This window comes from Lactuca saligna, chromosome 4, assembly GCF_052625555.1.
Source record: "Lactuca saligna cultivar CGN05327 chromosome 4, ASM5262555v1, whole genome shotgun sequence".
NCBI classification, from domain to species: Eukaryota; Viridiplantae; Streptophyta; class Magnoliopsida; order Asterales; family Asteraceae; genus Lactuca; species Lactuca saligna.
In genome coordinates, this window is record NC_136420.1 from 62,437,804 (window position 1) to 62,509,892 (window position 72,089).

At 35.8% G+C, this 72,089-nt stretch overlaps 4 protein-coding genes and 3 pseudogenes across 4 annotated transcripts; all 7 read right to left on the reverse strand.

Annotated features, from left to right (window-relative positions):
- Positions 1-4,904: 4,904 nt before the first annotated feature.
- LOC145038558 (senescence-specific cysteine protease SAG39-like) lies at positions 4,905-6,062 on the reverse strand. Its single transcript, XM_078986882.1, has 2 exons — positions 5,624-6,062; positions 4,905-5,497 (listed from the first exon to the last, which is right to left on the reverse strand). Exons 1-2 carry the CDS (start codon positions 6,060-6,062, stop codon positions 4,905-4,907), a joined length of 1,032 nt encoding a protein of 343 aa, XP_078843008.1.
- A 12,635-nt stretch (positions 6,063-18,697) lies between these two features.
- Positions 18,698-19,855, reverse strand: LOC145039674 (senescence-specific cysteine protease SAG39 pseudogene; annotated as a pseudogene).
- A 6,041-nt stretch (positions 19,856-25,896) lies between these two features.
- LOC145039676 (uncharacterized) lies at positions 25,897-26,757 on the reverse strand. Its single transcript, XM_078987701.1, has one exon. It carries the CDS (start codon positions 26,755-26,757, stop codon positions 25,897-25,899), a length of 861 nt encoding a protein of 286 aa, XP_078843827.1.
- A 2,582-nt stretch (positions 26,758-29,339) lies between these two features.
- Positions 29,340-30,497, reverse strand: LOC145038559 (senescence-specific cysteine protease SAG39-like). The gene is made up of 2 exons (XM_078986883.1): positions 30,059-30,497; positions 29,340-29,932 (listed from the first exon to the last, which is right to left on the reverse strand). The coding sequence occupies exons 1-2, from the start codon at positions 30,495-30,497 to the stop codon at positions 29,340-29,342; spliced, it is 1,032 nt and encodes a 343-aa protein (XP_078843009.1).
- Positions 30,498-41,676: 11,179 nt separating this feature from the next.
- Positions 41,677-42,834, reverse strand: LOC145038560 (senescence-specific cysteine protease SAG39-like). Its single transcript, XM_078986884.1, has 2 exons — positions 42,396-42,834; positions 41,677-42,269 (listed from the first exon to the last, which is right to left on the reverse strand). The coding sequence occupies exons 1-2, from the start codon at positions 42,832-42,834 to the stop codon at positions 41,677-41,679; spliced, it is 1,032 nt and encodes a 343-aa protein (XP_078843010.1).
- An 11,731-nt stretch (positions 42,835-54,565) lies between these two features.
- LOC145039677 (senescence-specific cysteine protease SAG39 pseudogene) lies at positions 54,566-55,723 on the reverse strand (annotated as a pseudogene).
- An 11,748-nt stretch (positions 55,724-67,471) lies between these two features.
- On the reverse strand, positions 67,472-68,629 carry LOC145039678 (senescence-specific cysteine protease SAG39 pseudogene; annotated as a pseudogene).
- Positions 68,630-72,089: the final 3,460 nt, after the last annotated feature.

Sequence of the window (72,089 nt, forward strand, 5' to 3'; positions counted from 1 at the left end):
CTGCAACAAGCTATGGAAGTAGATAAGCAAGTGTTTGAGACACAGTTGATGGAGTTGACGAAGCAAAACAGAATGTTGAAGTGTGGGATCTTTGTTATGGTAATTATAGTCATTACCATGTGGTTGAAATGAACTTGAATTATGCAGTAGATCAAATAGGTGTTTATGGTTGATGGTATATAATTCCAACCAGTTTTTTGGAAAGTGTATGGGTGGATGTTAAAAAGTTATTAGCTTTTTTGGAAGTGTATGGGTGTATGGGTACATGGTCAAGGTTAGATCCTAGTTGTAATGTATAGTCAGGTTTTTGGTTAAATGCTTGTTTGATCAGTGTGTATGTATGGGATGTTAGATGTATTGGAATGTAGATGTAATGGAATGTAGATGTAATGGGATGGCAGTACATGGGAACAATTGTAATGACTTTGTGTTGATTCAATGAATGATATGAAATATCCTAGTTAAGATATACCTTGCTGAATTTTATAATATGCATGTGCTCCTTTTATAAATTAAAGTGTGGGTACCACTTTGTCGGCCATAAGGAACTCACTTGGTCCATTTAAAAGTGGATTGTCTTTAGAGTTCTGTGCAGGGGTATATATGGAAAAGTAAGGATATATGGACCACTGACCACACGTGGTATATAAGGACATAATCAATCATAATTTTAAATTATCTATATATGCAAATATATTCCCTTGCCATGCAGTTTAACCAGACAAGTCCTTGCCATGCATGCAACTTCAAATTAACACAACAAAAAGCTCAAAATAACAATCAACTTAAGTAACATAAAATACACATCACATAAACCAACATAGTTTCATACAAACTAGCATAGTTAATAGTAGTTTCATAAAAACAACAACAATACACCAAAACACATCATTTAACACTACATACCATGTTCATATCACATAAACCAACACTTAAAGTTATTCTAGAGTAACAAGTTTAGCTTCTGAATTCACAGGTGCATCTGCACCACCAACTTTCTTGCCCAGTTTCAACTTGATAATCCTTTCAGATTTCTTCCTCTTGATTTTCTTCAACAGGGTTGCAAGTGGTGTTTCTCTAGCCTCCTGTTCTTGCACATGAACCTGACTAGGTTCTCCATTAGCTGATACATCAAACTCCAAAGGTGTGAGTTCCACCTCATCATAGTTTTGTTGCACATGCATCTCATTGAATGCTTCTCCACCATCATTTACTGCTCCTCCATCATTGAATGCCTTAGATTGATTACCTTCATCATCCTCATTGAGAGCTTCAGCTACACCCTAATTGACCAATATGAAACATTATTAGAAATTTAAAAAGAAGTTGTAAAGATTAACCATTTAAATACTTATGTACTTGTTTGGTTTTTCTTTTAACTTTCCTTTTAGGAGGCCTTGTTAAAGTACAAGCTCTTTTGTTGTGTCCTTCAATCTTACAAAGGCTACATTTTTGTTTTTTCCCAGCCTTGGATACCTTCACCTGCTCCTTACCTTTGTTTTGTGTTTGGGTAGTTGTCTTTGATTTTTTACTTGACTGGTTTGGGGTTTCTGTTGCATCCCTTTTCCTTTTAGTTGCAGGTCTCCCAGACATAGCTCTACGAACAGGAGGTAAAGGTGGGGTGTAATCAGTTGTAGGCCACAAATTACTTCCATTCATAGGTGCTAGCCTAAACTTGTATGCCTTCATATAAGTGTTGCTACTAAATTTTTTGTCCACATATGACTCTACATCCCTATTCATAAAACTAATAGCTGCAACAGAATGTACACAACCGATTCCATTAAGCTGCCAAAGCCTGCATGAGCAAGTTCTTTCTTCAAGATCCACTTCATAAGCATCTGTAATTCCTCTTACTTCAAACTAATTTAGTCCCCTAGGTAAGACTTGGTAATGTCTTAGACCCTTCTTAATGTCATTCACTATTTCTCTAATTGTTGGACAAATTTGGTTGCCCCATCCTAGACCCTTGCATTTCTTCTTGAACACCCTCTCCATCATATACATCCTCAACTCCTCTAGCATGGTGATAATTGGTTTCTTCCTAGCATCAACAATCACAACATTAAAACTTTCTGACATTCCATTCTTCACAGCATCACAACATCTTCCTGGTTGGAAGTAGTCCCTTGACCATGTTTTGGGGTCTTTATCCATCAGATACTGATGAGCACTTGGGTCTAGCACTTCAAGCTCTTTCATGGCAACCTTAAAATCTACCTCTGTTGTTGCTTTACATGCCTTCTAGAATATGCTTTCATATTGGGCACCACTATACCTTTTCCTAAGGTTTTGGCTAATATGCTTGGCACACTGCCTATGCTCTACATATGGAAGGAGTTCTTTCACAGCCTCAGTCAAACCCTGTTAACAACTTCTAAATATAGTGAATAAGGATGCAAATAGATAGGAAAAGTAATTACAAACAATTAAATTACCTTGTGTTGATCAGATATTACACTGTATCCATAGCCCAAATTAATTCCTAAGTCATCAATGAGTAAATCCAAAAACCACCTCCAATTTTCCTTATTCTCCACACATACTACTGCCCATGCAATAGGATAAATCCCATTGTTTGCATCCATTCCAATAGCACATACTAACTCCCCTTTACAGATCCCTTTAAGGAGACAACCATCTAAACCGATTATCTTCCTGCATCCCTCCTTCCACCCCTTCTTCAATGCATTAAAGCAAACATAAAACTTACTAAAGTAGTTCTTCCCATCTGGCATATGATTTACATCAAGCTTCACAGTGCTACCTGGATTTGATCTCCTAATCTCTTCTGCATACGACCATAACTTTGCATAATGTTCAACTAGGATACCATATATTAGTTGGAGTGCATATTTCTTAGCTCTCCTGCATTGACCAACACTAACATGAATGCCAAACTTCTGTGACACAGCTATTCTTAGCTTTCTAACACTCATCTTTTTTCTAAGTAAGAACTCTCTTGTATAATGACTCCCTATCCAAGAATAAGTGACCATGGACCCTAACTTGTAGTTCCTTGCACATTTGTGGATTGGCTTTAAAGACTTAATTTGGAAGCTTGCTTCATCACTCATCCAAGATGCCCACAACCTAAATGAGCACTCACCCTTGCAACACTTAACCAACAATATTTTCCTATCATTTTTCTCAAAGCACAGTTGGCACCCATTCGTAACAGCATAGTTGCATAACATCGATTTTAATTGAGATGGATATTTGAACCTCATACCAAGTATTGGGATCTACTTTTTCCATGGAACTAACTCATTAAAAATGGAATGTTGTTGAGTTACATTGGCATCCTCTTCATGCCCATCATGATCATTTATGTTGTTATCATTTCCCTCTTCCTCTTCGCTACATAATCTATTTAGAAATTCGTCACCCTTTGTCTTATTCATAGTGACTGTGTCCTTATTAAAGTCCACATCCACATCTGTTAGGTTATCAATTTCATCCTCATTCTCACCACCATCAATGCAAGAATCATCTCCATCCTCCTCTTCTATTTCAGAACCAAACCAATCTTCTATTCCTTGACCATCATGGTCCACATACATACAAATTTTACCATCTGTCCCATATGCATGAAAAATGAAACCACCACAGTCTTCATCTTTAGCGATAGTAGTTATCCCAGATATTAAGGGCTTACCTGGTTCACAATAGTATAACTTCTTCGAGAAAGGTGATACATTCACCGTATGTCATTCCAGAAAAATCGTGATCATTGAAAGTGAAACTGATACCATGGTTATACGAGAAAGGATTTCTAAGAAAAACACCTTTGAAGTTCAGCTCCACTATAGGGTAGAGTCCATTAGGGTTTGGCGTCGAGCTAGACATTGTGGGTTGGTTGACTGTTCACTAACTTCGATCGGAGAAAACGACTTCGAACCCTAGGTTTAGTGCTTCGTATTCACTGTAAGATGAGAAAAAGAAAGAACGAAGAAGGAGTGTTCTAGCTAAATAAATGTGTTTATTTTGACCTCTATATCCTACATGGATAAAATAAATGAATAATATTATGTAAACTTATTCCACGTAACCAATATCACTGGTTGTTCCGTTTACCGGGTGCATAAGGGTGCATAAGGGGGTAATTAGCCAGTAGTTACTAACATTAAGGATCAATTGAGTACAAAAAAAACTTAAGTGACTAAATGTACAAATTGATCAAACATTGATGTGTTACAGTGTCAAAAACTCTCCAAATTGATATTATTATTATTATTATTATTATTATTATTATTATTTTTGTTAATATAGATAAAAGTAAATTTGACGCTCAATGTATTCAACTAGATTATGTTTGCCGCCCTTTGGTGCACATACAAATATGAAATAAGTAGTTAGATTTTGGATCTAAGAATCTCAATTTAGAAGAAGAAGTCATACCATGTACTATTTCTTTAGGATTAGACTAGTATATTTCTACGTTTAGTTTGTTCCCAGTGATGTATGCATGTAAGCCTATATATAGGCTTTCGAGATGAATAGTGAGAGTTTTTTCTTTTCTTTTTCTGCAATACACCATTTATACTTCATATTAGAAAGTCTTTTGTTCTCTTCTCCAAGTTCATTATATACGAGATTTAGAGTATGAGATTTGAGGCTTTCCAACCAACATGTTTTGTGCTTTTGTTTTTTGCTTATTTGAATATTTTTTTATAAACCAAATTGGATATTAGACCCCTATATTCTACCTTGTATTGAGATATAGAATATACGAAGAAAAATTGGATATTTGATTTATATTAATTAACAAGTATTTGTGTAACTAAGATTACAAGGACCGGAATACAATAATTACATAAATATACATATGGACATGCAGATAGCTGTGCTTTGTGTGTTTCGTTCAGGTTATAACTTATAAAAGGCATGCATAAACTGGAGATCTAAGCAGTTGGATACGATGAATCCATTGCTATTCCACATAGACCTTCTTTGGCACTAACATCTCTTTGCATCATTATGTATCCACTATCCCCCCAGCTGGCACCCCACGAATTTTTTACCAACCAGTACTTCATTCCATCATCCGTTACTCCATATCCAACTGCTGTAACACCGTGGTCAAGATCAGTTCCACAATCCCCAGTAAACACGCCACCGGAATAGAACTGGAAACCCATGCCACTGGCATCAATGGCAACTGATATGGGTTGATTAGCGACTGCTTGTAACAATGCAGATTCACTGTTGGCTGGCACTTTTTCATACCCAGTAATGGTGGCAGCATGGACAGCTTCTTCCTTGGTGTTGCAGGTTCCATCTGCTGCCTGATATGGGTAAGCCACCTCGGTGTTGATGCCTTTGTTTTTAACGATAAACTCAAAGCCATCTTCCATCTCCCCACCATTGCATCCTTGATCTACACCACTCCTGTCACAGTCCACTAGCTCTTGCTCAGACAGTGAAATTAGTTTTCCGGTTGTGAGCTGAGTAATTCCTTCCGTTGCAGCGATAGTTGAAAATGCCCAACAGCTTCCTATAGAATAAAAAACACTAAATTATAAGCACGACATTTACGTATTGCCATTATTGTAAAAATCAGTTTTTATGTTTTTGTTGTTTTTTGTTGTTTCTTTTAACCACGATTGCATTAGCCACGTACCACATTGGCCTTGATCTTTAACTGGGGTAACAGCTCCTTTCTTTCTCCAATCCATGCTAGGTGGCACGGCAGTCACGTTTTCATACCTAAAAGGTGTTGTTCTTGCTGATCTTTTGTTTGATGAAAACTTATATCCATTACGAGCGGCTTTGAACTCTTCATTTGTTTGGTCTGCAAATTTGTTAATCGCTACTTTGTAAGGCTGGTTTTCAGCACTGTTGAAGGATTCAATGAATTCCACGTTGTCCTTGAATATGTTGAAGCGCATTTTCTTCTCTGCGTCATCCTGGTACACACGTCCATAGCGTACCATCCACAGCTCATGTCTCTCAGAGATGGATACATCACTTAACATTCGGCACGTAACTCCTGAAGACCACATCCCTACGACAACAAGAAAGGCGATAAGATGCATTATTTTGAGAGACGAAAGGCCCATTGGTTACTAGTTTGATGCCTTCAGGATTGTTTTGGAATAGCCAACTGTTTTAGGTTTTTGAGTTTATGCATGGCTTTCGGTGTATGATTTATATAGGACGAGATTCTGGTTTATTAAACATTTTTTTTGGCGTGGAGGAGGCAACTAATATGATGTAACTGAAAAAGCATCCTTTTTTAGTTGACTGCAACGATAAATGTACATGCTACGACAGGTAAATACTTACGAAAACTATTTTGTTTTTATGCATCTAAAAAAAAAAAGAAACTGTTGGATCAGTTATGAAAGAAACAAAACTGGTTAAGAAATTTCTTAATGTGTTACCAAAACGTTTTATTAATATGGTGGCTTTTATAGAACAGGTTGTAGATTTGAAGACCATCGGTTATATATGATGATGTTGTGGGCCGATTTAAAGCTTATGAAGAAAGGATCAAAGTTGAGGAGATCCAACCCTAGCAAAATCAGCTTTTATTTGATAATTCGGATGAAAAAGCAAAAGAAAAAGAGCATTGTGGTTGTGGAAACTCGAATGGGGAAGACTATGGGCGTGGCCGAGGTGGAGGTCGGGGGTCCGGGAAGAGTCGAGAAGATGGTCAAGTACAACGGGACAAGAGTCACGTGAAGTGTTACAGGTGTAATGCGATCGGACATTACATATCAGAATGTCCATTGTGGGAGAAAAAGGATGAGCTTCACTTGACCCGGTGTGAGGATGATGAACCGGCACTGCTGTGAATGAGCCACCTGATTAAGGGGGTGATTGTTGGGATTAATCAGGTTGGCTGCTAGTTTAATAAGTTTTATGGTTTTTAGTTAATAGTTTATCACTGGTTTACGTTATTTAAAGTTTGAATAAAGAAAAATGGGTAAAGGGGTTTGACTATTTCAATGATATGTACGTTGGGGTTTTACACGTTCGGGTTTAGAAGAAGAATTCATACCATGTACCATTGGATTAGATTAGTATTTTTCTGCATTTAGTTTGTTCCCACGTGATGTATGCATGTAAGCCTATATAGGTTTTCTTTGATACGAATAGTGCGATTTTTTTTTCTACAACTTTAAAGTACACAATTTATACTTCATATTAGAAAGTGTTTTGTTCTCTTCTCCAAGTTCATTATATACGAGAGTTTAGAGTATAAGATTTGAGGCTTTCCAACCAACATGTTTTCACTACAACAATCAGACCCTATGGCGACAACAAATTCAGACCCTATCCAGATGACAAGTTGTTGGTACATGGTATGGCGACGATAAGTCGTCGGCAAAGGATCGCCGGCACAAGCGTGTCAGCATAGGTCCATTACGTTGTTGGCATAGATGTCATCGGCATAGCTTCACCTATTGTGACGACATGTCGTCGGTACAACTTTTGTCAACCATATTTTCGGAAAAAAAAATAAAGTTTTATTAAAAACCTGTGGCTACGACATGTCGTCAGGACACCTATAGCAACGACAAGTCATCGCGAAAGGTTTCAACTATTCAGATGACATGTCGTCGCTATAGTGTTTTTAATGGTTGTTGGTTATGGACCTATAGCGACAACTTGTAGTCGGGATAGCTACTTGTTGTTTTTTTAGCTTTACATGTTTTTTACATTACCATTCCTACATTTTTAACAAATCCAAAAAACATTATAGCAAATATCAATTGAAATACATTAACTAGGTACCATTGTTCAAATTCAAAACATCAAATTCAAATTTAATATTACAATAAGTAGTTAAGTAACATTGTTCATAATACTAAAAAAAAACATCAACCATCATTGTCATAATCGTCTTCTCCTTCTGCTTCTTCTCATTCTTCTTCTTCTCCTCCTCCTTCTTCTTCTTCTTTTCCTCCTCCTTCTTCTTCCATCATTTCGACAAATTGTTGAGACGTAGTTGCTTGTGTGTTATAGTTGAATAAAAAGTTAGGAAATGGTGGTGGTTGGAAGTTTGGAATACATGTCGCCAATGATGCATTATATTGTTGCAAATATTCTTGCATTTGTTGTGCAGCAAATTGGGATTGAGATTGGGATGATTTGGAAGTGGAAGGCCGTTCATTTGGAATTAAAACGAAGTTGGCAGTTGGTCGCCTACACACCCCGCGAACATGTCCGTGTCTCGTCCCAAGGGTACGTTCTAAACATTCTTCCTCATTTACTTCTCCACCTTCCCCACTCTCGTTTTGCATTTTCTCATATTCCTCTTGAATTTTCTCCTAAAATAAAGAAAACAATTAACATACGTTAACTAAAACATACAACTAAACTTAAATATTAAAATAATAACAATAATATTCCTCAAACAAGAAACTATAATTGATAATAATATATTTAAACAACACATTCATTTCGTTTATCATTTACCCAATCTTCTTGTGCCCGAGTTGTACACCAACCCGAACCTTCTTTGTAGTGCATTTGTCTCCAACCCTCAATATGCTGCGGCTTGATTCCCATTTTTTTCTATAATAAGTGGAAAAACAATAAATATATTTTGACAAATGTTAATAACAATTTTAAATAATACTAATGTATTTTATTACCTCTAAATGACGTCGTTGAACATAAGGTCTACATCGGTGAGCACTTGTGTGCGGATGTTTCGACCTAGTAACTTTATTTTTAACCGATGTATGTTTGTATTCTTCGGTCAAAAACAACAAATCAATCATATCGTTCCAAGCTTCGGCGGTCCAATCAGGCAATGGATATCTTCATGCCCTTTCCACATTTTGGTATCCACCAACTCTATCAAAATGTTTTTTTATCTGACACTTGTGCTCTCGATAAGCTCTTTGCATATTTGCTTGGATGCTCGCTCGAAGGGGTTCCCACAAGTTTGTGCCTCGATACCTATTAATATCAAAATAAGTCTACAAAAGGAAAAACATATTTGATTAGTAAAAAAATATTTAATAAATGTAAAATTCAATACATATAAAATATAATGTATACTTACCTCTAGCTCGGGATATAAATCATCTTTGTACTTGGTAGTAACACGATGCCAAGTATGATAATGCAACGGTACCTGTCATCCTACCAGATTTGAGATCAGTCTGACAAACATTTGCCTGTTGTCCCCTATAAATCGATATGCCTGCCCGGAGATATCAATTGTCAAATCGAAAGGCCTACACCTGTTTTTTTTTTCATACTCATTATACAAATTTAAGTTTCTCCCTTTGCCACCCACATTCACGTTCATATTCTTCGCTTGTGCTATATTTACATATACAATTGGAAATTTAGAAATTTAAAACTTTAATACATCTAATACTTAAAAATTTCATATAACTTACAAGATTGGCAACCTGATGGTACACTGCGTGGAACCCCGTGTGGAGGTTTATCCCCACCGTCTCCTTCGTGTCCCCTTGGAACTTCTGCCACCTGTTTAACAAATATTTTAAACATTCAGAATATATAATAAAGCTACAAATATGCAACATTTCAAAATTTAACAAATATTATAAGCAATCACGATATATAATAACAATAACATATGTCAATCAGATTCATCACTAGAACAATATACATGTACAACATCATCATCACTGCTATAGTTTTCATTATTTATTTCTTCTTCTGAAGAGTACGTATCATCATTGTCATTGTCATCGTTAATGAAATCGTCGTCATTTATAGTAGGAGCAACATTCCTCCTAGCAACCACACTTGATTCACCAACTTCACCTAAATTCGTCTGCATAGGTAAGATGCCTAAGTTGACAACCAAGGTAAAATTAGTTGATTGAGTGTTGTTCACGACATCTATCTCATTCACAACACCGATACTTGGATGATTCCAAAGTTTTCGATGATGAACCTTTTCCAAAACTGTCCAGTTATTGTTTTGAGTGGGATCTTGGAGATAAAATACTTGTTTAGCTTGTGTGGCTAAGATGTATTGTTGATCATCATACCACGTTTTACTGACTTACCATTCATGACTGGTATCGATAAGAATCATATTATTTATAGTCTTTAAACGTCGATTACGTAACGACGCATTGAACCGTTTGCCCTGAAAGAGTACAATTGATTTATTATATAAATAATGCAACTCTATGATCTCCTCTAATTGACCATAGAATGGTGTACCGTCTTCTCCGAATGTAACAACACCACTATTTTGAGTAGTGCGTTGGAGATCGTGATTATTCACGACAAATCGGACACCATTTACAATGCACGCAGTGTAAGAATATGCACACAACAGAACATATGCTAACTCCTTTAATTCGCCAGTACAATCCGAAGGCATATCTTTTTGGAGACAATAAATCTGTAAGGAAATATAAGATTGTATTTTTAAGTAATAAATTAGTTTTACATTATAAATATATAACATACTTACCTTTTCTTTGAACCATGAAGGAAATTCCTTTTTGATATCACTTTCAGGCAATTCTAATTTTAATTCACTGAATATGGGACAAAATAATTAGAATAGTTAAAACACTATCGAAAAGGTAGTTAATAGATCAGAGACTTACGATTTGTAGCTTCTCATCTCATCCTCATCGTAATTGTTTAGTACAATCCAATGCAATGATTTTTTGGCCTCTTTACAAAGTTCAACGATTTTCTTGGCCGACATTGTTCGACATTGTGATGAGAACACAAAAAATTGCCTTTTTGGAAGGTCGGGATCATCATTTCTATCAGCACAGTTAAATTTAGTTTGCATACCCTCAAGATACATAGAGCAGAATGTCAATGCTTCGTCTGCAACATAACCCTCTGCTATTGAACCTTCTGGTTTGGCTTTGTTTCTGAAATAATTTTTAAGTTTTTTAATATATCTTTCAAAAGGATACATCCATCTAATGTGTACAGGCCCTCCAAGAATGTCTTCATCAGGTAAATGAAGAATAAGATGAATCATTATGTCGAAAAATACTGGAGGATATATCAACTCAAGATTGCATAAGATCTTTACCACTTCTGTTATGGAATTTCTCATGTCGTTAACATCCAATGACCGTGCATAATTTTGTTTAAAGAATGTACACTGGTCAATAATTGTTCTTGAAACATTTGGTGGGAGACATGCTCGAACCCTTATAGTTAGCAATCGTTGCATGAGTACATGATGATCCTGAGACTTCAGCCCAACCAAATTTGATTCAGTATCATTAACCTTCTTCTTAAAGTTCGATCCAAAACCATCAGGTAGTCTCACTCCTTTAATGAATTGACAGAAACGTTGTCGATCAATTGGTTTGAAAGAGTAAAAAGCATGTGGGAGTATTTCATTCTTCTTGTATTCATCCTTGTTATGTTTCTTCATCTGCTTGACTTTGTCTTTTGGCCATTGATCTGGTCTAATGCCCATATTTTTCAAGTTAATTCTTGCTTCTTTTTTGTCTTTGCTTTTATCGTTCATCAGTGTAGCATTCAGCACACTCTCATTCACATTCTTTGAAACATGCATAACATCGAAATTGTGTTTTAGGTCGAGGGAAGAGGAATACTCAAGCTCAAAGAAGATACGATGTTTCATCCAATTTAACTCTCTCTTTTTCTTTCATCGTCATACTTTCTTTTTTTGCCCCCATAATCAGGACGTTTCCCTGGAATTCGATCAGAGAGACAATTTACTTGCTTTAATATAGTTGCATTACTGAATCGTCTAGGACGCGGTCTTGTCTCAGGTTGACCATCAAACAATAGACTCTCCTTCTAACTATGGTTTATATTCAAGAATCGTTTGTGACCAACAATAAGACATCTTGTTGGTCACATAAATGGAAGATGTGTCTTCGTTACAAGTAGGGCATGCTAAATAACCTTGACCACTCCATCCAGACAGACTGCTATGTGTTGGGAAATCATTGATAGTCCATAACAACATCACACACATATTGAATACATGGTGGTGTATTGTAGGTAGTCAATATAACCGGCCAAATTCTATAATTGTTATTAAAGTTGCCGAATGGATTAAAGCCATCAACAACTAAACCTAAACGAACATTTCTAGGTTCTTTGGAAAACTCTGGATATCTCTTATCAAATTCTTGCCAAGACTTCCTATCTACCGATGATACATCATACCATCCGTTGATCTTCTAGTATTATGCCAGACATCCCCAAAATCTCGGCCAGAAAAGACCGATTTCATTTATGCTTTTTAAAAATAATTTTCAGAGTAAGTCCTTTTAATTTTAAAAGAGATGCGGAATTTGTTCCCAAAAACAAAACATGATAAAATAGATATTTATCAAAACATTTCATAAAGAAATATGATTTCATTTCATAATCAAAAGTCGGGATGTCATGTTCCGATACAGATCATAAAGCTTAAACGATATCATTACAAGTCTTTCAACAAATATATACATATACAGACTTGTAAACAAAACAACTTGATGTTCGCCCATCTTAAGCTCTTGCGCCACTTCCTGTAAAATAAATCAACTGAGTGGGTCAGGCTTGGGAGCCTGGTGAGCATATAGGGTTTTCAACCCACAATAAATAATTAAATTAATTATTATCAACCAACAATAACCCAGTTACCCATTCCCGTTATTCTCACTTTATGTCCCTAAAATAACTAACACAAGGAACCTAGTCTAAGAATATTTCATCGGGGCGACTACACATGCTTCGGGGGTTCCTCAGCAATATAAGTCAAATAAGGCAACCATGGGGGGGATGGAATACAGCGAATGAACACCCAAGTTCATTAACACCTACAGGTTATGAGCCTGCTAGCGTTCCACTGGACTACCTAGAAAAGTCCGTGGTCGTCATCTAAATTCCGCTAGATGACTGGATCAAAACAACATCGAGGCCTCTCATCTGTTTATTACACACCAACTATCTACCCATATTCTACCCAACATATTAGTAGATAAAATATACATTTTTATACGTAGTTTCAAAACCTGTATAGCATGCTCAATCAAAACATTTTTCACATAACAGATGAGGCATACACACATAACACGTATTTCATAGAGAATACTTCAGATCTATAAGATAGAAGAGAGTGAATATACACTCACACGTATAACAACCAAATATATACACATAACACGTATTTTATAGGAAATACTTCATAATATTGTGTTGGAATGAAAGTAACTACACACTCACTTGATCAGAAGATGATCGGGCAGCACTACGACTTGCAGAAGAGGTGTTTCTCCGTAGATCTGGAAGATCTTCACAAAACCGGGCTCCTCGCGGGCAGCGTTTCGGCTCGGGAATAACGCTCTTCGGGATTCTCGGGGCTTCGGATTTTGCTTCGGGGCTCGAGAATATTACCGGGGCTTCGGGGTATAAACGGCACGCAAAAGGAGGCAAAACTTAGAGAGAAAGAAGAGTTTGAACAAGAGAAAATGGCTGAATTCGAGTTCTATTTATAGGCTGCTGGGTCTGGGATTACGCGGGGCGTACTCAGTACGCGGGGCGTACTCAGTACGCGGGGCGTACTCGGGTTACGCGGGGCGTACTTTGACGTCACTGCGTGCGTCGACTGGTGGCACTCGAGTATTGGTCAGACAAGTTGCAACCGACTGAGTACGCGGGGCGTACTCAAATTACGCAGGGCGTAATTGACTTGTCAAACTTCTAAATTGCGTAACTTTCGCATACGAGCTCCGTTTTCGACGTTCTTTATATCCACGCGAAGGTCAGACCGTACTCTACAACTTTCATTTAGACTCCGTCGGCTAATTTTCACTTTTATTTTTATTATTTATTTTTAGAAGGCCGGGACAGAAAAACTTCGTTATAAATTCATAACTTCTTCGTCTGACGTCCGTTCTCGCCTAACTTTTCATTGCTTCGCTACTAACAACAAGATCTTCAATTCTCATTTAGATTGTTTCAGCTAAAAACCGCTCGATCTCAAATCGAGTATTCGGGCTGCATACTGCCACGTCGAAACTTCAGAAAATCATAACTTCCTCATACGAAGTCAGATTTGGGCGTTCCTTTTATGCACGCTCTCGGTTTAACGAAATCTACGACTTTCGTTTAGATCGCTAAGGCTAAATATCGATCTATCTTAAATTCATATTTTACGTCACTCGGCGTCGTGCCGGTTCTGTCTCGAAACTTCGACAGGTCATAACTTCTTCGTTATAACTCGGATTTTGGCATTCCTTATATCTCCGAAATCCTTGTTTCGACCACTACAACTTTATGCAAAGATATCGGGCGTATCTCACACTTTAATTTTGACGCTTATTTCATTCTTAATTCATTAAATTATAAAAATCAAGAAAATAAACACATAAATCACATAATTCACATAATTCACAAATAATACATTCTTATTATTTCAAGTTGAGTTACAGAGGTTAACCTAGACTATTACATTGCTAAAAATGGCAAGCCCAGAAACACAGGCGTTACAATTATGCCAAATCATATCTTTAGCTGTGAATCTGGAAATATACATCCATCGAAGTCTTGGAGTCAAAGGAAAGTAAAACAACACTTTATGTGGTACTCGCTTCCCCTTTGTGGTTGTGTCCACATATCTACCCTCGATACAAATCGGACAATGATGCATGGAATCATTCTCCTTCCAAAACAAAGCACAATCATATTTGCAAGCATGGATGGACTCATATCCTAACCCTATCTTTCTCAACTTTTTCTTAGCTTCATAGTGTGAAGTTGGAATCTCGCTCTTCGGGAAAGCAACTCTTAGCAACTCTACAAGTTGGTCAAATGAACTATTTGTCCACTTATTGATCACTTTAATATGCAACAACTTTGCCAAAAAGTTTAAAGAAGACATCTCACAATCAGGGTATAACTCAGTATTGAGCTCGTCAAACAAAGCATCAAATTCTGAGTCCATGCCTCGTCCTTCATCATCTGTATTTTCTTCATTTGTATTTTGTTCCGCCATAACATCATCAATTACATCAAACAACTCATTAGTTGTTGGAATGTTTATTGGAGTCGAATTGTAGCCCAAATCCGAAACAGAATGCTTCTCACCGTGATAAATCGATATAGTATATGATTTTAGAAACCCACGGTCATGTATATGGGCATAAACCGTACTCAACAACTGTCGATACATATTCACACACTTTACGCATGGACAACACACTTTGTCTTCAGAGTCAACATGTTTCCTAGCAATCTCCATAAAGTTTTTAAGACCTTCCAAGAATTTTGGGGACGTTCGGTTTTCACGAATCCAACTCTTATCGATCGTCATTACTGTGTCATTATTAAAAATTAGATTGTATACATAGTTACAATAAACGTACTTTTATTAGTTTAAATATTTTTATATTTTGTTTACTTTCAATAAACGTACTTTTAATAGTTTAAATATTTTTATATTTTGTTTTACGTTGCTACTAGTAACGTTTGTTCTTAATTACAAACATTTTAACTTAAAAATTAGATTGTATACATAGTTAAATTGTATGACTTTTTGTTTGAGAAAAAAAATAGACGAAATATTATTTTGTTTTTTTTTTCAATTACATCATTGTACTTTTAATATTTTTCTATAGCACCATACTTTAATAATAACGTGATTTTATTATTTTGTTTTATGTTATAACTTTCAAATAGAAATGAAAAAAAACAAAATAAAAAAATAAGTATGTTGCTATTAATAAATTTTGTAGTTTAAATATTTTTTACTTAATAAACTTTACTCTTAATAAACGCACTTTTATTAGTTTAAATATTTTTATATTTTGGTTTATGTTGCTATTAGTAACGTTTGTTCTTAATAACAAATATTTTCACTTAAAAATTAGATTGTGTACATAGTTAAATGATATGACTTTTTGTTTGAGAAAAAAAAAACAGACGGAATATTATGTTCTTTTTGTTTTTCAATTACAACATTTTACTTTTAATATATATATATATATATATATATATATATATATATATATATATATATATATATATATATATATATATATATATTTCAATTACTGCATTGTACTTTTAATATTATTTACTTTTTTTTTAGCACCATACATTTAATAACAATGTGATTTTATTATTTTCTTTTATGTTATAACTTAAAATACTTTAATAAACAAGATAATAAATGTATGTAGCTATTAATAACATTTGTTTGAGGAAAAAATGAGCGGAATATTATTATTATTTTTTTAATTATATCATTTTACTTTTTATATATATATATATATATATATATATATATATATATATATATATATATATATATATATATATATATATATATGTATGTATATATATATATATATATATATATATATATTTTCACATATAGAAAAAACTCTTATCAATCGTCATTAGATTGTATATATATATATATATATATATATATATATATATATATATATATATATAAATATATTTTATTATTTTTTCAATTATAGCATTATACTTTTATTCACTTAAGCTAATAAATCAAACAAATAACACAACCATACATATTTTTCATTTTATACATAAAATTTCATACCAGCCTAAACAAAGATCACAATCATACATATTTCACAATCATACAAAATTTCGATTTTATATAAACCTAAACAAGTAAATTAACATTGTATACATACAATTTCAATTTCATTTGAACCTAAACAAATTTGAATTTCATATAATATTTAACCACAATTTCATATGACCTAAACAAATTTGAATTTCATACAATTTCAATTTCGTATAAACCAAAACAAACAAACAATATACATATACCAAATAAACAATATACATATACCAAACAAGAAGCAAACTCGTTTATTTAACATAACAGAGAAATCTCTTCTTTTTAAGACTTTTTCAAGATAAGAAAAGATGCAACAAATCACTTTCTTTCTCCTTAGCCTTAGTACATATTAGTGCTAAGGGTTGAAAAACTTGAACTTGGTTGGTGTTAAGTCACCTCGGGAAAGTCATAAAGGGACGTTGAACGCAATTCGTCAAGGGCGTTACCACAAGAGGCTTGGCAATTCAAGTGAAAGTTTCTTAGACTAGTCCCAGCGGGGAAACTTACTTCCGAGAGAGCTGCTTTCACCTCGGGAATTCCCTAACGAGAACGAGAGAGAGCCGATGCAAAAGTAGCCCTTGACGCGAGGGAACGCCAGACAGACTGACCTCTGCTAACTACGTTTTATATAGACTGGAAGCTAGAGAGAGACTCTTTGCCTCCAAATGGGGGCGCACTCATTCTTTTTTGATTTTGTCTCTAGGGTGGCCGGCTTCCTCGGAGTGAAGGCCGTTTCAGTACTGTTTTTAAAAATGGGCTGCCCCGCAGCTCTGGCCTTCGTGATTGGCTGTGCTTGCCGAGCACTCGTCACTCCGGAGGCAAACGCCTCCCTCGGGCATTGGGTGCTTCCCGGGCCTACGCCTAGGAAAAAACTAAAACTTTGTTAGAAATTACCCCCTTTCCTTATCGGGATCGGGATTCAAAAGAATGGTTGGGACAACAAACATCCATCTCGTTCGTACTTTGGATACCCGTAGAACCATAAAAAACTTTTTAAGTTTATAATTCCTTTAAATTAAGGGGAAAAAACAAGAATCACACATATACCAAACAACATAATTCTATAATCAAAACAGGATCAATTTCAATTTCAATTTAAATAAAAAATACAAAAAAAAAAAAAAAAAAAAAAAACCTAACCTGTGTTTGTTCTTCTTGCTGTGATGCGGACCACCCTTGTCAAAATCGATGTTGTGTTCGTGCAATAAAATACGAAGGGTGGTGAATGAGAAAACCTGGAATGATGGGCGTCGGTGAACAACTCATGATAGGGAAGCTTCAGGCGGTGGAAGACGGACAGGGGTGCTTCACCACTAGTGAAAGCCTCTAAATACCAAAAAAAAATCCCCGAATTAGGGGTAAAAATCATTAGCACACATCAATATTCAATGAAATTGAAGTAGAAAAGGTTTACCTGAGGCTAATTGCCAGCTAGTGCTGTTAGAATCAGATTTTCGTCAGAGAGAAAGAGTTTGTTGCATCGCTGTGCAAATGAATGAAGGTTGCCCGCATTCTTTAGGTTAAACCCATATGCCGACGACATGTCGTCGGTATAGGGTCAAATAAACGTTGTCGTTTCGCTTTTTGCTGAAACAAAAAAACAAAAAATTAAAAACCTATGGCGACGTCAAGTCGTTGGGATAGCCCTGTGATGCGGATTGCCACGTGTCATGCCGATGACAAGTTGTCGGTATAGCATACACAAAACTACGTCATTTGTTTTTCTGGCATATGAATTAAAAATAAATGGAAAAAAAATATTTTTTTGATACCTATACCGACATCATGTCGCGGGTATAGAATTTTAGCATACCGCCAATATTTTTGTCGTTCCCGCCACACTTTTGCCGACGGAATTGAGGTCCTGGTCAAAGTTCGCAAGAGGTATGGCGAGACTAGTTGTTGGGATAGGGCTACATTTAGAGACGACAATTCAGGACAAGTGTTGTCTGCATATCCGTATTGAGATATAGAATACACGAAGAAAAATTGGATATTTGATTTATATTAATTAACAAGTATTTGTGTAACATAGATTACAAGGACCGGAATACAATAATTACATAAATATACATATGGACATGCAGATAGCTTTGCTTTGTGTGTTTCGTTCAGGTTATAACTTATAAAAGGCATGCATAAACTGGAGATCTAAGCAGTTGGATACGATGAATCCATTGCTATTCCACATAGACCTTCTTTGGCACTAAGATCTCTTTGCATCATTATGTATCCACTATCCCCCCAGCTGGCACCCCACGAATTTTTTACCAACCAGTACTTCATTCCATCATCCGTTACTCCATATCCAACTGCTGTAACACCGTGGTCAAGATCAGTTCCACAATCCCCAGTAAACACGCCACCGGAATAGAACTGGAAACCCATGCCACTGGCATCAATGGCAACTGATATGGGTTGATTAGCGACTGCTTGTAACAATGCAGATTCACTGTTGGCTGGCACTTTTTCATACCCAGTAATGGTGGCAGCATGGACAGCTTCTTCCTTGGTGTTGCAGGTTCCATCTGCTGCCTGATATGGGTAAGCCACCTCGGTGTTGATGCCTTTGTTTTTAACGATAAACTCAAAGCCATCTTCCATCTCCCCACCATTGCATCCTTGATCTACACCACTCCTGTCACAGTCCACTAGCTCTTGCTCAGACAGTGAAATTAGTTTTCCGGTTGTGAGCTGAGTAATTCCTTCCGTTGCAGCGATAGTTGAAAATGCCCAACAGCTTCCTATAGAATAAAAAACACTAAATTATAAGCACGACATTTACGTATTGCCATTATTGTAAAAATCAGTTTTTATGTTTTTGTTGTTTTTTGTTGTTTCTTTTAACCACGATTGCATTAGCCACGTACCACATTGGCCTTGATCTTTAACTGGGGTAACAGCTCCTTTCTTTCTCCAATCCATGCTAGGTGGCACGGCAGTCACGTTTTCATACCTAAAAGGTGTTGTTCTTGCTGATCTTTTGTTTGATGAAAACTTATATCCATTACGAGCGGCTTTGAACTCTTCATTTGTTTGGTCTGCAAATTTGTTAATCGCTACTTTGTAAGGCTGGTTTTCAGCACTGTTGAAGGATTCAATGAATTCCACGTTGTCCTTGAATATGTTGAAGCGCATTTTCTTCTCTGCGTCATCCTGGTACACACGTCCATAGCGTACCATCCACAGCTCATGTCTCTCAGAGATGGATACATCACTTAACATTCGGCACGTAACTCCTGAAGACCACATCCCTACGACAACAAGAAAGGCGATAAGATGCATTATTTTGAGAGACGAAAGGCCCATTGGTTACTAGTTTGATGCCTTCAGGATTGTTTTGGAATAGCCAACTGTTTTAGGTTTTTGAGTTTATGCATGGCTTTCGGTGTATGATTTATATAGGACGAGATTCTGGTTTATTAAACATTTTTTTTGGCGTGGAGGAGGCAACTAATATGATGTAACTGAAAAAGCATCCTTTTTTAGTTGACTGCAACGATAAATGTACATGCTACGACAGGTAAATACTTACGAAAACTATTTTGTTTTTATGCATCTAAAAAAAAAAAGAAACTGTTGGATCAGTTATGAAAGAAACAAAACTGGTTAAGAAATTTCTTAATGTGTTACCAAAACGTTTTATTAATATGGTGGCTTTTATAGAACAGGTTGTAGATTTGAAGACCATCGGTTATATATGATGATGTTGTGGGCCGATTTAAAGCTTATGAAGAAAGGATCAAAGTTGAGGAGATCCAACCCTAGCAAAATCAGCTTTTATTTGATAATTCGGATGAAAAAGCAAAAGAAAAAGAGCATTGTGGTTGTGGAAACTCGAATGGGGAAGACTATGGGCGTGGCCGAGGTGGAGGTCGGGGGTCCGGGAAGAGTCGAGAAGATGGTCAAGTACAACGGGACAAGAGTCACGTGAAGTGTTACAGGTGTAATGCGATCGGACATTACATATCAGAATGTCCATTGTGGGAGAAAAAGGATGAGCTTCACTTGACCCGGTGTGAGGATGATGAACCGGCACTGCTGTGAATGAGCCACCTGATTAAGGGGGTGATTGTTGGGATTAATCAGGTTGGCTGCTAGTTTAATAAGTTTTATGGTTTTTAGTTAATAGTTTATCACTGGTTTACGTTATTTAAAGTTTGAATAAAGAAAAATGGGTAAAGGGGTTTGACTATTTCAATGATATGTACGTTGGGGTTTTACACGTTCGGGTTTAGAAGAAGAATTCATACCATGTACCATTGGATTAGATTAGTCTTTTTCTGCATTTAGTTTGTTCCCACGTGATGTATGCATGTAAGCCTATATAGGTTTTCTTTGATACGAATAGTGCGATTTTTTTTTCTACAACTTTAAAGTACACAATTTATACTTCATATTAGAAAGTGTTTTGTTCTCTTCTCCAAGTTCATTATATACGAGAGTTTAGAGTATAAGATTTGAGGCTTTCCAACCAACATGTTTTCACTACAACAATCAGACCCTATGGCGACAACAAATTCAGACCCTATCCAGATGACAAGTTGTTGGTACATGGTATGGCGACGATAAGTCGTCGGCAAAGGATCGCCGGCACAAGCGTGTTAGCATAGGTCCATTACGTTGTTGGCATAGATGTCATCGGCATAGCTTCACCTATTGTGACGACATGTCGTCGGTACAACTTTTGTCAACCATATTTTCGGAAAAAAAATAAAGTTTTATTAAAAACCTGTGGCTACGACATGTCGTCAGGACACCTATAGCAACGACAAGTCATCGCGAAAGGTTTCAACAATTCAGATGACATGTCGTCGCTATAGTGTTTTTAATGGTTGTTGGTTATGGACCTATAGCGACAACTTGTAGTCGGGATAGCTACTTGTTGTTTTTTTAGCTTTACATGTTTTGTACATTACCATTCCTACATTTTTAACAAATCCAAAAAACATTATAGCAAATATCAATTGAAATACATTAACTAGGTACCATTGTTCAAATTCAAAACATCAAATTCAAATTTAATATTACAATAAGTAGTTAAGTAACATTGTTCATAATACTAAAAAAAAACATCAACCATCATTGTCATAATCATCTTCTCCTTCTGCTTCTTCTCATTCTTCTTCTTCTCCTCCTCCTCCTTCTTCTTCTTTTCCTCCTCCTTCTTCTTCCATCATTTCGACAAATTGTTGAGACGTAGTTGCTTGTGTGTTATAGTTGAATAAAAAGTTAGGAAATGGTGGTGGTTGGAAGTTTGGAATACATGTCGCCAATGATGCATTATATTGTTGCAAATATTCTTGCATTTGTTGTGCAGCAAATTGGGATTGAGATTGGGATGATTTGGAAGTGGAAGGCCGTTCATTTGGAATTAAAACGAAGTTGGCAGTTGGTCGCCTACACACCCCGCGAGCATGTCCGTGTCTCGTCCCAAGGGTACGTTCTAAACATTCTTCCTCATTTACTTCTCCACCTTCCCCACTCTCGTTTTGCATTTTCTCATATTCCTCTTGAATTTTCTCCTAAAATAAAGAAAACAATTAACATACGTTAACTAAAACATACAACTAAACTTAAATATTAAAATAATAACAATAATATTCCTCAAACAAGAAACTATAATTGATAATAATATATTTAAACAACACATTCATTTCGTTTATCACTTACCCAATCTTCTTGTGCCCGAGTTGTACACCAACCCGAACCTTCTTTGTAGTGCATTTGTCTCCAACCCTCAATATGCTGCGGCTTGATTCCCATTTTTTTCTATAATAAGTGGAAAAACAATAAATATATTTTGACAAATGTTAATAACAATTTTAAATAATACTAATGTATTTTATTACCTCTAAATGACGTCGTTGAACATAAGGTCTACATCGGTGAGCACTTGTGTGCGGATGTTTCGACCTAGTAACTTTATTTTTAACCGATGTATGTTTGTATTCTTCGGTCAAAAACAACAAATCAATCATATCGTTCCAAGCTTCGGCGGTCCAATCAGGCAATGGATATCTTCATGCCCTTTCCACATTTTGGTATCCACCAACTCTATCAAAATGTTTTTTTATCTGACACTTGTGCTCTCGATAAGCTCTTTGCATATTTGCTTGGATGCTCGCTCGAAGGGGTTCCCACAAGTTTGTGCCTCGATACCTATTAATATCAAAATAAGTCTACAAAAGGAAAAACATATTTGATTAGTAAAAAAATATTTAATAAATGTAAAATTCAATACATATAAAATATAATGTATACTTACTTCTAGCTCGGGATATAAATCATCTTTGTACTTGGTAGTAACACGATGCCAAGTATGATAATGCAACGGTACCTGTCATCCTACCAGATTTGAGATCAGTCTGACAAACATTTGCCTGTTGTCCCCTATAAATCGATATGCCTGCCCGGAGATATCAATTGTCAAATCGAAAGGCCTACACCTGTTTTTTTTTCATACTCATTATACAAATTTAAGTTTCTCCCTTTGCCACCCACATTCACGTTCATATTCTTCGCTTGTGCTATATTTACATATACAATTGGAAATTTAGAAATTTAAAACTTTAATACATCTAATACTTAAAAATTTCATATAACTTACAAGATTGGCAACCTGATGGTACACTGCGTGGAACCCCGTGTGGAGGTTTATCCCCACCGTCTCCTTCGTGTCCCCTTGGAACTTCTGCCACCTGTTTAACAAATATTTTAAACATTCAGAATATATAATAAAGCTACAAATATGCAACATTTCAAAATTTAACAAATATTATAAGCAATCACGATATATAATAACAATAACATATGTCAATCAGATTCATCACTAGAACAATATACATGTACAACATCATCATCACTGCATAGTTTTCATTATTTATTTCTTCTTCTGAAGAGTACGTATCATCATTGTCATTGTCATCGTTAATGAAATCGTCGTCGTTTATAGTAGGAGCAACATTCCTCCTAGCAACCACACTTGATTCACCAACTTCACCTAAATTCGTCTGCATAGGTAAGATGCCTAAGTTGACAACCAAGGTAAAATTAGTTGATTGAGTGTTGTTCACGACATCTATCTCATTCACAACACCGATACTTGGATGATTCCAAAGTTTTCAATGATGAACCTTTTCCAAAACTGTCCAGTTATTGTTTTGAGTGGGATCTTGGAGATAAAATACTTGTTTAGCTTGTGTGGCTAAGATGTATTGTTTATCATCATACCACATTTTACTGACTTACCATTCATGACTGGTATCGATAAGAATCATATTATTTATAGTCTTTAAACGTCCATTACGTAACGACGCATTGAACCGTTTGCCCTGAAAGAGTACAATTGATTTATTATATAAATAATGCAACTCTATGATCTCCTCTAATTGACCATAGAATGGTGTACCGTCTTCTCCGAATGTAACAACACCACTATTTTGAGTAGTGCGTTGGAGATCGTGATTATTCACGACAAATCGGACACCATTTACAATGCACGCAGTGTAAGAATATGCACACAACAGAACATATGCTAACTCCTTTAATTCGCCAGTACAATCCGAAGGCATATCTTTTTGGAGACAATAAATCTGTAAGGAAATATAAGATTGTATTTTTAAGTAATAAATTAGTTTTACATTATAAATATATAACATACTTACCTTTTCTTTGAACCATGAAGGAAATTCCTTTTTGATATCACTTTTAGGCAATTCTAATTTTAATTCACTGAATATGGGACAAAATAATTAGAATAGTTAAAACACTATCGAAAAGGTAGTTAATAGATCAGAGACTTACGATTTGTAGCTTCTCATCTCATCCTCATCGTAATTGTTTAGTACAATCCAATGCAATGATTTTTTGGCCTCTTTACAAAGTTCAACGATTTTCTTGGCCGACATTGTTCGACATTGTGATGAGAACACAAAAAATTGCCTTTTTGGAAGGTCGGGATCATCATTTCTATCAGCACAGTTAAATTTAGTTTGCATACCCTCAAGATACATAGAGCAGAATGTCAATGCTTCGTCTGCAACATAACCCTCTGCTATTGAACCTTCTGGTTTGGCTTTGTTTCTGAAATAATTTTTAAGTTTTTTAATATATCTTTCAAAAGGATACATCCATCTAATGTGTACAGGCCCTCCAAGAATGTCTTCATCAGGTAAATGAAGAATAAGATGAATCATTATGTCGAAAAATACTGGAGGATATATCAACTCAAGATTGCATAAGATCTTTACCACTTCTGTTATGGAATTTCTCATGTCGTTAACATCCAATGATCGTGCATAATTTTGTTTAAAGAATGTACACTGGTCAATAATTGTTCTTGAAACATTTGGTGGGAGACATGCTCGAACCCTTATAGGTAGCAATCGTTGCATGAGTACATGATGATCCTGAGACTTCAGCCCAACCAAATTTGATTCAGTATCATTAACCTTCTTCTTAAAGTTCGATCCAAAACCATCAGGTAGTATCACTCCTTTAATGAATTGACAGAAACGTTGTCGATCAATTGGTTTGAAAGAGTAAAAAGCATGTGGGAGTATTTCATTCTTCTTGTATTCATCCTTGTTATGTTTCTTCATCTGCTTGACTTTGTCTTTTGGCCATTGATCTGGTCTAATGCCCATATTTTTCAAGTCAATTCTTGCTTCTTTTTTGTCTTTGCTTTTATCGTTCATCAGTGCAGCATTCAGCACACTCTCATTCACATTCTTTGAAACATGCATAACATCGAAATTGTGTTTTAGGTCGAGGGAAGAGGAATACTCAAGCTCAAAGAAGATACGATGTTTCATCCAATTTAACTCTCTCTTTTTCTTTCATCGTCATACTTTCTTTTTTTGCCCCCATAATCAGGACGTTTCCCTGGAATTCGATCAGAGAGACAATTTACTTGCTTTAATATAGTTGCATTACTAAATCGTCTAGGACGCGGTCTTGTCTCAGGTTGACCATCAAACAATAGACTCTCCTTCTAACTATGGTTTATATTCAAGAATCGTTTGTGACCAACAATAAGACATCTTGTTGGTCACATAAATGGAAGATGTGTCTTCGTTACAAGTAGGGCATGCTAAATAACCTTGACCACTCCATCCAGACAGACTGCTATGTGTTGGGAAATCATTGATAGTCCATAACAACATCACACGCATATTGAATACATGGTGGTGTATTGTAGGTAGTCAATATAACCGGCCAAATACTATAATTGTTATTAAAGTTGCCGAATGGATTAAAGCCATCAACAACTAAACCTAAACGAACATTTCTAGGTTCTTTGGAAAACTCTGGATATCTCTTATCAAATTCTTGCCAAGACTTCCTATCTACCGATGATACATCATACCATCCGTTGATCTTCTAGTATTATGCCAAATCATATCTTTAGCTGTGAATCTGGAAATATACATCCATCGAAGTCTTGGAGTCAAAGGAAAGTAAAACAACACTTTATGTGGTACTCGCTTCCCCTTTGTGGTTGTGTCCACATATCTACCCTCGATACAAATCGGACAATGATGCATGGAATCATTCTCCTTCCAAAACAAAGCACAATCATATTTGCAAGCATGGATGGACTCATATCCTAACCCTATCTTTCTCAACTTTTTCTTAGCTTCATAGTGTGAAGTTGGAAATTCGCTCTTCGGGAAAGCAACTCTTAGCAACTCTACAAGTTGGTCAAATGAACTATTTGTCCACTTATTGATCACTTTAATATGCAACAACTTTGCCAAAAAGTTTAAAGAAGACATCTCACAATCAGGGTATAACTCAGTATTGAGCTCGTCAAACAAAGCATCAAATTCTGAGTCCATGCCTCGTCCTTCATCATCTGTATTTTCTTCATTTGTATTTTGTTCCGCCATAACATCATCAATTACATCAAACAACTCATTAGTTGTTGGAATGTTTATTGGAGTCGAATTGTAGCCCAAATCCGAAACAGAATGCTTCTCACCGTGATAAATCGATATAGTATATGATTTTAGAAACCCACGGTCATGTATATGGGCATAAACCGTACTCAACAACTGTCGATACATATTCACACACTTTACGCATGGACAACACACTTTGTCTTCAGAGTCAACATGTTTACTAGCAATCTCCATAAAGTTTTTAAGACCTTCCAAGAATTTTGGGGACGTTCGGTTTTCACGAATCCAACTCTTATCGATCGTCATTACTGTGTCATTATTAAAAATTAGATTGTATACATAGTTACAATAAACGTACTTTTATTAGTTTAAATATTTTTATATTTTGTTTACTTTCAATAAACGTACTTTTATTAGTTTAAATATTTTTATATTTTGTTTTATGTTGGTACTAGTAACGTTTGTTCTTAATTACAAACATTTTAACTTAAAAATTAGATTGTATACATAGTTAAATTGTATGACTTTTTGTTTGAGAAAAAAACAGACGAAATATTATTTTGTTTTTTTTTTGAATTACATCATTGTACTTTTAATATTTTTCTATAGCACCATACTTTAATAATAACGTGATTTTATTATTTTGTTTTATGTTATAACTTTCAAATAGAAATGAAAAAAAACAAAATAAAAAAAAAAGTATGTTGCTATTAATAAATTTTGTAGTTTAAATATTTTTTACTTAATAAACTTTACTCTTAATAAACGCACTTTTATTAGTTTAAATATTTTTATATTTTGGTTTATGTTGCTATTAGTAACGTTTGTTCTTAATAACAAATATTTTCACTTAAAAATTAGATTGTGTACATAGTTAAATGATATGACTTTTTGTTTGAGAAAAAAAAAACAGACGAAATATTATGTTGTTTTTGTTTTTCAATTACAACATTTTACTTTTAATATATATATATATATATATATATATATATATATATATATATATATATATATATATATATATATATATATATATATATATAAATTACTGCATTGTACTTTTAATATTATTTACTTTTTTTTTAGCACCATACTTTTAATAACAATGTGATTTTATTATTTTCTTTTATGTTATAACTTAAAATACTTTAATAAACAATATAATAAATGTATGTAGCTATTAATAACATTTGTTTGAGGAAAAAATGAGCGGAATATTATTATTATTTTTTTAATTATATCATTTTACTTTTAATATATATATATATATATATATATATATATATATATATATATATATATATATATATATATTTTCACATATAGAAAAAACTCTTATCAATCGTCATTGGATTATATATATATATATATATATATATATATATATATATTATTTTTTCAATTATAGCATTATACTTTTATTCACTTAAGCTAATAAATTAAACAAATAACACGACCATACATATTTTTCATTTAATACATAAAATTTCATACCAACCTAAACAAAGATCACAATCATACATATTTCACAATCATACAAAATTTCGATTTTATATAAACCTAAACAAGTAAATTAACATTGTATACATACAATTTCAATTTCATTTGAACCTAAACAAATTTGAATTTCATATAATATTTAACCACAATTTCATATGACCTAAACAAATTTGAATTTCATACAATTTCAATTTCGTATAAACCAAAACAAACAAACAATATACATATACCAAATAAACAATATACATATACCAAACAAAAAACAAGAATCACACATATATCAAACAACATAATTCTATAATCAAAACAGGATCAATTTCAATTTCAATTTAAATAAAAAATACAAAAAAAAAAAAAAAAAAAAAAAAAAAAAAAAAAACCTAACTTGTGTTTGTTCTTCTTGCTGTGATGCGGACCACCCTTGTCAAAATCGATGTTGTGTTCGTGCAATAAAATACGAAGGGTGGTAAATGAGAAAACCTGGAATGATGGGCGTCGGTGAACAACTCATCATAGGGAAGCTTCAGGCAGTGGAAGACGGACAGGGGTGCTTCACCACTAGTGAAAGCCTCTAAATACCAAAAAAAATCCCCGAATTAGGGGTAAAAATCATTAGCACACATCAATATTCAATGAAATTGAAGTAGAAAAGGTTTACCTGAGGCTAATTGCCAGCTAGTGCTGTTAGAATCAGATTTTCGTCAGAGAGAAAGAGTTTGTTGCATCGCTGTGCAAATGAATGAAGGTTGCCCGCATTCTTTAGGTTAAACCCATATGCCGACGACATGTCGTCGGTATACGGTCAAATAAACGTTGTCGTTTCGCTTTTTGTTGAAACAAAAAAATAAAAAATTAAAAACCTATGGCGACGACAAGTCGTCGGGATAGCCCTGTGATGCGGATTGCCACGTGTCATGCCGACGACAAGTTGTCGGTATAGCATACACAAAACTACGTCATTTGTTTTTCTGGCATATGAATTAAAAATAAATGGAAAAAAAATATTTTTTTGATACCTATACCGACATCATGTCGCGGGTATAGAATTTTAGCATACCGCCAATATTGTTGTCGTTCCCACCACACTTTTGCCGACGGAATTGAGGTCCTGGTCAAAGTTCGCAAGAGGTATGGCGAGACTAGTTGTTGGGATAGGGCTACATTTAGGGACGACAATTCAGGACAAGTGTCGTCTGCATATCCGTATTGAGATATAGAATACACGAAGAAAAATTGGATATTTGATTTATATTAATTAACAAGTATTTGTGTAACTAAGATTACAAGGACCGGAATACAATAATTACATAAATATACATATGGACATGCAGATAGCTGTGCTTTGTGTGTTTCGTTCAGTTTATAACTTATATGCATAAACTGGAGATCTAAGCAGTTGGATACGATGAATCCATTGCTATTCCACATAGACCTTCTTTGGCACTAACATCTCTTTGCATCATTATGTATCCACTATCCCCCCAGCTGGCACCCCACGAATTTTTTACCAACCAGTACTTCATTCCATCATCCGTTACTCCATATCCAACTGCTGTAACACCGTGGTCAAGATCAGTTCCACAATCCCCAGTAAACACGCCACCGGAATAGAACTGGAAACCCATGCCACTGGCATCAATGGCAACTGATATGGGTTGATTAGCGACTGCTTGTAACAATGCAGATTCACTGTTGGCTGGCACTTTTTCATACCCAGTAATGGTGGCAGCATGGACAGCTTCTTCCTTGGTGTTGCAGGTTCCATCTGCTGCCTGATATGGGTAAGCCACCTCGGTGTTGATGCCTTTGTTTTTAACGATAAACTCAAAGCCATCTTCCATCTCCCCACCATTGCATCCTTGATCTACACCACTCCTGTCACAGTCCACTAGCTCTTGCTCAGACAGTGAAATTAGTTTTCCGGTTGTGAGCTGAGTAATTCCTTCCGTTGCAGCGATAGTTGAAAATGCCCAACAGCTTCCTATAGAATAAAAAACACTAAATTATAAGCACGACATTTACGTATTGCCATTATTGTAAAAATCAGTTTTTATGTTTTTGTTGTTTTTTGTTGTTTCTTTTAACCACGATTGCATTAGCCACGTACCACATTGGCCTTGATCTTTAACTGGGGTAACAGCTCCTTTCTTTCTCCAATCCATGCTAGGTGGCACGGCAGTCACGTTTTCATACCTAAAAGGTGTTGTTCTTGCTGATCTTTTGTTTGATGAAAACTTATATCCATTACGAGCGGCTTTGAACTCTTCATTTGTTTGGTCTGCAAATTTGTTAATCGCTACTTTGTAAGGCTGGTTTTCAGCACTGTTGAAGGATTCAATGAATTCCACGTTGTCCTTGAATATGTTGAAGCGCATTTTCTTCTCTGCGTCATCCTGGTACACACGTCCATAGCGTACCATCCACAGCTCATGTCTCTCAGAGATGGATACATCACTTAACATTCGGCACGTAACTCCTGAAGACCACATCCCTACGGCAAGAAGAAAGGCGATAAGATGCATTATTTTGAGAGACGAAAGGACCATTGGTTACACGTTTGATGCCTTTCTGATTGTCTTTGAAGAGCCAACTGTTTTAGGTTTTTGAGTTTATGCATGGCTTTCGGTGTATGATTTATATAGGACGAGATTCTGGTTTATTAAACATTTTTTTTGGCGTGGAGGAGGCAACTAATATGATGTAACTGAAAAAGCATCCTTTTTTAGTTGACTGCAACGATAAATGTACATGCTACGACAGGTAAATACTTACGAAAACTATTTTGTTTTTATGCATCTATAAAAAAAAAAAAGAAACTGTTGGATCAGTTATGAAAGAAACAAAATTGGTTAAGAAATTTCTTAATGAGTTACCAAAACGTTTTATTAATATGGTGGCTTTTATAGAACAGGTTGTAGATTTGAAGACCATCAGTTATATATGATGATGTTGTGGGCCGACTTAAAGCTTATGAAGAAAGGATCAAAGTTGAGAAGATCCAACCCTAGCAAAATCAGCTTTTATTTGATAATTCGGATGAAAAAGCAAAAGAAAAAGAGCATTGTGGTTGTGGAAACTCGAATGAGGAAGACTATGGGCGTGGCCGAGGTGCAGGTCGGAGATCCAGGAAAAGTCGAGAAGATGGTCAAGTACAATGGGACAAGAGTCACGTGAAGTGTTACAAGTGTAATGCATTCGGACATTACATATCAGAATGTTCATTGTGGGAGAAAAAGGATGAGCTTCACTTGACCCGGTGTGAGGATGATGAACCGGCACTACTGTGAATGAGCCACCTGATTAAGGGGGTGATTGTTGGGATTAATTAGGTTGGCTGCTAGTTTAATAAGTTTTAAGGTTTTTAGTTAATAGTTTATCACTGGTTTACGTTATTTAAAGTTTGAATAAAGAAAAATGGGTAAAGGGGTTTGACTATTTCAATGATATGTACGTTGGGGTTTTACACGTTCGGGTTTAGAAGAAGAATTCATACCATGTACCATTGGATTAGATTAGTATTTTTCTGCATTTAGTTTGTTCCCACGTGATGTATGCATGTAAGCCTATATAGGTTTTCTTTGATACGAATAGTGCGATTTTTTTTTCTACAACTTTAAAGTACACAATTTATACTTCATATTAGAAAGTGTTTTGTTCTCTTCTCCAAGTTCATTATATACGAGAGTTTAGAGTATAAGATTTGAGGCTTTCCAACCAACATGTTTTCACTACAACAATCAGACCCTATGGCGACAACAAATTCAGACCCTATCCAGATGACAAGTTGTTGGTACATGGTATGGCGACGATAAGTCGTCGGCAAAGGATCGCCGGCACAAGCGTGTCGGCATAGGTCCATTACGTTGTTGGCATAGATGTCATTGGCATAGCTTCACCTATTGTGACGACATGTCGTCGGTACAACTTTTGTCAACCATATTTTCGGAAAAAAAAAAAGTTTTATTAAAAACCTGTGGCTACGACATGTCGTCAGGACACCTATAGCAACGACAAGTCATCGCGAAAGGTTTCAGCTATTAAGATGACATGTCGTCGCTATAGTGTTTTTAATGGTTGTTGGTTATGGACCTATAGCGACAACTTGTAGTCGGGATAGCTACTTGTTGTTTTTTTAGCTTTACATGTTTTGTACATTACCATTCCTACATTTTTAACAAATCCAAAAAACATTGTAGCAAATATCAATTGAAATACATTAACTAGGTACCATTGTTCAAATTCAAAACATCAAATTCAAGTTTAATATTACAATAAGTAGTTAAGTAACATTGTTCATAATACTAAAAAAAAAAAACATCAACCATCATTGTCATAATCGTCTTCTCCTTTTGCTTCTTCTCATTCTTCTTCTTCTCCTCCTCCTTCTTCTTCTCCTCCTCCTTCTTCTTCCATCATTTCGACAAATTGTTGAGACGTAGTTGCTTGTGTGTTATAGTTGAATAAAAAGTTAAGAAATGGTGGTGGTTGGAAGTTTGGAATACATGTCGCCAATGATGCATTATATTGTTGCAAATATTCTTGCATTTGTTGTGCAGCAAATTGGGATTGAGATTGGGATGATTTGGAAGTGGAAGGCCGTTCATTTGGAATTAAAACGAAGTTGGCAGTTGGTCGCCTACACACCCCGCGAGCATGTCCGTGTCTCGTCCCAAGGGTACGTTCTAAACATTCTTCCTCATTTACTTCTCCACCTTCCCCACTCTCGTTTTGCATTTTCTCATATTCCTCTTGAATTTTCTCCTAAAATAAAGAAAACAATTAACATACGTTAACTAAAACATACAACTAAACTTAAATATTAAAATAATAACAATAATATTCCTCAAACAAGAAACTATAATTGATAATAATATATTTAAACAACACATTCATTTCGTTTATCACTTACCCAATCTTCTTGTACCCGAGTTGTACACCAAGCCGAACCTTCTTTGTAGTGCATTTGTCTCCAACCCTCATGTAACATCCCGGAATCGCAAGAGTAGAGTTGAAGGGCTGAAAGGGTAAGTTTTAGAGGATGACTCGGCGAGTCCATGGATGACTCGGCGAGTCAGGTCGCGGACATGGTCGCGTGTCAAGTGGCCTACTCGGCGAGTCCCTAGATGGACTCGGCGAGTAGGTGCTGTATGGAGAAAACCTTAATTTTCGGGGTTGAGCCCTATATAAAGAACATTATACTCCTCCACAGCCTCCCTTATTCCCCCCTTGAGTTCCAGAAACCCTTAATTCGTGGAGAGATCATTTGTGGAGCAAATTAGAGCTTGGAGAGGTGTTGTTTGAAGAGATCTTGAAGGAGAAGTGGCTTGGATCAAAGGGCTTTGCTTGGATTCGAGTTTGACTGCTATTGAGGCATCTTTTGGAGGTAATATCTTCGTCCTTAGGTTGTGCATTCCTAGTTTCATCATTTTGGGGTTTGTGGGGAGTATGTCTTGGAATGTTTTGGAGTTTGGAGGATAGATCTGAGGTTGCTACCTCAGATCTGGAATATTGAAGGCCTAGAGTGCATTAAAGTTCCTGTGTTTGTGTGCTTAGTGAAGCCACCATGTCCCAAACCTTGGTTTTAAGGTGAATATGGCTTAAATCTCGTTAGATTCACGTAAAGGTTGCCACTTTACGTGATGGATGGATTGTAGGAGGTTGGATCTATGTTTTGGATCAATTGCATGGCCTGAAATGCTTCTGTATGGATTCAGATAGGTGGAACTCGACGATTCACATGGGTGGACTCGACGAGTTGCTTGAAGATGGCCTGGGACTCGACGAGTTGGAAGAACAACTCGGCGAGTAGGTTGAAGATGGCCTTGGACTCGACGAGTCCATTTGGACTCGGCGAGTCTTTTCGAGGAAGTCCCAATATTTCTAGTTGAGTCGATGAATCGGTGAGTCAAGGGATGACTCGGTGAGTTGGGTGCGAGTGGACTCAGAGTTGTTGGACTCGACGAGTCTTGGGGTGACTCGGCGAGTTGGGTCGCTAATTGAGGGAAGTTCTGAGCATGAGGACTCGGCGAGTCATTGGGATGACTCGGCGAGTAGGGTCAGTCAGGGGTTGACTTTGACTCGTCCAAGGTTGACCAGTTGTCTTCCAGGGGTATTTTGGTAATTAAGGGTATTTATTGAGTGGTATGTTTTGATGTTTAGTGAAGGAGTTCGTGCCAGAGTTCGGAGCAGCGGGATCTTATCTTTTCAGCCGGCAGTTTCGAGGTGAGTTATCCTCACTATATCAACAGGGTCTAAGGCACCAAGGCCGGCCCTTTATTGTATTGAGATTCGGTTATGGTTATTATGTTATTGTTTGATGTGTCTGCATCCTGGTAGCTAGGATGGTTCATGCTAGGAGGCCTTGTTAAGGTCAGTTTTCCCGATATACAGAGTGATGCTATGCTAGTGACCGGTTAGGTCGGTAATCCGGTTAGGGTAATGATATGCTATGTGATCTGCTTGTTCGGTTTGTTGACTATGACCGTTATATGAATGTATGTTTTGTGCACATGGTTGTTTAGACTGGAGATGGGTTGAGGCGGGTCCTGCTTTGTGCTGTAGGCCAAGATACCCAGGGCGGACCGGTTGTTCCGAAGGCCCAGCAAGCGGTCCGGATAGGCTGTAGGCCCCACGAGGGCGGACCAGACGTGCCGAGGCTCGGAGAGTGGACCAGGCCGACTGAAGGCCCGATGCGGGCGGACCAGTCACACTGTAGACTCAGAGAGTGGACCAGGTGGGTTGAAGGCCCGATGTGGGCGGACCAACCCCACTGTAGACTCGAAGGACATGACTAGACCCGGAGGATGGATCCGTTGGACTGAAGGCCCGATACGGTGGACCAGTCACACAGTAGACCCGATATGCATGGTTGTTCTATGTTCTGTTATGTTATGTATGTTTTATATGTTTTGGACCGGAAGGTCGTAGCCTGGAAGGGCGTATACGTGGTTGGTATTTTGGGGGTATCTCACTAAGCTTTCGGGCTTACAGTTGTGGTTTAATGTTTTTCAGGTTCTTCAGGAGACTGTGGCAAGGCGAAGGCGCGATCGTACCGCTCCTCATGATTTTGTAGCAATGTGACTCTGGGAATACTCAAATGACTTGTATTGAAAACCTTTTTGTAAACATTTTAATGAAAATCAGGTTGTTTTGAAAAATTTAAATTGGGTGTATTTTTCGGATGTTACACCTCAATATGCTGCGGCTTGATACCCATTTTTTTCTATAATAAGTGGAAAAACAATAAATATATTTTGACAAATGTTAATAACAATTTTAAATAATATTAATGTATTTTATTACCTCTAAATGACGTCGTTGAACATAAGGTCTACATCGGTGAGCACTTGTGTGCGGATGTTTCGACCTAGTAACTTTATTTTTAACCGATGTATGTTTGTATTCTTCGGTCAAAAACAACAAATCAATCATATCGTTCCAAGCTTCGGTGGTCCAATCAGGCAATGGATATCTTCATGCCCTTTCCACATTTTTGGTATCCATCAACTCTATCAAAATGTTTTTTTATCTGATACTTGTGCTCTCGATAAGCTCTTTGCATATTTGCTTGGATGCTCGCTCGAAGGGGTTCCCACAAGTTTGTGCCTCGATACCTATTAATATCAAAATAAGTCTACAAAAGGAAAAACATATTTGATTAGTAAAAAAATATTTAATAAATGTAAAATTCAATACATATAAAATATAATGTATACTTACCTCTAGCTCGGGATATAAATCATCTTTGTACTTGGTAGTAACACGATGCCAAGTATGATAATGCAACGGTCCCTGTCATTCTACCAGATTTGAGATCAGTCTGACAAACATTTGCCTGTTGTCCCCTATAAATCGATATGCCTGCCCGGAGATATCAATTGTCAAATCGAAAGGCCTACACCTGTTTTTTTTTCATACTCATTATACAAATTTAAGTTTCTCCCTTTGCCACCCACATTCACGTTCATATTCTTCGCTTGTGCTATATTTACATATACAATTGGAAATTTAGAAATTTAAAACTTTAATACATCTAATACTTAAAAATTTCATATAACTTACAAGATTGGCAACCTGATGGTACACTGCGTGGAACCCCGTGTGGAGGTTTATCCCCACCGTCTCCTTCGTGTCCCCTTGGAACTTCTGCCACCTGTTTAACAAATATTTTAAACATTCAGAATATATAATAAAGCTACAAATATGCAACATTTCAAAATTTAACAAATATTATAAGCAATCACGATATATAATAACAATAACATATGTCAATCAGATTCATCACTAGAACAATATACATGTACAACATCATCATCACTGCATAGTTTTCATTATTTATTTCTTCTTCTGAAGAGTACGTATCATCATTGTCATTGTCATCGTTAATGAAATCGTCGTCGTTTATAGTAGGAGCAACATTCCTCCTAGCAACCACACTTGATTCACCAACTTCACCTAAATTCGTCTGCATAGGTAAGATGCCTAAGTTGACAACCAAGGTAAAATTAGTTGATTGAGTGTTGTTCACGACATCTATCTCATTCACAACACCGATACTTGGATGATTCCAAAGTTTTCAATGATGAACCTTTTCCAAAACTGTCCAGTTATTGTTTTGAGTGGGATCTTGGAGATAAAATACTTGTTTAGCTTGTGTGGCTAAGATGTATTGTTGATCATCATACCACGTTTTACTGACTTACCATTCATGACTGGTATCGATAAGAATCATATTATTTATAGTCTTTAAACGTCCATTACGTAACGACGCATTGAACCGTTTACCCTGAAAGAGTACAATTGATTTATTATATAAATAATGCAACTCTATGATCTCCTCTAATTGACCATAGAATGGTGTACCGTCTTCTCCGAATGTAACAACACCACTATTTTGAGTAGTGCGTTGGAGATCGTGATTATTCACGACAAATCGGACACCATTTACAATGCACGCAGTGTAAGAATATGCACGCAACAGAACATATGCTAACTCCTTTAATTCGCCAGTACAATCCGAAGGCATATCTTTTTGGAGACAATAAATCTGTAAGGAAATATAAGATTGTATTTTTAAGTAATAAATTAGTTTTACATTATAAATATATAACATACTTACCTTTTCTTTGAACCATGAAGGAAATTCCTTTTTGATATCACTTTCAGGCAATTCTAATTTTAATTCACTGAATATGGGACAAAATAATTAGAATAGTTAAAACACTATCGAAAAGGTAGTTAATAGATTAGAGACTTACGATTTTTAGCTTCTCATCTCATCCTCATCGTAATTGTTTAGTACAATCCAATGCAATGATTTTTTGGCCTCTTTACAAAGTTCAACGATTTTCTTGGCCGACATTGTTCGACATTGTGATGAGAACACAAAAAAATGCCTTTTTGGAAGGTCGGGATCATCATTTCTATCAGCACAGTTAAATTTAGTTTGCATACCCTCAAGATACATAGAGCAGAATGTCAATGCTTCGTCTGCAACATAACCCTCTGCTATTGAACCTTCTGGTTTGGCTTTGTTTCTGAAATAATTTTTAAGTTTTTTAATATATCTTTCAAAAGGATACATCCATCTAATGTGTACAGGCCCTCCAAGAATGTCTTCATCAGGTAAATGAAGAATAAGATGAATCATTATGTCGAAAAATACTGGAGGATATATCAACTCAAGATTGCATAAGATCTTTACCACTTCTGTTATGGAATTTCTCATGTCGTTAACATCCAATGACCGTGCATAATTTTGTTTAAAGAATGTACACTGGTCAATAATTGTTCTTGAAACATTTGGTGGGAGACATGCTCGAACCCTTATAGGTAGCAATCGTTGCATGAGTACATGATGATCGTGAGACTTCAGCCCAACCAAATTTGATTCAGTATCATTAACCTTCTTCTTAAAGTTCGATCCAAAACCATCAGGTAGTCTCACTCCTTTAATGAATTGACAGAAACGTTGTCGATCAATTGGTTTGAAAGAGTAAAAAGCATGTGGGAGTATTTCATTCTTCTTGTATTCATCCTTGTTATGTTTCTTCATCTGCTTGACTTTGTCTTTTGGCCATTGATCTGGTCTAATGCCCATATTTTTCAAGTCAATTCTTGCTTCTTTTTTGTCTTTGCTTTTATCGTTCATCAGTGCAGCATTCAGCACACTCTCATTCACATTCTTTGAAACATGCATAACATCGAAATTGTGTTTTAGGTCGAGGGAAGAGGAATACTCAAGCTCAAAGAAGATACGATGTTTCATCCAATTTAACTCTCTCTTTTTCTTTCATCGTCATACTTTCTTTTTTTGCCCCCATAATCAGGACGTTTCCCTGGAATTCGATCAGAGAGACAATTTACTTGCTTTAATATAGTTGCATTACTAAATCGTCTAGGACGCGGTCTTGTCTCAGGTTGACCATCAAACAATAGACTCTCCTTCTAACTATGGTTTATATTCAAGAATCGTTTGTGACCAACAATAATACATCTTGTTGGTCACATAAATGGAAGATGTGTCTTCGTTACAAGTAGGGCATGCTAAATAACCTTGACCACTCCATCCAGACAGACTGCTATGTGTTGGGAAATCATTGATAGTCCATAACAACATCACACGCATATTGAATACATGGTGGTGTATTGTAGGTAGTCAATATAACCGGCCAAATACTATAATTGTTATTAAAGTTGCCGAATGGATTAAAGCCATCAACAACTAAACCTAAACGAACATTTCTAGGTTCTTTGGAAAACTCTGGATATCTCTTATCAAATTCTTGCCAAGACTTCCTATCTACCGATGATACATCATACCATCCATTGATCTTCTAGTATTATGCCAAATCATATCTTTAGCTGTGAATCTGGAAATATACATCCATCGAAGTCTTGGAGTCAAAGGAAAGTAAAACAACACTTTATGTGGTACTCGCTTCCCCTTTGTGGTTGTGTCCACATATCTACCCTCGATACAAATCGGACAATGATGCATGGAATCATTCTCCTTCCAAAACAAAGCACAATCATATTTGCAAGCATGTATGGACTCATATCCTAACCCTATCTTTCTCAACTTTTTCTTAGCTTCATAGTGTGAAGTTGGAATCTCGCTCTTCGGGAAAGCAACTCTTAGCAACTCTACAAGTTGGTCAAATTAACTATTTGTCCACTTATTGATCACTTTAATATGCAACAACTTTGCCAAAAAGTTTAAAGAAGACATCTCGCAATTAGGGTATAACTCAGTATTGAGCTCGTCAAACAAAGCATCAAATTCTGAGTCCATGCCTCGTCCTTCATCATCTGTATTTTCTTCATTTGTATTTTGTTCCGCCATAACATCATCAATTACATCAAACAACTCATTAGTTGTTCGAATGTTTATTAGAGTCGAATTGTAGCCCAAATCCGAAACAGAATGCTTCTCACCGTGATAAATCGATATAGTATATGATTTTAGAAACCCACGGTCATGTATATGGGCATAAACCGTACTCAACAACTGTCGATACATATTCACACACTTTACGCATGGACAACACACTTTGTCTTCAGAGTCAACATGTTTCCTAGCAATCTCCATAAAGTTTTTAAGACCTTCCAAGAATTTTGGGGACGTTCGGTTTTCACGAATCCAACTCTTATCGATCGTCATTACTGTGTCATTATTAAAAATTAGATTGTATACATAGTTACAATAAACGTACTTTTATTAGTTTAAATATTTTTATATTTTGTTTACTTTCAATAAACGTACTTTTATTAGTTTAAATATCGATTGTTATTAGATTGTATATATATATATATATATATATATATATATATATATATATATATATATATTTCAATTACTGCATTGTACTTTTAATATTATTTACTTTTTTTTTAGCACCATACTTTTAATAACAATGTGATTTTATTATTTGCTTTTATGTTATAACTTAAAATACTTTAATAAACAAGATAATAAATGTATGTAGCTATTAATAACATTTGTTTGAGGAAAAAATGAGCGGAATATTATTATTATTTTTTTAATTATATCATTTTACTTTTAATATATATATATATATATATATATATATATATATATATATATATATTTTCACATATATAAAAAACTCTTATCAATCGTCATTAGATTATATATATATATATATATATATATATATATATATATATATATATACACATGTATATATATATATATATATATTTTTTATTATTTTTTCAATTATAGCATTATACTTTTATTCACTTAAGCTAATAAATTAAACAAATAACACGACCATACATATTTTTCATTTTATACATAAAATTTCATACCAGCCTAAACAAAGATCACAATCATACATATTTCACAATCATACAAAATTTCGATTTTATATAAACCTAAACAAGTAAATTAACATTGTATACATACAATTTGAATTTCATTTGAACCTAAACAAATTTGAATTTCATATAATATTTAACCACAATTTCATATGACCTAAACAAATTTGAATTTCATACAATTTCAATTTCGTATAAACCAAAATAAACAAACAATATACATATACCAAATAAACAATATACATATACCAAACCAAAAACAAGAATCACACATATATCAAACAACATAATTCTATAATCAAAACAGGATCAATTTCAATTTCAATTTAAATAAAAAACACAAAAAAAAAAAAAAAAAAAAAAAAAACCTAACCTGTGTTTGTTCTTCTTGCTGTGATGCGGACCACCCTTGTCAAAATCGATGTTGTGTTCGTGCAATAAAATACGAAGGGTGGTGAATGAGAAAACCTGGAATGATGGGCGTCGGTGAACAACTCATGATAGGGAAGCTTCAGGCGGTGGAAGACGGACAGGGGTGCTTCACCACTGGTGAAAGCCTCTAAATACCAAAAAAAATCCCCGAAATAGGGGTAAAAATCATTAGCACACATCAATATTCAATGAAATAGGAGTAGAAAAGGTTTACCTGAGGCTAATTGCCAGCTAGTGCTGTTAGAATCAGATTTTCGTCAGAGAGAAAGAGTTTGTTGCATCGCTGTGCAAATGAATGAAGGTTGCCCGCATTCTTTAGGTTAAACCCATATGCCGACGACATGTCGTCGGTATAGGGTCAAATAAACGTTGTCGTTTCGCTTTTTGCTGAAACAAAAAAACAAAAAATTAAAAACCTATGGCGACGTCAAGTCGTTGGGATAGCCCTGTGATGCGGATTGCCACGTGTCATGCCGATGACAAGTTGTCGGTATAGCATACACAAAACTACGTCATTTGTTTTTCTGGCATATGAATTAAAAATAAATGGAAAAAAAATATTTTTTTGATACCTATACCGACATCATGTCGCGGGTATAGAATTTTAGCATACCGCCAATATTTTTGTCGTTCCCGCCACACTTTTGCCGACGGAATTGAGGTCCTGGTCAAAGTTCGCAAGAGGTATGGCGAGACTAGTTGTTGGGATAGGGCTACATTTAGAGACGACAATTCAGGACAAGTGTCGTCTGCATATCCGTATTGAGATATAGAATACACGAAGAAAAATTGGATATTTGATTTATATTAATTAACAAGTATTTGTGTAACATAGATTACAAGGACCGGAATAAAATAATTACATAAATATACATATGGACATGCAGATAGCTTTGCTTTGTGTGTTTCGTTCAGGTTATAACTTATAAAAGGCATGCATAAACTGGAGATCTAAGCAGTTGGATACGATGAATCCATTGCTATTCCACATAGACCTTCTTTGGCACTAACATCTCTTTGCATCATTATGTATCCACTATCCCCCCAGCTGGCACCCCACGAATTTTTTACCAACCAGTACTTCATTCCATCATCCGTTACTCCATATCCAACTGCTGTAACACCGTGGTCAAGATCAGTTCCACAATCCCCAGTAAACACGCCACCGGAATAGAACTGGAAACCCATGCCACTGGCATCAATGGCAACTGATATGGGTTGATTAGCGACTGCTTGTAACAATGCAGATTCACTGTTGGCTGGCACTTTTTCATACCCAGTAATGGTGGCAGCATGGACAGCTTCTTCCTTGGTGTTGCAGGTTCCATCTGCTGCCTGATATGGGTAAGCCACCTCGGTGTTGATGCCTTTGTTTTTAACGATAAACTCAAAGCCATCTTCCATCTCCCCACCATTGCATCCTTGATCTACACCACTCCTGTCACAGTCCACTAGCTCTTGCTCAGACAGTGAAATTAGTTTTCCGGTTGTGAGCTGAGTAATTCCTTCCGTTGCAGCGATAGTTGAAAATGCCCAACAGCTTCCTATAGAATAAAAAACACTAAATTATAAGCACGACATTTACGTATTGCCATTATTGTAAAAATCAGTTTTTATGTTTTTGTTGTTTTTTGTTGTTTCTTTTAACCACGATTGCATTAGCCACGTACCACATTGGCCTTGATCTTTAACTGGGGTAACAGCTCCTTTCTTTCTCCAATCCATGCTAGGTGGCACGGCAGTCACGTTTTCATACCTAAAAGGTGTTGTTCTTGCTGATCTTTTGTTTGATGAAAACTTATATCCATTACGAGCGGCTTTGAACTCTTCATTTGTTTGGTCTGCAAATTTGTTAATCGCTACTTTGTAAGGCTGGTTTTCAGCACTGTTGAAGGATTCAATGAATTCCACGTTGTCCTTGAATATGTTGAAGCGCATTTTCTTCTCTGCGTCATCCTGGTACACACGTCCATAGCGTACCATCCACAGCTCATGTCTCTCAGAGATGGATACATCACTTAACATTCGGCACGTAACTCCTGAAGACCACATCCCTACGACAACAAGAAAGGCGATAAGATGCATTATTTTGAGAGACGAAAGGCCCATTGGTTACTAGTTTGATGCCTTCAGGATTGTTTTGGAATAGCCAACTGTTTTAGGTTTTTGAGTTTATGCATGGCTTTCGGTGTATGATTTATATAGGACGAGATTCTGGTTTATTAAACATTTTTTTTGGCGTGGAGGAGGCAACTAATATGATGTAACTGAAAAAGCATCCTTTTTTAGTTGACTGCAACGATAAATGTACATGCTACGACAGGTAAATACTTACGAAAACTATTTTGTTTTTATGCATCTATAAAAAAAAAAAGAAACTGTTGGATCAGTTATGAAAGAAACAAAATTGGTTAAGAAATTTCTTAATGAGTTACCAAAACGTTTTATTAATATGGTGGCTTTTATAGAACAGGTTGTAGATTTGAAGACCATCGGTGATGATGTTGTGGGCCGACTTAAAGCTTATGAAGAAAGGATCAAAGTTGAGAAGATCCAACCCTAGCAAAATCAGCTTTTATTTGATAATTCGGATGAAAAAGCAAAAGAAAAAGAGCATTGTGGTTGTGGAAACTCGAATGAGGAAAACTATGGGCGTGGCCGAGGTGCAGGTCGGAGATCCAGGAAAAGTCGAGAAGATGGTCAAGTACAATGGGACAAGAGTCACGTGAAGTGTTACAAGTGTAATGCATTCGGATATTACATATCAGAATGTTCATTGTGGGAGAAAAAGGATGAGCTTCACTTGACCCGGTGCGAGGATGATGAACCGTGAATGAGCCACCTGATTAAGAGGGTGATTGTTGGGATTAATCAGGTTTAATTCACAGGTTTACATGCATGGCTGCTAGTTTAATAAGTTTTAAGGTTTTTAGTTAATAGTTTATCACTGGTTTACGTTATTTAAAGTTTGAATAAAGAAAAATGGGTAAAGGGGTTTGACTATTTCAATGATATGTACGTTGGGGTTTTACACGTTCGGGTTTAGAAGAAGAATTCATACCATGTACCATTGGATTAGATTAGTATTTTTCTGCATTTAGTTTGTTCCCAAGTGATGTATGCATGTAGGCCTATATAGGCTTTCTTTGATATGAATAGTGCGATTTTTTTTCTACAACTTTAAAGTACACAAGTTATACTTCATATTAGAAAGTGTTTTGTTCTCTTCTCCAAGTTCATTATATACGAGAGTTTAGAGTATAAGATTTGAGGCTTTCCAACCAACATGTTTTCACTACAACAATGAGACCCTATGGCGACAACAAATTCAGACCCTATCCAGATGACAAGTTGTTGGTACATGGTATGGCGACGATAAGTCGTCGGCAAAGGATCGCCGGCACAAGCGTGTCGGCATAGGTCCATTACGTTGTTGGCATAGATGTCATCGGCATAGCTTCACCTATTGTGACGACATGTCGTTGGTACAACTTTTGTCAACCATATTTTCGGAAAAAAAAATAAAGTTTTATTAAAAACCTGTGGCGACGACATGTCGTCAGGACACCTATAACAACTACAAGTCATCGCGAAAGGTTTCAGCTATTAAGATGACATGTCGTCGCCATAATGTTTTTAATGGTTGTTGGTTATGGATCTATAGCGACAACTTTTCGTCGGGATAGCTACTAGTTGTTTTTTTAGCTTTACATGTTTTGTACATTACAATTTCTACATTTTTAACAGATCCAAAAAACATTGCAGCAAATATCAATTGAAATACATTAACTAGATACCATTGTTCAAATTCAAAACATCAAATTCAAGTTTAATATTACAATAAGTAGTTAAGTAACATTATTCATAATACTAAAAAAAAAACATCAACCATCATTGTCATAATCATCTTCTCCTTCTGCTTCTTCTCATTCTTCTTCTTCTTCTCCTCCTTATTCTTCTTTTCCTCCTCCTCCTTCTTCTTCTCCTCCTTCTTATTCTTCTTTTCCTCCTCCTCCTTCTTCTTCTCCTTCTTCTTCCATCATTTCGACAAATTGTTGAGAGGTAGTTGCTTGTGTGTTATAGTTGAATAGAAAGTTAGGAAATGGTGGTGGTTGGAGGTTCGGAATACATGTCGCCAATGATGCATTATATTGTTGCAAATATTCTTACATTTTTTGTGCAGCAAATTGGGATTGAGATTAGGACGATTTGTAAGTGGAAGATCGTTCATTTGGAATTAAAACGAAGTTGGCGGTTGGTCGCCTACACACCCCGCGAGCATGTCCGTGTCTCATCCCAAAGGCACGTTCTAAACATTCTTCCTCATTTACTTCTCCACCTTCCCCAATCTCGTTTTGCATTTTCTCATATTCCTCTTGAATTTTCTCCTAAAATAAAGAAAACAATTAACATACGTTAACTAAAAAAAACAACTAAACTTAAATATTAAAATAATAACAATAATATTCGTTAAACAAGAAACTATAATTAATAATAATATATTTAAACAACACGTTCATTTCTTTTATCACTTACCCAATCTTCTTGTGCTCGAGTTGTACACCAACCCGAACCTTCTTTGTAGTGCATTTGTCTCCAACCCTCAATATGCAGCGGCTTGATTCCCATTTTTTCCTATAATAAGTGAAAAAACAATAAATATATTTTTACAAATGTCAATAACAATTTTAAATAATACTAATGTATTTTATTACCTCTAAATGACGTCATTGAACATAGGGTCTACATCCGTGAGCACTTATGTGCGGATGTTTCGACCTAGTAACTTTATTTTTGACCGGTGTACGTTTGTATTCCTCGGTCAAAAACAACAAATCAATCATATCGTTCCAAGCTTCAGCGGTCCAATCAGGCAATGGATATCTTCATGCCCTTTCCACATTTTGGTATCCACCAACTCTATCAAAATGTTTTTTTATCTGATACTTGTGCTCTCGATAAGCTCTTTGCATATTTGCTTGGATACTCGCTCGAAGGGGTTACCACAAGTTTGTGCCTCGATACCTATTAATATCAAAATAAGTCTGCAAAAGAAAAAACATATTTGATTAATAAAAAATATTTAATAAATGTAAAATTCAATACATATAAAATATAATGTATACTTACCTCTAGCTCGGGATATAAATCATCTTTGTACTTGGTAGTAACACGATGCCAAGTATGATAATGCAACGGTCCCTGTCATTCTACCAGATTTGAGATCAGTCTGACAAACATTTGCCTGTTGTCCCCTATAAATCGATATGCCTGCCCGGAGATATCAATTGTCAAATCGAAAGGCCTACACCTGTTTTTTTTTCATACTCATTATACAAATTTAAGTTTCTCCCTTTGCCACCCACATTCACGTTCATATTCTTCGCTTGTGCTATATTTACATATACAATTGGAAATTTAGAAATTTAAAACTTTAATACATCTAATACTTAAAAATTTCATATAACTTACAAGATTGGCAACCTGATGGTACACTGCGTGCAACCCCGTGTGAAGGTTTATCCCCACCGTCTCCTTCGTGTCCCCTTGGAACTTCTGCCACCTGTTTAACAAATATTTTAAACATTCAGAATATATAATAAAGCTACAAATATGCAACATTTCAAAATTTAACAAATATTATAAGCAATCATGATATATAATAACAATAACATATGTCAATCAGATTCATCATTAGAACAATATACATGTACAACATCATCAACACTGTCATAGTTTTCATTATTTATTTCTTCATCTGAAGAGTACGTATCATCATTGTCATTGTCATCGTTAATGAAATCGTCATCGTTTATAGTAGGAACAACATTCCTCCTAGCAACCACGCTTGATTCACCAACTTCACCTAAAGTCGTCTGCATAGGTAAGATGCCTAAGTTGACAACCAAGGTAAAATTAGTTGATTTAGTGTTTGTAACGACCCAAATTTCACGTCCAAAAATTTCGTTTTTAAAACATTACTTTAGAAAACGTTAATAATTAAAAACATTCTTTGATCAAACTACATCACAACGTAAACCATGTCTAAAAGCCAAATCATACAACCAATCGAAATATCAGAGTATAAATCCCCGAGAAATCTAATAAATGCGGAAACCAGTGTGTGTGCATGATGTTTCCCCTTCGATGAAGAGGTGCCTGAAACCAAAACTGTAAACTGTAAGCACAAAGCTTAGTGAGTTCCCCCATTGTACCACATACCATATAATCACATAACATACATAAATTGTCAGGCATATCTGGGTGCCCGACCTACCCCTTCGGTCCTCTCGACCGGATACTGCCTAGCATATCTGGGTGCTGGCCTCCCCTTCGGTCCTCTCGACCGGATACTGCCTAGCATATCTGGGTGCTGGCTCCCATTCGGTCCTCTCGACCGGATACCGGGGACTATTTCACCCCTACTACTACCACATAATACATATATCACATAGTCTATCTAGCATGGCTGGGCATGACCGCCCCTTCGGCCCTATTGACCGGTGTTCTGGGGGACTATCTCCCCCTACTGTCACTAACACATAAACATAACACAGGTAGTAGCAACACTAGATGAATATCACAAAGACAATCATCTAATCACACATCTCCTACCGGTGGGCCGACATTGTGGCCTAAGACCCACCGCTACTGGAAGGTAACTCACCCCGTAGTAGCTGCTGATCTGTGTGGGAATAGTCTGTCTGTCTGCTGCTGCTCCGGAAATCCTCCGGCTGAAATTCCCACCAAACACTTAGCCAAATATTGCTAACTGTCCTTTGGGTAAAATGACCATTTTACCCCGATCATTCCCTAAGTCAAAATCAGAGTCAACTTTCAGTTGACCCGACTCGTCGAGTTGGCTCGCCAACTCGCTGAGTCCCTGTCCAAACGACTGACCTGGATTCTGCTTCTACTCGTCGAGTTAGGCGTTGACTCGATGAGTTCTCCTTCCAAACTGATGTTCAAGTCCTTCATCCTACTCGCCGAGTTGTATGAACAACTCGCCGAGTTCATCTTCATTCGATGAACAATTTATACTGTGACTCGACGAGTTGTATGAACAACTCGCCGAGTCTGTTCTTGATCTAAGGAGATTGCCTTGAACTCGCCGAGACTGGGCATCGACTCGCCGAGTTCCATTATGGGTGAGTTTTGGCTTCCAACTCACCGAGTCCACCCTGGACTCACTACACAACTCAACACAGCTAAAAGGGGATAATCTCGGAGACTCGTGACTAGACTCGCTGAGTCAGATGAGCGACTCGCCGAGTCTGCTTCATGCAAGAGCCATAAACGCGATTTTGCTCGAATCCAGTCCATGCCATTCGTAGATTTGGGCTCCTAAAGCATGAATAACACGTAAAGTTTCCAACTTTACGTGTAAATATCCATCTATGAGGGTTTTAGGGTTCAAGATGCACCAAAAGAGTAGATCTAAGGTTTTCATGCAACATGGGTCCATAAAGGCAGTAGATCTGAGCTCCTGGAGCTCAACCATGCCTAGATCTAGAGGTTACTCAGCTTATTACGAACCCCCAAACATACTCAAGCTTGGAAATGGTTCAAGAAAGACTTTAATGGAGCTATAAGGGACTATAAGCATGAAAGCAAGGGGAAAATCGAGTCATACCTTAGGGAACACACTGAGAAAGCTCAAAGATGCTTGACCTCCTCTTTTTCTTCTTGATCTACTCTTTTTCCCACTCCAGAACTTCAAGAGAGCACACCAAATGCTTCAAACTCACAAAGGAACAACTCTTGAACAAGGTATAGGGCTCTGAGGGTGAATGGCGGCGAGATTGGGGCGGAATGAGAGTTTAAATAGGGTGCAAACCCTTGAAACTTAGGATTTCATCCAACAGCAGTGACTCGCCGAGTCCAGGATATGGACTCGCCGAGTTGCCAACTTAAAACGTGTCCTGGGTCCCGGCTCTACTCGGCGAGTCGGACCTATGACTCGCTGAGTCCAAGGCTAAAAATGGAAAACACTCAAATAAGATTTACATTCTAGGAACCAGGTGCTACAGTGTTGTTCACGACATCTATCTCATTCACAACACCGATACTTGGATGATTCCAAAGTTTTCGATGATGAACCTTTTCCACAACTCTCCAGTTATTGTTTTGAGTGGGATCTTGGAGATAAAATACTTGTTTAGCTTGTGTGGCTTAGATGTATTGTTGATCATCATACCCCGTTTTACCGACTTACCATTCATGACTGGTATCGATAAGAATCATATTATTTTTAGTCTTTAAACATCCATTACGTAATGACGCATTGAACCGTTTACCACGAAAGAGTACAATTGATTTATTATATAAATAATGCAACTCTATGATCTCCTCTAATTGACCATAGAATGGTGTATTGTCTTCTCCGAATGTAACAACACCACTATTTTGAGTAGTGCATTGGAGATCATGATTATTCACGACAAATTGGACACTATTTACAGTGCACGCAGTGTAAGAATATGCACGCAACAAAACGTATGCTAACTCCTTTAATTCCCCAGTACAATCCGAAGGCATATCTTTTTGGAAACAATAAATCTGTAAGGAAATATAAGATTGTATTTTTAAGTAATAAATTAGTTTTACATTATAAATATATAACATACTTACCTTTTCTTTGAACCATGAAGGAAATTCCTTTTTGATATCACTTTCAGAAAATTCTAATTTTAATTCACTGAATATCGGACAAAATAATTAGAATATTTAAAACACTATCGAAAAGGTAGTTAATAGATCAGAGACTTACGATTTGTAGCTTCTCATCTCACCCTCATCGTAATTGTTTAGTACAATCCAATGCAATGATTTTTTGGCCTCTTTACAAAGTTCAACGATTTTCTTGGCCGACATTGTTCGACATTGTGATGAGAACACAAAAAATTGCCTTTTTGGAAAGTCGGGATCATCATATCTATCAGCACAATTAAATTTAGTTTGTATACCTTCAAGATACATAGAGTAGAATGTCAATGCTTCGTCTGCAACATAACCCTATGCTATTGAACCTTCTGGTTTGGCTTTGTTTATGATATAATTTTTAAGTTTTTTAATATATCTTTCAAAAGGATGCATCCATCTAACGTGTACAGGCCCTTCAAGAATGTCTTCATCAGGTAAATGAAGAATAAGATGAATCATTATGTCGAAAAATGTTGGAGGATATATCAACTCAAGATTGCATAAGATCTTTACCACTTCTGTTATGGCATTTTTCATGTCGTTAACATCTAATGACCATGCATAATTTTGTTTAAAGAATGTACACAGGTCAATGATTGTTCTTGAAACATTTGTTGGGAGACATGCTTGAACCCTTATAGGTAGCAATCGTTGCATGAGTACATGATGATCGTGAGACTTCAGCCCAACCAAATTTGATTCAATATCATTAACCTTCTTCTTAAAGTTCAATCCAAAACCATCAGGTAGTCTCACTCCTTTAATGAATTGACAAAAATGTTGTTGATCAATTGATTTGAAAGAGTAAAAAGCATGTGGGAGTATTTCTTTCTTCTTGTATTCATCCTTGTTGTGTTTCTTCATCTGCTTGACTTTGTGCTTTGTCCATTGATCTGGTCTAATGCCCATATTTTTCAAGTCAATTCTTGCTTCTTTTTTGTCTTTGCTTTTATCGTTCATCAGTGCAACATTCAGCACACTCTCATTCACATTCTTTGAAACATTCATAACATCGAAATTGTGATTTAGGTCGAGGGAAGAGCAATACTCAAGCTCAAAGAAGATACGATGTTTCATCCAATTTAACTCTCTCTTTTTCTTTCATCGTCATACTTTCTTTTTTTGCCCCCATAATCAGGACGTTTCCCTGGAATTTGATCAGAGAGACAATTTACTTGCTTTAATATAGTTGCATTACTGAATCGTCTAAGATGCGGTCTTGTCTCAGATTGACCATCAAACAATAGACTCTCCTTCTAACTATGGTTTATATTCAAGAATCGCCTGTGACCAACAATAAGACATCTTGTTGGTCACATAAATGGAAGATGTGTCTTCGTTCCAAGTAGGGCATGCTAAATAACCTTGGCCACTCCATCCAGACAGACTGCTATGTGTTGGGAAATCATTGATACTCCATAACAACATCACACGCATATTGAATACATGGTGGTGTATTGTAGGTAGTCAATATAACCAGCCAAATACTATAATTGTTATTAAAGTTGCCGAATGGATTAAAGCCATCAATAACTAAACCTAAACGAACATTTGTAGGTTCTTTGGAAAACTCTGGATATCTCTTATCAAATTCTTGCCAAGACTTCCCATCTACCGATGATACATCATACCATCCGTTGATCTTCTAGTATTATGCCAAATCATATCTTTAGCTGTGAATCTGGAAATATACATCCATCGAAGTCTTGGAGTCAAAGGAAAGTAAAACAACACTTTATGTGGTACTCGCTTCCCCTTTGTGGTTGTGTCCACATATCTACCCTCGATACAAATCGGGCAATTATGCATGGAATCATTCTCCTTCCAAAACAAAGCACAATCATATTTGCAAGCATGGATGGACTCATATCCTAACCCTATCTTTCTCAACTTTTTCTTAACTTCATAGTGTGAAGTTGGAATCTTGCTCTTCGGGAAAGCAACTCTTAGCAACTCTACAAGCTGGTCAAATGAACTATTTGTCCACTTATTGATCACTTTAATATGCAACAACTTTGCCAAAAAGTTTAAAGAAGACATCTCACAATCAGGGTATAACTCAGTATTGAGCTCGTCAAACAAAGCATCAAATTCTGAGTCCATGCCTCATCCTTCATCATCTGTATTTTCTTAATTTGTATTTTGTTCCGCCATAACATCATCAATTACATCAAACAACTCATTAGTTGTTGGAATGTTTATTGGTGTCGAATTGTAGCCCAAATCCGAAACATAATGCTTCTCACCGTGATAAATCGATATAGTATATGATTTTAGAAACCCACGGTCATGTATATGGGCTTAAACCGTACTCAACAACTGTCGATACATATTCACACACTTTACGCATGGACAACACACTTTGTCTTCAGAGTCAACATGTTTCCTAGCAATCTCCATAAAGTTTTTAAGACCTTCTAAGAATTTTGGGGACGTTCGGTTTTCACGAATCCAACTCTTATCGATCGTCATTACTGTGTCATTATTAAAAATTAGATTGTATACATAGTTACAATAAACGTACTTTTATTAGTTTAAATATTTTTATATTTTGTTTACTTTCAATAAACGTACTTTTATTAGTTTAAATATTTTTATATTTTGTTTTATGTTGCTACTAGTAACGTTTGTTCTTAATTACAAACATTTTAACTTAAAAATTAGATTGTATAGATAGTTAAATTGTATGACTTTTTGTTTGAGAAAAAAACAACGAAATACTATTTTGTTTTTTTTTTCAATTAGATCATTGTACTTTTAATATTTTTTTATAGCACCGTACTTTTTTTTTCCAATTACATCATTGTACTTTTAATATTTTTTTATAGCACCATACTTTAATAACAACGTGATTTTATTATTTTGTTTTATGTTATAACTTTCAAATAGAAATGAAAATAAAATACTTCAATAAACAAGATAAAAAAAAGTATGTTGCTATTAATAAATTATGTAGTTTAAATATTTTTTACTTAATAAACTTTATTCTTAATAAACGCACTTTTATTAGTTTAAATATTTTTATATTTTGGTTTATGTTGCTATTAGTAACGTTTGTTCTTAATGACAAAGATTTTAACTTAAAAATTAGATTGTATACATAGTTAAATGATATGACTTTTTGTTTGAGAAAAAAACGGACGTAATATTATTTTGTTTTTGTTTTTCAATTACAACATTTTACTTTTAATATATATATATATATATATATACACATTTTACTTTTTTTTAAATTATAGAAAAAAAAACTCTTATCGATTGTTATTAGATTGTGTGTATATATATATATATATATATATTTCAATTACTGCATTGTACTTTTAATATATATTTTTTTAGCACCATACTTTGAATAACAATGTGATTTTATTATTTTCTTTTATGTTATAACTTTCAAATAGAAATGAAAATAAAATAATTTAATAAACAAGATAATAAATGTATGTTGCTATTAATAACATTTGTTTGAAGAAAAAATGAGCGGAATATTATTATTATTTTTTTAGTTACATCATTTTACTTTTAATATATATATATATATATATATATATATATATATATATATATATATATATATATATATATATATATGTACAGATTTTTTTTTCAAATATAGAAAAAACTCTTATCAATCATCATTATGTTGTATTTATAGTATATATATACATTTTATTATTTTTTCAGTTATAGCATTATACTTTTATTCACTTCAGCTAATAAACTAAACAAATAACACAACCATACATATTTACATTTTATACATAAAATTTCATACCAACCTAAACAAAGATCACAATCATACATATTTCACAATCATACAAAATTTTGATTTTATATAAACCTAAACAAGTAAATTAACATTGTATACATACAATTTCAATTTCATATGAACCTAAACAAATTTGAGTTTCATATAATATTTAACCACAATTTCATATGACCTAAACAAATTTGAATTTCATACAATTTCAATTTTGTATAAACCAAACCAAACAAACAATATACATATACCAAACAAAAAACAAGAATCACACATATACCAAAAACATAATTCTATAATCAAAAGAGGATCAATTTCAATTTCAATTTCAATAAAAATTACAAAAAAATAAAATAAAATAAAATAAATAACCTGTGTTTGTTCTTCTTGCTGTGATGGGGACCACCCTTGTCAAAATCGATGTTGTGTTCGTGCAATAAAATACGAAGGGTGGTAAATGATAAAACCTGGAACGATGGGCGCCGATGAACAACTCACGATGGGGAAGATTCAGGCGGTGGAAGACGGACAGGGGTGCTTCACCACTAGTGAAAGCCTCTAAACACCAAAAAAAACCCCAAAATTAGGGGTAAAAATAATTAGCACACATCAATATTCAATGAAATAGGAGTAGAAAAGGTTTACCTAAGGCTAATCGCCAGCTAGTGCCGTTGGAATCAGATTTTCGTCAGAGAGAAAGAGTTTGCTGCATCGCTGTGCAAATGAACGAATGTTGCCCACATTCTTTAGGTTAAACCCCTATGCCGACGACATGTCTTCGGTATAGGGTCAAATAAATGTTGTCGTTTCGCTTTTTGCTGAAACAAAAAAAAAAAAAAAATCTATGGCGACGACAAGTCGTCGGGATAGCCCTGTTATGCGGATTGCCACGTGCCATGCTGATGACAAGTTGTCGGTATAGCATACACAAAACAACGTCATTTGTTTTTCTGGCATATGAATTAAAAATAAATGAAAAAAAAATATTTTTTTGATACTTATACCGACATCATGTCGCGGGTATAGAATTTTAGCATACCGCCAATATTGTTGTCGTTCCCACCACACTTTTGCCGACGGAATTGAGGTCCTGGTCAAAGTTCGCAAGAGGTATGGCGACACTAGTTGTTGGGATAGGGCTACATTTAGGGACGACAATTCAGGACAAGTGTCGTCTGCATATCCGTATTGAGATATAGAATACACGAAGAAAAATTGGATATTTGATTTATATTAATTAACAAGTATTTGTGTAACTAAGATTACAAGGACCGGAATACAATAATTACATAAATATACATATGGACATGCAGATAGCTGTGCTTTGTGTGTTTCGTTCAGGTTATAACTTATAAAAGGCATGCATAAACTGGAGATCTAAGCAGTTGGATACGATGAATCCATTGCTATTCCACATAGACCTTCTTTGGCACTAACATCTCTTTGCATCATTATGTATCCACTATCCCCCCAGCTGGCACCCCACGAATTTTTTACCAACCAGTACTTCATTCCATCATCCGTTACTCCATATCCAACTGCTGTAACACCGTGGTCAAGATCAGTTCCACAATCCCCAGTAAACACGCCACCGGAATAGAACTGGAAACCCATGCCACTGGCATCAATGGCAACTGATATGGGTTGATTAGCGACTGCTTGTAACAATGCAGATTCACTGTTGGCTGGCACTTTTTCATACCCAGTAATGGTGGCAGCATGGACAGCTTCTTCCTTGGTGTTGCAGGTTCCATCTGCTGCCTGATATGGGTAAGCCACCTCGGTGTTGATGCCTTTGTTTTTAACGATAAACTCAAAGCCATCTTCCATCTCCCCACCATTGCATCCTTGATCTACACCACTCCTGTCACAGTCCACTAGCTCTTGCTCAGACAGTGAAATTAGTTTTCCGGTTGTGAGCTGAGTAATTCCTTCCGTTGCAGCGATAGTTGAAAATGCCCAACAGCTTCCTATAGAATAAAAAACACTAAATTATAAGCACGACATTTACGTATTGCCATTATTGTAAAAATCAGTTTTTATGTTTTTGTTGTTTTTTGTTGTTTCTTTTAACCACGATTGCATTAGCCACGTACCACATTGGCCTTGATCTTTAACTGGGGTAACAGCTCCTTTCTTTCTCCAATCCATGCTAGGTGGCACGGCAGTCACGTTTTCATACCTAAAAGGTGTTGTTCTTGCTGATCTTTTGTTTGATGAAAACTTATATCCATTACGAGCGGCTTTGAACTCTTCATTTGTTTGGTCTGCAAATTTGTTAATCGCTACTTTGTAAGGCTGGTTTTCAGCACTGTTGAAGGATTCAATGAATTCCACGTTGTCCTTGAATATGTTGAAGCGCATTTTCTTCTCTGCGTCATCCTGGTACACACGTCCATAGCGTACCATCCACAGCTCATGTCTCTCAGAGATGGATACATCACTTAACATTCGGCACGTAACTCCTGAAGACCACATCCCTACGACAACAAGAAAGGCGATAAGATGCATTATTTTGAGAGACGAAAGGCCCATTGGTTACTAGTTTGATGCCTTCAGGATTGTTTTGGAATAGCCAACTGTTTTAGGTTTTTGAGTTTATGCATGGCTTTCGGTGTATGATTTATATAGGACGAGATTCTGGTTTATTAAACATTTTTTTTGGCGTGGAGGAGGCAACTAATATGATGTAACTGAAAAAGCATCCTTTTTTAGTTGACTGCAACGATAAATGTACATGCTACGACAGGTAAATACTTACGAAAACTATTTTGTTTTTATGCATCTATAAAAAAAAAAAAGAAACTGTTGGATCAGTTATGAAAGAAACAAAATTGGTTAAGAAATTTCTTAATGAGTTACCAAAACGTTTTATTAATATGGTGGCTTTTATAGAACAGGTTGTAGATTTGAAGACCATCGGTGATGATGTTGTGGGCCGACTTAAAGCTTATGAAGAAAGGATCAAAGTTGAGAAGATCCAACCCTAGCAAAATCAGCTTTTATTTGATAATTCGGATGAAAAAGCAAAAGAAAAAGAGCATTGTGGTTGTGGAAACTCGAATGAGGAAGACTATGGGCGTGGCCGAGGTGCAGGTCGGAGATCCAGGAAAAGTCGAGAAGATGGTCAAGTACAATGGGACAAGAGTCACGTGAAGTGTTACAAGTGTAATGCATTCGGATATTACATATCAGAATGTTCATTGTGGGAGAAAAAGGATGAGCTTCACTTGACCCGGTGCGAGGATGATGAACCGTGAATGAGCCACCTGATTAAGAGGGTGATTGTTGGGATTAATCAGGTTTAATTCACAGGTTTACATGCATGGCTGCTAGTTTAATAAGTTTTAAGGTTTTTAGTTAATAGTTTATCACTGGTTTACGTTATTTAAAGTTTGAATAAAGAAAAATGGGTAAAGGGGTTTGACTATTTCAATGATATGTACGTTGGGGTTTTACACGTTCGGGTTTAGAAGAAGAATTCATACCATGTACCATTGGATTAGATTAGTATTTTTCTGCATTTAGTTTGTTCCCACGTGATGTATGCATGTAGGCCTATATAGGCTTTCTTTGATATGAATAGTGCGATTTTTTTTCTACAACTTTAAAGTACACAAGTTATACTTCATATTAGAAAGTGTTTTGTTCTCTTCTCCAAGTTCATTATATACGAGAGTTTAGAGTATAAGATTTGAGGCTTTCCAACCAACATGTTTTCACTACAACAATGAGACCCTATGGCGACAACAAATTCAGACCCTATCCAGATGACAAGTTGTTGGTACATGGTATGGCGACGATAAGTCGTCGGCAAAGGATCGCCGGCACAAGCGTGTCGGCATACGTCCATTACGTTGTTGGCATAGATGTCATCGGCATAGCTTCACCTATTGTGACGACATGTCGTTGGTACAACTTTTGTCAACCATATTTTCGGAAAAAAAAATAAAGTTTTATTAAAAACCTGTGGCGACGACATGTCGTCAGGACACCTATAACAACTACAAGTCATCGCGAAAGGTTTCAGCTATTAAGATGACATGTCGTCGCTATAATGTTTTTAATGGTTGTTGGTTATGGATCTATAGCGACAACTTTTCGTCGGGATAGCTACTAGTTGTTTTTTTAGCTTTACATGTTTTGTACATTACAATTTCTACATTTTTAACAGATCCAAAAAACATTGCAGCAAATATCAATTGAAATACATTAACTAGGTACCATTGTTCAAATTCAAAACATCAAATTCAAGTTTAATATTACAATAAGTAGTTAAGTAACATTATTCATAATACTAAAAAAAAAACATCAACCATCATTGTCATAATCATCTTCTCCTTCTGCTTCTTCTCATTCTTCTTCTTCTTCTCCTCCTTATTCTTCTTTTCCTCCTCCTCCTTCTTCTTCTCCTCCTTCTTATTCTTCTTTTCCTCCTCCTCCTTCTTCTTCTCCTTCTTCTTCCATCATTTCGACAAATTGTTGAGAGGTAGTTGCTTGTGTGTTATAGTTGAATAGAAAGTTAGGAAATGGTGGTGGTTGGAGGTTCGGAATACATGTCGCCAATGATGCATTATATTGTTGCAAATATTCTTACATTTTTTGTGCAGCAAATTGGGATTGAGATTAGGACGATTTGTAAGTGGAAGATCGTTCATTTGGAATTAAAACGAAGTTGGCGGTTGGTCGCCTACACACCCCGCGAGCATGTCCGTGTCTCATCCCAAAGGCACGTTCTAAACATTCTTCCTCATTTACTTCTCCACCTTCCCCAATCTCGTTTTGCATTTTCTCATATTCCTCTTGAATTTTCTCCTAAAATAAAGAAAACAATTAACATACGTTAACTAAAAAAAACAACTAAACTTAAATATTAAAATAATAACAATAATATTCGTTAAACAAGAAACTATAATTAATAATAATATATTTAAACAACACATTCATTTCGTTTATCACTTACCCAATCTTCTTGTGCTCGAGTTGTACACCAACCCGAACCTTCTTTGTAGTGCATTTGTCTCCAACCCTCAATATGCAGCGGCTTGATTCCCATTTTTTCCTATAATAAGTGAAAAAACAATAAATATATTTTTACAAATGTCAATAACAATTTTAAATAATACTAATGTATTTTATTACCTCTAAATGACGTCATTGAACATAGGGTCTACATCCGTGAGCACTTATGTGCGGATGTTTCGACCTAGTAACTTTATTTTTGACCGGTGTACGTTTGTATTCCTCGGTCAAAAACAACAAATCAATCATATCGTTCCAAGCTTCAGCGGTCCAATCAGGCAATGGATATCTTCATGCCCTTTCCACATTTTGGTATCCACCAACTCTATCAAAATGTTTTTTTATCTGATACTTGTGCTCTCGATAAGCTCTTTGCATATTTGCTTGGATACTCGCTCGAAGGGGTTACCACAAGTTTGTGCCTCGATACCTATTAATATCAAAATAAGTCTGCAAAAGAAAAAACATATTTGATTAATAAAAAAAATTTAATAAATGTAAAATTCAATACATATAAAATATAATGTATACTTACATCTAGCTCGGGATATAAATCATCTTTGTACTTGGTAGTAACACGATGCCAAGTATGATAATGCAACGGTACCTGTCATCCTACCAGATTTGAGATTAGTCTGACAAACATTTGCCTGTTGTCCCCTATAAATCGATATGCCTGCCCGGAGATATCAATTGTCAAATCGAAAGGCCTACACCTGTTTTTTTTTCATACTCATTATACAAATTTAAGTTTCTCCCTTTGCCACCCATATTCACGTTCATATTCTTCGCTTGTGCTATATTTACATATACAATTGGAAATTTAGAAATTTAAAACTTTAATACATCTAATACTTAAAAATTTCATATAACTTACAAGATTGGCAACCTGATGGTACACTGGGTGCAACCCCGTGTGAAGGTTTATCCCCACCGTCTCCTTCGTGTCCCCTTGGAACTTCTGCCACCTGTTTAACAAATATTTTAAACATTCAGAATATATAATAAAGCTACAAATATGCAACATTTCAAAATTTAACAAATATTATAAGCAATCATGATATATAATAACAATAACATATGTCAATCAGATTCATCATTAGAACAATATACATGTACAACATCATCAACACTGTCATAGTTTTCATTATTTATTTCTTCATCTGAAGAGTACGTATCATCATTGTCATTGTCATCGTTAATGAAATCGTCATCGTTTATAGTAGGGACAACATTCCTCCTAGCAACCACGCTTGATTCACCAACTTCACCTAAAGTCGTCTGCATAGGTAAGATGCCTAAGTTGACAACCAAGGTAAAATTAGTTGATTTAGTGTTTGTAACGACCCAAATTTCACGTCCAAAAATTTCGTTTTTAAAACATTACTTTAGAAAACGTTAATAATTAAAAACATTCTTTGATCAAACTACATCACAACGTAAACCATGTCTAAAAGCCAAATCATACAACCAATCGAAATATCAGAGTATAAATCCCCGAGAAATCTAATAAATGCGGAAACCAGTGTGTGTGCATGATGTTTCCCCTTCGATGAAGAGGTGCCTGAAACCAAAACTGTAAACTGTAAGCACAAAGCTTAGTGAGTTCCCCCATTGTACCACATACCATATAATCACATAACATACATAAATTGTCAGGCATATATGGGTGCCCGACCTACCCCTTCGGTCCTCTCGACCGGATACTGCCTAGCATATCTGGGTGCTGGCCTCCCCTTCGGTCCTCTCGACCGGATACTGCCTAGCATATCTGGGTGCTGGCTCCCATTCGGTCCTCTCGACCGGATACCGGGGACTATTTCACCCCTACTACTACCACATAATACATATATCACATAGTCTATCTAGCATGGCTGGGCATGACCGCCCCTTCGGCCCTATTGACCGGTGTTCTGGGGGACTATCTCCCCCTACTGTCACTAACACATAAACATAACACAGGTAGTAGCAACACTAGATGAATATCACAAAGACAATCATCTAATCACACATCTCCTACCGGTGGGCCGACATTGTGGCCTAAGACCCACCGCTACTGGAAGGTAACTCACCCCGTAGTAGCTGCTGATCTGTGTGGGAATAATCTGTCTGTCTGCTGCTGCTCCGGAAATCCTCCGGCTGAAATTCCCACCAAACACTTAGCCAAATATTGCTAACTGTCCTTTGGGTAAAATGACCATTTTACCCCTGATCATTCCCTAAGTCAAAATCAGAGTCAACTTTCAGTTGACCCGACTCGTCGAGTTGGCTCGCCAACTCGCTGAGTCCCTGTCCAAACGACTGACCTGGATTCTGCTTCTACTCGTCGAGTTAGGCGTTGACTCGATGAGTTCTCCTTCCAAACTGATGTTCAAGTCCTTCATCCTACTCGCCGAGTTGTATGAACAACTCGCCGAGTTCATCTTCATTCGATGAACAATTTATACTGTGACTCGACGAGTTGTATGAACAACTCGCCGAGTCTGTTCTTGATCTAAGGAGATTGCCTTGAACTCGCCGAGACTGGGCATCGACTCGCCGAGTTCCATTATGGGTGAGTTTTGGCTTCCAACTCACCGAGTCCACCCTGGACTCACTACACAACTCAACACAGCTAAAAGGGGATAATCTCGGAGACTCGTGACTAGACTCGCTGAGTCAGATGAGCGACTCGCCGAGTCTGCTTCATGCAAGAGCCATAAACGCGATTTTGCTCGAATCCAGTCCATGCCATTCGTAGATTTGGGCTCCTAAAGCATGAATAACACGTAAAGTTTCCAACTTTACGTGTAAATATCCATCTATGAGGGTTTTAGGGTTCAAGATGCACCAAAAGAGTAGATCTAAGGTTTTCATGCAACATGGGTCCATAAAGGCAGTAGATCTGAGCTCCTGGAGCTCAACCATGCCTAGATCTAGAGGTTACTCAGCTTATTACGAACCCCCAAACATACTCAAGCTTGGAAATGGTTCAAGAAAGACTTTAATGGAGCTATAAGGGACTATAAGCATGAAAGCAAGGGGAAAATCGAGTCATACCTTAGGGAACACACTGAGAAAGCTCAAAGATGCTTGACCTCCTCTTTTTCTTCTTGATCTACTCTTTTTCCCACTCCAGAACTTCAAGAGAGCACACCAAATGCTTCAAACTCACAAAGGAACAACTCTTGAACAAGGTATAGGGCTCTGAGGGTGAATGGCGGCGAGATTGGGGCGGAATGAGAGTTTAAATAGGGTGCAAACCCTTGAAACTTAGGATTTCATCCAACAGCAGTGACTCGCCGAGTCCAGGATATGGACTCGCCGAGTTGCCAACTTAAAACGTGTCCTGGGTCCCGGCTCTACTCGGCGAGTCGGACCTATGACTCGCTGAGTCCAAGGCTAAAAATGGAAAACACTCAAATAAGATTTACATTCTAGGAACCAGGTGCTACAGTGTTGTTCACGACATCTATCTCATTCACAACACCGATACTTGGATGATTCCAAAGTTTTCGATGATGAACCTTTTCCACAACTCTCCAGTTATTGTTTTGAGTGGGATCTTGGAGATAAAATACTTGTTTAGCTTGTGTGGCTTAGATGTATTGTTGATCATCATACCCCGTTTTACCGACTTACCATTCATGACTGGTATCGATAAGAATCATATTATTTTTAGTCTTTAAACATCCATTACGTAATGACGCATTGAACCGTTTACCACGAAAGAGTACAATTGATTTATTATATAAATAATGCAACTCTATGATCTCCTCTAATTGACCATAGAATGGTGTATTGTCTTCTCCGAATGTAACAACACCACTATTTTGAGTAGTGCATTGGAGATCATGATTATTCACGACAAATCGGACACTATTTACAGTGCACGCAGTGTAAGAATATGCACGCAACAAAACGTATGCTAACTCCTTTAATTCCCCAGTACAATCCGAAGGCATATCTTTTTGGAAACAATAAATCTGTAAGGAAATATAAGATTGTATTTTTAAGTAATAAATTAGTTTTACATTATAAATATATAACATACTTACCTTTTCTTTGAACCATGAAGGAAATTCCTTTTTGATATCACTTTCAGAAAATTCTAATTTTAATTCACTGAATATCGGACAAAATAATTAGAATATTTAAAACACTATCGAAAAGGTAGTTAATAGATCAGAGACTTACGATTTGTAGCTTCTCATCTCATCCTCATCGTAATTGTTTAGTACAATCCAATGCAATGATTTTTTGGCCTCTTTACAAAGTTCAACGATTTTCTTGGCCGACATTGTTCGACATTGTGATGAGAACACAAAAAATTGCCTTTTTGGAAAGTCGGGATCATCATATCTATCAGCACAATTAAATTTAGTTTGTATACCTTCAAGATACATAGAGTAGAATGTCAATGCTTCGTCTGCAACATAACCCTATGCTATTGAACCTTCTGGTTTGGCTTTGTTTATGATATAATTTTTAAGTTTTTTAATATATCTTTCAAAAGGATGCATCCATCTAACGTGTACAGGCCCTTCAAGAATGTCTTCATCAGGTAAATGAAGAATAAGATGAATCATTATGTCGAAAAATGTTGGAGGATATATCAACTCAAGATTGCATAAGATCTTTACCACTTCTGTTATGGCATTTTTCATGTCGTTAACATCTAATGACCATGCATAATTTTGTTTAAAGAATGTACACAGGTCAATGATTGTTCTTGAAACATTTGTTGGGAGACATGCTTGAACCCTTATAGGTAGCAATCGTTGCATGAGTACATGATGATCGTGAGACTTCAGCCCAACCAAATTTGATTCAATATCATTAACCTTCTTCTTAAAGTTCAATCCAAAACCATCAGGTAGTCTCACTCCTTTAATGAATTGACAAAAATGTTGTTGATCAATTGATTTGAAAGAGTAAAAAGCATGTGGGAGTATTTCTTTCTTCTTGTATTCATCCTTGTTGTGTTTCTTCATCTGCTTGACTTTGTGCTTTGTCCATTGATCTGGTCTAATGCCCATATTTTTCAAGTCAATTCTTGCTTCTTTTTTGTCTTTGCTTTTATCGTTCATCAGTGCAACATTCAGCACACTCTCATTCACATTCTTTGAAACATTCATAACATCGAAATTGTGATTTAGGTCGAGGGAAGAGCAATACTCAAGCTCAAAGAAGATACGATGTTTCATCCAATTTAACTCTCTCTTTTTCTTTCATCGTCATACTTTCTTTTTTTGCCCCCATAATCAGGACGTTTCCCTGGAATTTGATCAGAGAGACAATTTACTTGCTTTAATATAGTTGCATTACTGAATCGTCTAAGACGCGGTCTTGTCTCAGATTGACCATCAAACAATAGACTCTCCTTCTAACTATGGTTTATATTCAAGAATCGCCTGTGACCAACAATAAGACATCTTGTTGGTCACATAAATGGAAGATGTGTCTTCGTTCCAAGTAGGGCATGCTAAATAACCTTGGCCACTCCATCCAGACAGACTGCTATGTGTTGGGAAATCATTGATACTCCATAACAACATCACACGCATATTGAATACATGGTGGTGTATTGTAGGTAGTCAATATAACCAGCCAAATACTATAATTGTTATTAAAGTTGCCGAATGGATTAAAGCCATCAATAACTAAACCTAAACGAACATTTGTAGGTTCTTTGGAAAACTCTGGATATCTCTTATCAAATTCTTGCCAAGACTTCCCATCTACCGATGATACATCATACCATCCGTTGATCTTCTAGTATTATGCCAAATCATATCTTTAGCTGTGAATCTGGAAATATACATCCATCGAAGTCTTGGAGTCAAAGGAAAGTAAAACAACACTTTATGTGGTACTCGCTTCCCCTTTGTGGTTGTGTCCACATATCTACCCTCGATACAAATCGGGCAATTATGCATGGAATCATTCTCCTTCCAAAACAAAGCACAATCATATTTGCAAGCATGGATGGACTCATATCCTAACCCTATCTTTCTCAACTTTTTCTTAACTTCATAGTGTGAAGTTGGAATCTTGCTCTTCGGGAAAGCAACTCTTAGCAACTCTACAAGCTGGTCAAATGAACTATTTGTCCACTTATTGATCACTTTAATATGCAACAACTTTGCCAAAAAGTTTAAAGAAGACATCTCACAATCAGGGTATAACTCAGTATTGAGCTCGTCAAACAAAGCATCAAATTCTGAGTCCATGCCTCATCCTTCATCATCTGTATTTTCTTAATTTGTATTTTGTTCCGCCATAACATCATCAATTACATCAAACAACTCATTAGTTGTTGGAATGTTTATTGGTGTCGAATTGTAGCCCAAATCCGAAACATAATGCTTCTCACCGTGATAAATCGATATAGTATATGATTTTAGAAACCCACGGTCATGTATATGGGCTTAAACCGTACTCAACAACTGTCGATACATATTCACACACTTTACGCATGGACAACACACTTTGTCTTCAGAGTCAACATGTTTCCTAGCAATCTCCATAAAGTTTTTAAGACCTTCTAAGAATTTTGGGGACGTTCGGTTTTCACGAATCCAACTCTTATCGATCGTCATTACTGTGTCATTATTAAAAATTAGATTGTATACATAGTTACAATAAACGTACTTTTATTAGTTTAAATATTTTTATATTTTGTTTACTTTCAATAAACGTACTTTTATTAGTTTAAATATTTTTATATTTTGTTTTATGTTGCTACTAGTAACGTTTGTTCTTAATTACAAACATTTTAACTTAAAAATTAGATTGTATAGATAGTTAAATTGTATGACTTTTTGTTTGAGAAAAAAACAACGAAATACTATTTTGTTTTTTTTTTCAATTAGATCATTGTACTTTTAATATTTTTTTATAGCACCGTACTTTTTTTTTCCAATTACATCATTGTACTTTTAATATTTTTTTATAGCACCATACTTTAATAACAACGTGATTTTATTATTTTGTTTTATGTTATAACTTTCAAATAGAAATGAAAATAAAATACTTCAATAAACAAGATAAAAAAAAGTATGTTGCTATTAATAAATTATGTAGTTTAAATATTTTTTACTTAATAAACTTTATTCTTAATAAACGCACTTTTATTAGTTTAAATATTTTTATATTTTGGTTTATGTTGCTATTAGTAACGTTTGTTCTTAATGACAAAGATTTTAACTTAAAAATTAGATTGTATACATAGTTAAATGATATGACTTTTTGTTTGAGAAAAAAACGGACGTAATATTATTTTGTTTTTGTTTTTCAATTACAACATTTTACTTTTAATATATATATATATATATATACACATTTTACTTTTTTTTAAATTATAGAAAAAAAAACTCTTATCGATTGTTATTAGATTGTGTGTATATATATATATATATATTTCAATTACTGCATTGTACTTTTAATATATATTTTTTTAGCACCATACTTTGAATAACAATGTGATTTTATTATTTTCTTTTATGTTATAACTTTCAAATAGAAATGAAAATAAAATAATTTAATAAACAAGATAATAAATGTATGTTGCTATTAATAACATTTGTTTGAAGAAAAAATGAGCGGAATATTATTATTATTTTTTTAGTTACATCATTTTACTTTTAATATATATATATATATATATATATATATATATATATATATATATATATATATATATATATATATATATATATATATATATATATATATGTACAGATTTTTTTTTCAAATATAGAAAAAACTCTTATCAATCATCATTATGTTGTATTTATAGTATATATATACATTTTATTATTTTTTCAGTTATAGCATTATACTTTTATTCACTTCAGCTAATAAACTAAACAAATAACACAACCATACATATTTACATTTTATACATAAAATTTCATACCAACCTAAACAAAGATCACAATCATACATATTTCACAATCATACAAAATTTTGATTTTATATAAACCTAAACAAGTAAATTAACATTGTATACATACAATTTCAATTTCATATGAACCTAAACAAATTTGAGTTTCATATAATATTTAACCACAATTTCATATGACCTAAACAAATTTGAATTTCATACAATTTCAATTTTGTATAAACCAAACCAAACAAACAATATACATATACCAAACAAAAAACAAGAATCACACATATACCAAAAACATAATTCTATAATCAAAAGAGGATCAATTTCAATTTCAATTTCAATAAAAATTACAAAAAAATAAAATAAAATAAAATAAATAACCTGTGTTTGTTCTTCTTGCTGTGATGGGGACCACCCTTGTCAAAATCGATGTTGTGTTCGTGCAATAAAATACGAAGGGTGGTAAATGATAAAACCTGGAACGATGGGCGCCGGTGAACAACTCACGATGGGGAAGATTCAGGCGGTGGAAGACGGACAGGGGTGCTTCACCACTAGTGAAAGCCTCTAAACACCAAAAAAAACCCCAAAATTAGGGGTAAAAATAATTAGCACACATCAATATTCAATGAAATAGGAGTAGAAAAGGTTTACCTAAGGCTAATCGCCAGCTAGTGCCGTTGGAATCAGATTTTCGTCAGAGAGAAAGAGTTTGCTGCATCGCTGTGCAAATGAACGAATGTTGCCCACATTCTTTAGGTTAAACCCCTATGCCGACGACATGTCTTCGGTATAGGGTCAAATAAATGTTGTCGTTTCGCTTTTTGCTGAAACAAAAAAAAAAAAAAATCTATGGCGACGACAAGTCGTCGGGATAGCCCTGTTATGCGGATTGCCACGTGCCATGCTGATGACAAGTTGTCGGTATAGCATACACAAAACAACGTCATTTGTTTTTCTGGCATATGAATTAAAAATAAATGAAAAAAAAATATTTTTTTGATACTTATACCGACATCATGTCGCGGGTATAGAATTTTAGCATACCGCCAATATTGTTGTCGTTCCCACCACACTTTTGCCGACGGAATTGAGGTCCTGGTCAAAGTTCGCAAGAGGTATGGCGAGACTAGTTGTTGGGATAGGGCTACATTTAGGGACGACAATTCAGGACAAGTGTCGTCTGCATATCCGTATTGAGATATAGAATACACGAAGAAAAATTGGATATTTGATTTATATTAATTAACAAGTATTTGTGTAACTAAGATTACAAGGACCGGAATACAATAATTACATAAATATACATATGGACATGCAGATAGCTGTGCTTTGTGTGTTTCGTTCAGGTTATAACTTATAAAAGGCATGCATAAACTGGAGATCTAAGCAGTTGGATACGATGAATCCATTGCTATTCCACATAGACCTTCTTTGGCACTAACATCTCTTTGCATCATTATGTATCCACTATCCCCCCAGCTGGCACCCCACGAATTTTTTACCAACCAGTACTTCATTCCATCATCCGTTACTCCATATCCAACTGCTGTAACACCGTGGTCAAGATCAGTTCCACAATCCCCAGTAAACACGCCACCGGAATAGAACTGGAAACCCATGCCACTGGCATCAATGGCAACTGATATGGGTTGATTAGCGACTGCTTGTAACAATGCAGATTCACTGTTGGCTGGCACTTTTTCATACCCAGTAATGGTGGCAGCATGGACAGCTTCTTCCTTGGTGTTGCAGGTTCCATCTGCTGCCTGATATGGGTAAGCCACCTCGGTGTTGATGCCTTTGTTTTTAACGATAAACTCAAAGCCATCTTCCATCTCCCCACCATTGCATCCTTGATCTACACCACTCCTGTCACAGTCCACTAGCTCTTGCTCAGACAGTGAAATTAGTTTTCCGGTTGTGAGCTGAGTAATTCCTTCCGTTGCAGCGATAGTTGAAAATGCCCAACAGCTTCCTATAGAATAAAAAACACTAAATTATAAGCACGACATTTACGTATTGCCATTATTGTAAAAATCAGTTTTTATGTTTTTGTTGTTTTTTGTTGTTTCTTTTAACCACGATTGCATTAGCCACGTACCACATTGGCCTTGATCTTTAACTGGGGTAACAGCTCCTTTCTTTCTCCAATCCATGCTAGGTGGCACGGCAGTCACGTTTTCATACCTAAAAGGTGTTGTTCTTGCTGATCTTTTGTTTGATGAAAACTTATATCCATTACGAGCGGCTTTGAACTCTTCATTTGTTTGGTCTGCAAATTTGTTAATCGCTACTTTGTAAGGCTGGTTTTCAGCACTGTTGAAGGATTCAATGAATTCCACGTTGTCCTTGAATATGTTGAAGCGCATTTTCTTCTCTGCGTCATCCTGGTACACACGTCCATAGCGTACCATCCACAGCTCATGTCTCTCAGAGATGGATACATCACTTAACATTCGGCACGTAACTCCTGAAGACCACATCCCTACGACAACAAGAAAGGCGATAAGATGCATTATTTTGAGAGACGAAAGGCCCATTGGTTACTAGTTTGATGCCTTCAGGATTGTTTTGGAATAGCCAACTGTTTTAGGTTTTTGAGTTTATGCATGGCTTTCGGTGTATGATTTATATAGGACGAGATTCTGGTTTATTAAACATTTTTTTTGGCGTGGAGGAGGCAACTAATATGATGTAACTGAAAAAGCATCCTTTTTTAGTTGACTGCAACGATAAATGTACATGCTACGACAGGTAAATACTTACGAAAACTATTTTGTTTTTATGCATCTATAAAAAAAAAAAAGAAACTGTTGGATCAGTTATGAAAGAAACAAAATTGGTTAAGAAATTTCTTAATGAGTTACCAAAACGTTTTATTAATATGGTGGCTTTTATAGAACAGGTTGTAGATTTGAAGACCATCGGTGATGATGTTGTGGGCCGACTTAAAGCTTATGAAGAAAGGATCAAAGTTGAGAAGATCCAACCCTAGCAAAATCAGCTTTTATTTGATAATTCGGATGAAAAAGCAAAAGAAAAAGAGCATTGTGGTTGTGGAAACTCGAATGAGGAAGACTATGGGCGTGGCCGATGGGCGTGGCCGAGGTGCAGGTCGGAGATCCAGGAAAAGTCGAGAAGATGGTCAAGTACAATGGGACAAGAGTCACGTGAAGTGTTACAAGTGTAATGCATTCGGACATTACATATCAGAATGTTCATTGTGGGAGAAAAAGGATGAGCTTCACTTGACCCGGTGCGAGGATGATGAACCGTGAATGAGCCACCTGATTAAGAGGGTGATTGTTGGGATTAATCAGGTTTAATTCACAGGTTTACATGCATGGCTGCTAGTTTAATAAGTTTTAAGGTTTTTAGTTAATAGTTTATCACTGGTTTACGTTATTTAAAGTTTGAATAAAGAAAAATGGGTAAAGGGGTTTGACTATTTCAATGATATGTATGTTGGGGTTTTACACGTTCGGGTTTAGAAGAAGAATTCATACCATGTACCATTGGATTAGATTAGTATTTTTCTGCATTTAGTTTGTTCCCACGTGATGTATGCATGTAGGCCTATATAGGCTTTCTTTGATATGAATAGTGCGATTTTTTTTCTACAACTTTAAAGTACACAAGTTATACTTCATATTAGAAAGTGTTTTGTTCTCTTCTCCAAGTTCATTATATACGAGAGTTTAGAGTATAAGATTTGAGGCTTTCCAACCAACATGTTTTCACTACAACAATGAGACCCTATGGCGACAACAAATTCAGACCCTATCCAGATGACAAGTTGTTGGTACATGGTATGGCGACGATAAGTCGTCGGCAAAGGATCGCCGGCACAAGCGTGTCGGCATAGGTCCATTACGTTGTTGGCATAGATGTCATCGGCATAGCTTCACCTATTGTGACGACATGTCGTTGGTACAACTTTTGTCAACCATATTTTCGGAAAAAAAAATAAAGTTTTATTAAAAACCTGTGGCGACGACATGTCGTCAGGACACCTATAACAACTACAAGTCATCGCGAAAGGTTTCAGCTATTAAGATGACATGTCGTCGCTATAATGTTTTTAATGGTTGTTGGTTATGGATCTATAGCGACAACTTTTCGTCGGGATAGCTACTAGTTGTTTTTTTAGCTTTACATGTTTTGTACATTACAATTTCTACATTTTTAACAGATCCAAAAAACATTGCAGCAAATATCAATTGAAATACATTAACTAGGTACCATTGTTCAAATTCAAAACATCAAATTCAAGTTTAATATTACAATAAGTAGTTAAGTAACATTATTCATAATACTAAAAAAAAAACATCAACCATCATTGTCATAATCATCTTCTCCTTCTGCTTCTTCTCATTCTTCTTCTTCTTCTCCTCCTTATTCTTCTTTTCCTCCTCCTCCTTCTTCTTCTCCTCCTTCTTATTCTTCTTTTCCTCCTCCTCCTTCTTCTTCTCCTTCTTCTTCCATCATTTCGACAAATTGTTGAGAGGTAGTTGCTTGTGTGTTATAGTTGAATAGAAAGTTAGGAAATGGTGGTGGTTGGAGGTTCGGAATACATGTCGCCAATGATGCATTATATTGTTGCAAATATTCTTACATTTTTTGTGCAGCAAATTGGGATTGAGATTAGGACGATTTGTAAGTGGAAGATCGTTCATTTGGAATTAAAACGAAGTTGGCGGTTGGTCGCCTACACACCCCGCGAGCATGTCCGTGTCTCATCCCAAAGGCACGTTCTAAACATTCTTCCTCATTTACTTCTCCACCTTCCCCAATCTCGTTTTGCATTTTCTCATATTCCTCTTGAATTTTCTCCTAAAATAAAGAAAACAATTAACATACGTTAACTAAAAAAAACAACTAAACTTAAATATTAAAATAATAACAATAATATTCGTTAAACAAGAAACTATAATTAATAATAATATATTTAAACAACACATTCATTTCGTTTATCACTTACCCAATCTTCTTGTGCTCGAGTTGTACACCAACCCGAACCTTCTTTGTAGTGCATTTGTCTCCAACCCTCAATATGCAGCGGCTTGATTCCCATTTTTTCCTATAATAAGTGAAAAAACAATAAATATATTTTTACAAATGTCAATAACAATTTTAAATAATACTAATGTATTTTATTACCTCTAAATGACGTCATTGAACATAGGGTCTACATCCGTGAGCACTTATGTGCGGATGTTTCGACCTAGTAACTTTATTTTTGACCGGTGTACGTTTGTATTCCTCGGTCAAAAACAACAAATCAATCATATCGTTCCAAGCTTCAGCGGTCCAATCAGGCAATGGATATCTTCATGCCCTTTCCACATTTTGGTATCCACCAACTCTATCAAAATGTTTTTTTATCTGATACTTGTGCTCTCGATAAGCTCTTTGCATATTTGTTTGGATACTCGCTCGAAGGGGTTACCACAAGTTTGTGCCTCGATACCTATTAATATCAAAATAAGTCTGCAAAAGAAAAAACATATTTGATTAATAAAAAAAGTTTAATAAATGTTAAATTCAATACATATAAAATATAATGTATACTTACATCTAGCTCGGGATATAAATCATCTTTGTACTTGGTAGTAACACGATGCCAAGTATGATAATGCAACGGTACCTGTCATCCTACCAGATTTGAGATTAGTCTGACAAACATTTGCCTGTTGTCCCCTATAAATCGATATGCCTGCCCGGAGATATCAATTGTCAAATCGAAAGGCCTACACCTGTTTTTTTTTCATACTCATTATACAAATTTAAGTTTCTCCCTTTGCCACCCACATTCACGTTCATATTCTTCGATTGTGCTATATTTACATATACAATTGGAAATTTAGAAATTTAAAACTTTAATACATCTAATACTTAAAAATTTCATATAACTTACAAGATTGGCAACCTGATGGTACACTGCGTGCAACCCCGTGTGAAGGTTTATCCCCACCGTCTCCTTCGTGTCCCCTTGGAACT

Excerpts from the sequence above, each read along its gene's own strand:
- LOC145038559 (XM_078986883.1), bottom strand. The coding sequence starts at position 30,497 with ATGGTCCTTTCGTCTCTCAAAATAATGCATCTTATCGCCTTTCTTCTT. Across the intron at positions 29,933-30,058 it reads TAAAGATCAAGGCCAATGTG|GAAGCTGTTGGGCATTTTCA; the intron begins GTACGTGGCTAA and ends TTTATTCTATAG.
- LOC145038560 (XM_078986884.1), bottom strand. The coding sequence starts at position 42,834 with ATGGGCCTTTCGTCTCTCAAAATAATGCATCTTATCGCCTTTCTTGTT. Across the intron at positions 42,270-42,395 it reads TAAAGATCAAGGCCAATGTG|GAAGCTGTTGGGCATTTTCA; the intron begins GTACGTGGCTAA and ends TTTATTCTATAG.
- LOC145038558 (XM_078986882.1), bottom strand. The coding sequence starts at position 6,062 with ATGGGCCTTTCGTCTCTCAAAATAATGCATCTTATCGCCTTTCTTGTT. Across the intron at positions 5,498-5,623 it reads TAAAGATCAAGGCCAATGTG|GAAGCTGTTGGGCATTTTCA; the intron begins GTACGTGGCTAA and ends TTTATTCTATAG.
- LOC145039676 (XM_078987701.1), bottom strand. The coding sequence starts at position 26,757 with ATGACGATCGATAAGAGTTGGATTCGTGAAAACCGAACGTCCCCAAAA.